The 72,089-nt window shown below is 39.4% G+C and overlaps 4 protein-coding genes across 4 annotated transcripts; 1 reads left to right on the plus strand and 3 right to left on the minus strand.

Annotated features, from left to right (window-relative positions):
• Positions 1–5,861: 5,861 nt before the first annotated feature.
• On the minus strand, positions 5,862–9,236 carry LOC149811643 (elongation factor 1-alpha). The gene is made up of 3 exons (XM_089993760.1): positions 9,143–9,236; positions 7,182–7,668; positions 5,862–7,092 (listed from the first exon to the last, which is right to left on the minus strand). Exons 2-3 carry the CDS (start codon positions 7,641–7,643, stop codon positions 6,211–6,213), a joined length of 1,344 nt encoding a protein of 447 aa, XP_089849886.1. The 5' UTR covers positions 7,644–7,668; positions 9,143–9,236; the 3' UTR covers positions 5,862–6,210.
• Positions 9,237–13,449: 4,213 nt separating this feature from the next.
• Positions 13,450–17,218, plus strand: LOC149811644 (pentatricopeptide repeat-containing protein At2g29760, chloroplastic-like). The gene is made up of 2 exons (XM_089992891.1): positions 13,450–13,665; positions 15,872–17,218. Exons 1-2 carry the CDS (start codon positions 13,450–13,452, stop codon positions 17,216–17,218), a joined length of 1,563 nt encoding a protein of 520 aa, XP_089849017.1.
• A 15,263-nt stretch (positions 17,219–32,481) lies between these two features.
• Positions 32,482–35,326, minus strand: LOC149811645 (uncharacterized). The gene is made up of 2 exons (XM_089993761.1): positions 34,898–35,326; positions 32,482–34,116 (listed from the first exon to the last, which is right to left on the minus strand). The coding sequence occupies exons 1-2, from the start codon at positions 34,961–34,963 to the stop codon at positions 33,016–33,018; spliced, it is 1,167 nt and encodes a 388-aa protein (XP_089849887.1). The 5' UTR covers positions 34,964–35,326; the 3' UTR covers positions 32,482–33,015.
• A 32,231-nt stretch (positions 35,327–67,557) lies between these two features.
• LOC149811646 (uncharacterized) lies at positions 67,558–69,108 on the minus strand. Its single transcript, XM_089993762.1, has 2 exons — positions 68,846–69,108; positions 67,558–67,762 (listed from the first exon to the last, which is right to left on the minus strand). Exons 1-2 carry the CDS (start codon positions 69,065–69,067, stop codon positions 67,676–67,678), a joined length of 309 nt encoding a protein of 102 aa, XP_089849888.1. The 5' UTR covers positions 69,068–69,108; the 3' UTR covers positions 67,558–67,675.
• Between the last annotated feature and the right edge of the window lie 2,981 nt (positions 69,109–72,089).

The raw sequence follows: 72,089 nt of genomic DNA on the forward strand, positions 1-72,089 counted from the left end.
CAAACATATCCACCAAGTTGTCTTACAATCATCAAGATAAACATAAATAATTAAACGAGTTGACCCACCCGCCTAACCCGTTTAATAAACGGGTCAAACGGGTTGGCGGGTTGGCATACCCCTAACACGAACACGACCCGTTTAATAAACGGGTTAGGCGGGTCGACCCGTTTACGACACGAACCCGTTTAAGCCAAACCCTAACCCAGCTAAGAAGCAGGTTGGCGGGTTGGGTCAGATTTTGACACCCTTAATTTATACTATGGTTCCTAAAATGTAACATGCTCAAACTTTTAAACTGAAGTTTGAAATTGTTTTTGCCGTTTATTTTAAAAATAATAATAATAATTTTTATATATTTTTCCAAAGATTAAAAATGTCAAAACGTTACAAAAGTAATGGTTTTCAGATGAATTTCTAAAGGAGAAGCAGCCCAAAAGTAAGGCATCCAAACACCTTCCCATGAGATTCACGCCTGAAAGGCCTTCCAGGCCTTAAGAAGTGCGCCAAACATGCCCTTAGTCAAACAATGTTGGTGGCAGTTTAGAAAGGAAGACAGTCTGACTTCCTTTCTCAAATACATAAATTCTCAAGGACTATCAGTTTGCAAACATACCCTAACACATGCACGCTAGTTCCAAATCAACTCAAACCTAACCATAAAGTGGTGGGGTCAGAGTACCTAACACCCTTGTTCCATGGTAATGCAAACAACCACAACCCATAATCGGTCTCCAACACACGAAAAGCTGACCGGCGGATCAGCGTGATTCACGCCCGCTCGTCACGCCGTGGTTACCAACATCGGCACGAGTCTCCGGATTCGATTTGGTTTTGAACAATGTCAAAATCGTATCGGCTAACGAATCGAATCGGTTCGACAAGGATTCAGGTGAATAGGCCGATACCAATTCTCAACTGAATCGAATTGAATCGGTTAACTATTAACCAGCAGATGACACGTGCCATAAAAATATTAAAAACTATTTTCTAGCAAGTTTTTATTTATTTAAAAACAATCTGAATCGAGCCATTTGCGAATCGATTTTTGACCGATATGATTAGACGAATCGTCCGATTCAGGCACATTCATTAGTTTTCACGCTGTGGCCATTGGTATCGTCAGTCCCATTGGTTGGTGCAGCATCTAATGGAAGGCATGGCCGCAGGGAAGACGCAGGCTGCCATGATTTCTGCAACCCCAACCAACTCCACCGCAATGCGCGCATCATTAACCGCACGTTCTCCGATGATGATGCCCCTCTCCGCCTTCATTATCACCACCCACCCCTTCCTTCTACTCTTTGTTTTGTTGCTCGGTTTTCTTTGCTTCTGAAAAAAGTGAGGCCATGTCTCCTCCTTTTTCCACGAGGATTCAAGAGAGAGAGAGAGGCCATCATCCTCCCCCTCTCTCTCTATATATAAACCCACTGCTCTGCCTCAATAACAGAAAGCCTCCTTCTCACCAATTCCTCCCCACTAAGTCTTCCACAATGGCTTCCTCCCACGGCCACTTCTTCCTCCTCTCCCTCCTCCTCATCTCCTCCTCCCTTCAAATCCACGCAAGAGAGAGCCACTTCTTCAGCAAGGCAACGCCCTACGATCAGCAACCATACCAAGTTCAAGAGGAGCAGCAGCAGTTCACACCACTGTCTGCCTTCAAGGAAACCACCCCATTGCCTGACTTCAATGAAACCTCCTCCCCATCTAAAAACCAGAATGGTCATGGTCTCTATGGCCATTCTCCCAACTCAGTTCCCACAACCACCACCCACACACCACCAACTGAACCTGAAAACCAACCGACCACAACAGACTACAGTTCCTTCAAGACAGACACCACCCCTTATGCTCAAAACTTTGCCAATAAAGATCTCAAATCTGGCTTCTATGGTTTTGGGATGAGTGACACCAGGGTCCTGGAGAATGGAAAGTACTTCTATAACCTGAAGAATGAATATCGTCAGAATGGTTTCCCGTATCAGAAGGGAGCTGGTGGTACTGGATATGGGTACCCCAACAGTGGAGTCAATCCGCGTGGTGGTGAAAACAGATATGGGGGTTCTTATGGCAGCTACGGCAATGAAAATGGTTACTATGAATCTAACAACTACGACTTTCAGGGCAACCAAGAAGAGCAAGATGAGTTTATTCCTTAGATGAGAGTCTTCTAGCACCTGCGCCTTTTGCAGAGTAGTTTCACCTTCCTGAGGTGATGAGGTATTTGCAAGGCATTGGTAAATCAGATAGTAAAAATTTGTATCTCACAGCCAGCTTTTGTTGCGTGGTGCTGTCAAAGTAAATGATATATATGATGACAGATAATGAAAGCAAGTGTAGTTTTGATACTTTGGTAGATCACCAAATCAACTAGGATGTTCTGTTTTACTTGGTTAATGATGTTCCTCCATCCAAGATATAAAGTGTATTTTCTCGCCAAAGAAAACTTGAAAGTGAATGGCAGTAGCATTGATATAATTCGGATTGGATATCGATATTGAAACAATTAGAGAAAGGAAGGAACTAATTGTGTGACAATTTGGAACCACAAACTTTTCAAAGCACCATAATTTTACCAAGTATCAAGGCGCTTGATCCATTCATAACGTTACATTCCATAGTAGCAAATTATAAATTAATTTTGCAGTACCAAATGTAACTCTATACTCATAATCATATTTATTATGTGTTTTTCGTACTGGAGAAAATTAGTTGTGATGACATTTTTCGGAATTGATGACTAACGATGCCGTGTAATCAAGCAGCTAACTGCGTTAGCCTCAGGTTTGCAAAACTCACTAGCTGCATAAGCTATTTATAACTACAAATCACCTTTCTGCTTAGCTCGTTTATTTTTTCTCCTTCCGGCCTAGCGAGTTTCATGTGAACCGCTTATTTGCTGATGGCAACGTGGTTGACTGCTTTTAAGAAGTTGACACAACATCGTCACTTGTTAAGAGATGATCGCATGATATCTTGGTCGGTGGAAGAAGACACTTGTTGAACACATTCACTAAGGGCCTCCAACCCGCTTCTCGCCACAAAGATTGCTTTTCTCAAACGCCAGTTCTCCCACCGTTGGTTAATCTTGAACTCTCCATGCTAGAGGACCGTTGTAATGGAGATGGGAACTGGACAAAGAATTCATCACCTACCCCCAACTCAAAACATCTCTCTCATAACAGCAACCCACACAGGCACCCCCATCTCTCACTCTTTCCCTCTCTGAATTCAGCATTTACTCCAGTTGGAAGAAATCTGATAGGCCTATTTATTGAAAGCTTACGTAATAACAGAAACAGGAGACAGAAAAATCTCATAAAAGCTACGCTGGTAACAAGGGTCAAGGGTCTTAATTCACATGATTTCATTAATTAGGCGTTCTTCTTACAAGTCCTGTACTGGAAAGTTGGAAGCAGTAACGAACTAGATTAGATCTAGGGATGACAGGGGGATGGCCCCCATCCCACCCCGTTTGGACCAAGGATGGAGGACATCAAACGAAGAATGAATCGGGAATTATAAAATTTTATATATGTTTTTTTTAACTCTAACAAATCTCTCCTTCCTCCTCTCCTTTCTCTAACGAGCCCCATGAGATTTCAATTGTCTCTTCTTCTTCTTTTAATGGTAGAAGAATTGAAGAAACGAGACTCAGCCCGGCCCCCGTTTCGACGATAGATGAAAGACATAAAACAGGCAATGAAACAAAGATGAAGGTTTAAATCAAAACCCATGCAGGAATAAAGGCAAAAATTTGAAACTAAGCTAGGCTGGAGACCTTGTTCCCCGCATCCTCCCGGAAAGTTAGATCATTAGTAAGCCCCATGTCCTCCCGAACACTATGCTTTCTCCAAAACCACATTAAACAAACAATAGCAGCCTCTGCAAAATATGGAAAGACCTGATATAGACCAGCTCTTGCCTGAAATTTCATGTCAGGTATCACCTTTTATGAAAATCCTGATATAGACTTATATTTTCCTGACAATAGCCAAATAAGGACCTGATCTAACCTATCACTAAATTTACCTAGTTAACCGAAGTAAAAAATTTGAAATACCAAATATATCTTTGTACTCTTGTTTTTCAATCATCCCTATATTATGTGTATGTCATCTATGCTTGTACGGACCACAACGAACATATAGGTTACATTGGTTTTGAATATGGGTTTTAGTTTTAGATCTGGGTCAGCTCTCATGATATGCCTATTATATTCAAGTAGTAAAATGGGTGTCATTAAACCCAACTTTGACCCAAATCCAACTTTAATGTATTTTCGGTTCTAACCTTGTTCTGAATAAGCCCAAATACAGGTGATATGGAAAAATCACTGCTCATCGGTGCTTTGGCATTGCACCACCCATGGAATTGTCAAGCAACTGTTGATGAGGACCCGTGACAAATATCGGTGTCTTTTTCAAAGAACACGAGAATTTGGCTGGCCAATATTGTCCATAAAAATGCCAGAAATGAATTATTTTGGTTGTTTATTTTTAAATTTTTTTTTTTTTTTGTAAAAGATAACCGGTGGGGGGACCTTGCCCCATTTGGACCGGAGATGGAGGACATGAAACAGGGATGGAGGTTAAAATCAAAACCCGTGCGGGGATGCTTTCCTCCGCCCTGCCACATCCTCATTCTCGATTCCCGTTTTGCCCCGCTAAGTTTTTTTTCACCCTGATCCGTCCCCAATACTTCTTTAGAGATGACAGTGGACCGAGGAAAAACGGGACCCTGCCCCGCCTCGCCCCATTTGGACCGGTGATTGAGGACATGAAATGAGGATTGGAGAAGGGGAGGTTAAAATCAAAACGTATGCGGGGGATTTTGAGATGGGGCGGGGGTGGAGACCTTGTCCTCGGCCCCGCCCCAGTCCACTGCCATCCCTATGTCCGAGTCTAATTCCTTAATGACACTGACAGTAGAAAAGTTGGGCAAATAATTGAAGGTAGTGGAAATGACCATTCGTAGGGCAAAGCATGGAAGGCCTTTAAAAAAGGTACATTGTTATTGACTTTTAAGATCCACGTCACCTTGTGTTGGAACGTTACAAGTTCGAATACATATGGCATAGTTGTATGACTCTGTGGAAAAAAAAAGAATTTAATAATGATTAAAAATAAAATAAAATAAACGTTTTAAAAGTTGCAAGAAAACCGTTCTAAAGGACATACTGTGTCATAATATCTTTTTGTACAACACTTCAAAAAACTTGGAATTCGTTTTATGAGAGAAAGGATCAGGTGTAATCTCATTGAGGGTGAACAGGTGCTGCGGACATTGGATTTGTGCAAATGTGATCACACCTGATCCCAATCATTTTTTGATAATTGGCTCTGCTTTTAAACTTATATCCAACTCGGGTCTCATAATACAGCTTTGAATCTGGTAGTTACATGGGTCCACCAAAATAGAGTTACACTACAAATGTGTGAAAGAAAAAGGGTTAGGCTTGTTTGATTTGGCTTCAAACCGCCTTTAATGCTGATTTAGTTCCAACCAAGATCCAAAATATAAATCATGGCCCATAGTTAGATGTTACCCAAAACCCAACATATGGGTAAAATCCGTACAAGCGTGTGATCCGTTTTTATTCATTTGCAAGTCTAACGTTGAAGGGTAAAATAAGAATTTTAAAGTTAAACCCTTCTAGGTTTAGGGTAAAACAAGAATTTTGAAGTACCTTTAAGGCACTTATAAATAAGGATGAAATAAAAACGTCAAAGCACTTTTAAAGGTTCCCACCGTAGCCTGTAGCCCACTACCCAAAGCCTAAAGCCTTTGTTTGGCTTTTCAGGTAAGAGGTAGGCATCAGGAAATTACACAAAAACAAGCAGGAAAAGATGAGATAAATATACCGCAACAATAATAGCATAATAAATTGAGTGCAAAAATGTATGTCATTTATTGTTCTCACTCGGACCCTAAATCATAAAGACCTAAAACCTAAAACTTCCGGCATTAGATTGTAAAAACTCTTCCACACACGAGCAAAACGTAGGAGGGGAAACGGTAAAAACTCAAAACCAATAATCAACAACAGCACAAGTGAAGACCTCCGTGGCGATGCCACCGTCGATCAAGCACCCAGTTCTGTTGCATCCGACTCGCTACTACGAAGACGCAGACGAGAACCCGACTCAAACACAAACGATAGAGACTCGACGCTAGGAAACCACAACTCGCCGGAAGCAGTTGCACAATTCACTTCTTCTTGGCTGCGGATTTGGTGACCTTGGCACCACTAGGATCCTTCTTCTCCACGTTCTTGATGACCCCAACAGCCACGGTTTGTCGCATGTCTCGGACAGCAAAACGCCCCAACGGAGGGTACTCAGAGAAGGTCTCCACCACCATGGGCTTGGTGGGAATCATCTTGACGAGTCCAGCATCGCCGTTCTTCAAAAATTTGGGTTCCTTCTCAAGCTCTTTACCAGAGCGACGGTCGATCTTGGTGAGGATCTCAGCAAACTTCACTGCAATGTGGGAAGTGTGGCAGTCTAGCACAGGCGCATAACCGTTGCCGATCTGGCCTGGGTGGTTCATGATGATGACCTGAGAGGTGAAGTTAGAAGCCTCCTTGGCAGGATCATCCTTTGAGTTGGATGCGACAAAACCACGCTTAATATCCTTGACTGCAACGTTCTTCACGTTGAAACCAACATTGTCACCGGGAAGGGCCTCCAGGAGGGCTTCGTGGTGCATCTCAACAGACTTAACTTCAGTGGTGAGTCCAGTGGGACCAAAGGTGACAACGACGCCAGGCTTCAATACACCAGTCTCAACACGGCCAACGGGCACAGTTCCGATACCACCGATCTTGTACACATCCTGGAGCGGCAGACGCAGAGGCTTGTCTGATGGACGCTTGGGCTCATTGATCATGTCGAGGGCGTCAAGAAGTGTTGGGCCCTTGTACCAGTCAAGGTTGCTGGACCTCTCAATCATGTTGTCACCCTCGAACCCAGAGATGGGCACGAAGGGGATCTTATCAGGGTTGTAACCAACCTTCTTCAGGTAGGATGACACTTCTTTGACTATTTCGTCGTACCTTGCCTTTGAGTACTTGGGTGTTGTGGCATCCATCTGTGCGGTGATTACAGCATTGTAAGCATTTCATCCAGACAGATAAATGCAGAACAAAAGGTAAAAGACTTGGAGAACAAGGAGGTTACCTTGTTACAGCAGCAGATCATCTGCTTCACTCCCAGGGTGAAGGCAAGCAATGCATGTTCACGGGTCTGACCATCCTTAGAGATACCCGCTTCAAAACCACCGGTGGTCGAATCAATAATGAGCACAGCACAGTCAGCCTGGGATGTCCCCGTGATCATGTTCTTGATGAAATCACGATGCCCAGGAGCATCAATAACAGTGCAGTAGTACTTGGTGGTCTCGAACTTCCAGAGGGCAATGTCGATGGTAATACCACGCTCACGCTCAGCCTTGAGCTTGTCCAGCACCCAAGCATACTTGAATGACCTTTTGTTCATCTCAGCGGCTTCCTTCTCAAATCTTTCTATCACACGCTTGTCGATCCCTCCAAGCTTGTAGATAAGGTGGCCAGTGGTAGTGGACTTGCCTGAGTCGACATGTCCAATGACGACAATGTTGATGTGAACCTTCTCCTTACCCATTGTAGTTGAATGAAAAAACTAATAGCTGAATCAAAGGAGAAATAAAAAATGGTAAATGAAGCAGCAAGATATTATGCACAACAATACTAGCAATTGTTAAATCAAACACCATCAGCCAGTTTTTGGTTTCACAGACTAAATCTAGTTCAACAGTTTCAGGCCAATCCAGCCTGATTCACGTTGAATCATCTTAGATCATTTTTCTTTCTAATTTTTTAAATTCAAAAAATGTATTCACACAGATTCAAAACAATTTTCTTCAATTCGAGCCAGACTGATTCGAGCTTTGTTCTGGAAAACTAATATGATTCAGAAAACAATTATTAACAGATAAAAAAGGACAAACAAAACACAAAATGACATACACAAAGCTACCAAAAGAATGTAGTATTTAATAGAAAACGTGCACGGTGACCAGAGTGCCATCTCTCCAAAACAGAACGATGGTTCAGCAACAGAAGTGGTAGATAGTATAAATGGATCATTCCGTAGATATTCTAATTTTAAGGAAAATGGTGGTTAACAACACAAACGAAATCTAAAAAGAAAAACGTAGAAAGGATACACAACAGAAGTAATTGTTAAGACCCCAAAGATAACTACCATGGGCACGACTAAAGGAAAGGACAATACAACAAGGATAAATAATCCCCATGTCCACAACAAAATCCAGAAAGACACGAAGAATCGCAAGCAAAGAACGCATATTTCAGAAAGAGAGAGTCGAGATAACCCTACAAACAAGGAAACTCGACAAGAAGCAGATCTGATCCAAACATACACACGAGACATGAAAGAGGGCAAGAGACTGAACCTCAACATAACTCTCTTCAAAACCAACCCTAAGATAACCAGGTTTGACCCAAACAAAAGATTCCCGCACTAGTTTCAGAAATCTACAAACCTCGGATCAGTTCGAAACACCGACAAAAATCAACAACAAGAAGAAAAAACAGACGATCCGTAAGCTGGAAAGATTAAACACAGAAAAACAAAATAAAAAATTCAACTTATACGCCAAGTAAAATTTTCGACCATTAAAAGATAAAAATAGAATTAAAAAAAACAGAAAAAGAACGACTTAAAATCCAAAGGATCACGAAGGAGCCATCAACAGAATCAGCGCTTAATTGTCCCAAAGAAAACAAAATACAAACACGACGGGACCATTTCCTCACACTACGGAATCACTCCAAACTTCACTCAGGAAAGGCACATAAAAAGCAGAAATCAGATAAGAAAATCGAGCAGCAACAAAAAGAATTTGATGAATCGATCTAAGATTTAAGAACAAAAAACCACATAGATCATCAAAGAAATCTTTCTTAAGAATACGAAGACGAAATCAAACACACAACACACACACCCGATCACAGCAAACAAATGAACACCTAAAATGAATCCACAGAAACCATAACCAAACGACCTAAACATGAAATTAAGGAGAAAACACAGATAAAAAAAAAAGGTAGCAAAGAGGGAGAGGGGAAGAAATCGACCTCAGGAAGAAAGCCTCACAAGATCGACCCCACCGAGTAAGAACGACAGAGGAAGAGCGGCGATGCGGATGGAAAATTACGAAGGCAACCCAAGAGCCTCTATTATAGTGCGGGGGGTTGCACCGATTAGGGTTTCTTCCGCCGCCGTTGGATGGCAATACCTTGGACGCGATGTACGGCTCTTGACCAAGGGGTCCCAAAAGATCGAACGGTCGTCAATTCGCTGCGACGTTTTTAAGAAAGCAGTGTCATGGTTTTAGGGTTTTAGCAAGAGCGGCACGAAACCTTTGTTTAACTTTTCTTATTAGGGTTTTATTTTCATGTAATTTACGTACAAGAGCCTAGCATATGGCAATTTTTTTATTTGCCTCGTCAGGTTTCGAATATTTAAGATGGTGATCTAACCTTCCAAGAAATTGCTCGGATGACTGCTTGACTCCTTGAGCTGCTTTTTTTTTTTCTTTTGTTGTAAAATTACTTATTTACCTATTTTCAAGAGTTAAATAGAGTTAGGGGAACGAAAAAGCAACCCAAACGACCATATAAGCAATTTCTTGTTTCTTGGATGAACTTGAAGCAGCTTAAAAATGGAAAATTTCCATGTGTTAGGTGCTTATACATAAATTATCCTTTTTTATTTTAGAAAATTAATTAGCTAAGTTAAAACCAAGTTACCAACAAATCTCCATTCATTTTTAAAAAAGCTTAGTTTTTTTTTTTGAAAAATTGAAACATTGAGCAATACAAAGACTATATACATTATTTATAACAACAACTATGCCTTCGTCCCAAAACAATTGGGGTCGGCGATATGAACCAAAAAAGAAAATCATTCTGGTCTTTCACATGAATCCTTCTCATCCAATCATTTCTATCCAATGTCATATCGGTGAGGTTCAAAGCATTCATATATTTTCCTATCACCTCCATCTAAGTCTACCCCGACATCTTTTAACTAATATATTTTTTCATTTCTCCATCCTTTTAAACGGAGCATCATTATGCCTTTGTTGAATATGTCCAAACCACCGTAAATGATTCTCTCTCATCTTATTTTCAATATAAAAATAAAAATAAAACATGTGTGATTATATGAAAGACGTGCTTGATAATTTTATTTTATCATAAAACTAGAATAATGACAAATATTGGTGTTATTTCAAAAAAATGTGAGAAAAAACAATGAATTGCCTAGCTGATAAAAACATAACTACATTCAATATTGTCAAAATATCTTCAATTTATAGGTATTTTATTTATAAAAATGTCTTGTTATATCGTTTATTAAATTTTCATTGATATTTTGGGAAAGAAACAAAAGAAACATAAAAAATAATAATAATTTCTCTGGAGAAAAGGATGACGCCCCTTTTGCCATTTTAAATGTTTGTCACTGTGCGCACTACTTACTATTTCACGTTATTTATGCGGCCACGTTAGGTCACGATTTTTTCTTCTTAGATATGGGGCAGCCAACCGGTCGGACCCTGTGGGAATTCAAATGCAGAATTCTTTAATAGGATCTTGGGCTTGTTCCTATCAAACCTATGTGGTCCAATCTAAATCTCACATTTTAAATCCACATGGATTGGATCAAGCTTTCTTCGTCAACCGGATCTGGGCTCAGTTATACTCTCACATCCTATCCGGAGGCCCATTATGCCTACTGGACCCACAAGGGAACCATATAAAGTTGGATCCATGTCCAGCTTAGGGCAGGCTCAAGCCTTGTGACAGCCCTACAGTTTGCACTATTTGTTTGTTATTTATCCACTTAGCTGCATGTTGATGTTGTTACTTACGAATATGTAGATTAATATTAGAGCGACCTATTATTGGATCTGCACTTGGTAACAAGTTTGCATCGAAATCCAAGTAAAACCTGAATATGAGTACTAAAAGTCACATTTTGATGTGGTTTTAGCTGATCTCCTTTGGACTCTAAATCTGATTCAGATCCAGTTATGCAAAGCAGACTCGGTAATGCCTACATCTGAAACAAGTATGAACCATTTCATCTCTAGCCCAATGTTGTGAGTATCTGCATCTGCCCTAAATCAATTTTCTATAAGACTTGATGAAAAATTTGTTCAGTGGCTATGGCAACTAAGCTTCAACCATGTAGGATTGGAGGCAATGCGTTATTTTTAGGGCACGTTTGGAAGAGAGGCAAACTCTTATAGGAAAAGAAAGTTTTGCCTATGAGAGTTTTTTATATGAGAAGTTCTCCAAAAGAAAGTTTTTTGCTTATTTGTGTAACATGAGAAAAATTAATAGAGTGAGAAAATGTAAAAAAAAATGAGAGAGGAGGAGGAGGGTGGTGGTGGTGAGATGCAATGAGAGGGTTGGTGAGGAGTTTTAAAATAAATTTTCTTTTTGGTAGGAAATATTCTTCCACCACCTCTCATGGAGGAATGTTTTCTATAAAAAAAAAATATACTTTTTTAGAAAAACACTTTCAGTGAAAAATACTCGTTTGGAATAAAAAAATTCATATCGATTTTCCATTTTGCACCATTCCCTATATCTTTCTCTCTCCTAAAAGTGATAGTTGCTTTACTTAAGATTAACTTCTTGGCGCGATGGATATTCGTGCAACTTTACTCCCAAAATACAATTTAGCTTTCACATACTTACGAAGGTCAACCTACACCTTGCACCAAGTCAAACTGAGCAATTTGACACAAGCACTTTGAATAGTTTGTTAACTCAACTAAGACTAGGCTCAACTAGGCAAACACTTACTGAGTGAAGGTTGAAGTTGCTAGAGAAAGAGGGGACAGCACAAAGGTACTAGAGAGATAGTATAGTAGGAGAGGATTAGAGTATATATAGCACCCAACACACTAGCTAGGTTCAATGGCTAGGAGGAAGGAGTTATTGGTTGAGATCAGTCAATGGACTGAAAAGGTAATCAACGGGTAAAAAATTTCCCTACCAAGTCCAGAAAATGGGTGCAGTCAATGGAATCAATGAGGTGATTTGGGAATGTTGGACCAATAGATGGCTCATACAAGAACATTGGGCAAGTTTTGGTCATGGTTAAAGGCAACTCAACAATTCATTGGACGAGGTCAAGGTATGGATGATCAAGTGCACAATGTCAGACAAAGACTTGTGGATAAACAATTTCAAGTACCAAAAACCCAAACTCAAATCCAAGTCTAAATTTAAAGTCAAATCCAAATTTAAAGTTTAATTAATATGCTTTCAATGAGCTTTGCCGATAAAAGCAACTCTACTTTATATAAACTCATGTGAAGGTTTCTATTCTCTTCCTTATACGAGTAATATTTTTTTTTCAAAAAGTATAGTATTTTCTTAAAGAATAACTTAAGAATGACCCACCATTTAAAAATACAATTCTAACATATATTTAATGAATTTTAAGGTTAAAAATCAAAGCCAATGCAATCATGATTCTAATAGATGAATCTTGGAGCAAATGCATCATAATATCGAAGTCTAAGTTTTTGTTTAAAACCTTTACCAAGAAGTTTAGCTTTAAAATTCTCAATAAAACAATAAGTCTAAGTTTTCCTTTAAAATTTTATTTACATCCCAAAAGTTTAACACCACATGGTAAGTATACTACATTTTAAGTTTTATTTTCAAGAATAAAATCTATTTCACTCTTTATAACAAGCAGTGACATCTGAAAAATGTTAACCTTGCATTTTGTGCGTCTATATATGCATATTGGAGGGTGCAAAAATCATCATTGTGGATATGTGATTTGAACTATGGATGCAAACAGGTTGGGTTCAGATGGATCTTTTTCATATCTGAATTTAGATCCAAAATATAAACAATAGATCTGAGTTAGATCTTATAAGGTAAGGTAGATTTTTAAAAAATGAAGAAAACAAGCTGACTACTTAAAGACGGAAGAGGGACATTGGTGCGTCCACTACAAGAAAAATGCTAATTAGCGACGAAAATTTGCGATGGATTTTTTCCGTCGCAAATTTGCGACGGATCAGCGAGCGAAAACTATTTGTCGCTAACATTTAAAATATTTGCAAAATTAGCGATGGAAATATATCCGTCGTTAATTAGCGACAACATTTTTTCGTCGCCAAAACACTACAAAAAATGATAATTAGCGAGGGAATTTTTCCGTCCCTAATCTGTCGCTAATTAGCGACGGATTAGGGACGAAAAAATTTCCTCGCTAATTCCGTCGCTAATTTTCGATCGCCTGAGGCGCGAAATTTTCTCTCCCCCCGTTCGAAAATTTTCTTCCCTCTGCTTTTTCCTCCTCCCGTTCGATTTAAACCATCCCCACCTTCCTCTGACAATGCGCAATGACCTCTCGCACCACGAAGGTCGATCTTCTCAGGCACCTCTCGCACCACGCGCAGCTTCTGCAGTCGCTCTGCAGCGATCCCTCCGTCCCCATCTCATCGTCCAACCCGATGGCACCTCTCGCACCACACGCAACTTCTGCAACCGCTCTGCAGCGATCCCTCCGTCCCCGTCTCGTCGTCCAGCCCGATGGCACCTCCATCCTCCATTCTCAGGCACCTCTCGGTGGAGACTGCTCGGGCACCAATGGCACCTCCATCCTCTGTGTCGTCGTCCAGCCCGACGCATCCTGCAAGTTCTCACCCGTGAACCCTGGCTACGCCGCCTGCCTTGACCGCTCCTCCCGGCGGTGCCCCTCGGCAGTCTCCACCGCCTGTCCCGCCTCTCCCTCGCCGGATCCCGTCTTCACTACGACCCTCGCCGGATCCCGTCTCCCTTGCCGGATCCTGTCTCCAGTCGTGACTGGCTCACTGCGGAAGAGCGTCCCGACGCCGTTTCTATACAAAAAAAATTGCTCTCTGCCGGAGAACGCGCCGACAGCGAGCAATTTTTTTTTTAAAAATTTAACGACGGATTAGCGACGGATATTATCCATCACTAATTTGAAATAGCGAAGGACTCGCGATGGATCATATATGTTGTTAATCCGTCGCAAATTAGCGACGAAATTAGCGGCGGATAAGTTGTGGCACTACTTAGAGTCGAAAAATTCGTGATGAAAGTTATCCGTCGCTAATCCGTCGCTAAACAGTTTAACGACGGATTAGCATCGGATTAGCGATGGATTTAGGTTGTCGCTAATCCACAAGTTTCTTGTAGTTGTCAAGATAGTTTGTTTGATGAACTTTTAGAAATTATACACTGGTTTTATTGGGTTGCATGTTATTTTTAAAAATGTCAATAACTTTTGTCATGGTGCCCCCGTCATGCAATAGAGACAGAGACCTATAGGCCATAACTTACCAAATAAAGAGAGATGAAAAAAAAAATTATCTGAATAGGACGTGAGAGAATTCTCTAGGATCATTAATTACCAAAGTTAAATTTTACCAACTATAATAAAAGTTACTTAAAATTAAACTATACATAATCCTTAAATTTACCACACGACGTGAGAATATATATTATTTATTAAAAATCACTAAATTAGATAAACTATAGATAGTTTTTAAAGTTAACAAATTTCAAAGTCTAAAAAGCATGGGATACATTTGGTTCTTTCAAAATCCTATTTGTAAAGAAGTCGCATCCATAATCAAGGATGTGAGAATTACCATTCTTCTAAAAAATTCATGTCTTGGGTAATTAATGAGATTTTCTTGGATCAACCATTAAAGGAGTAAGCTCTTGTTTAGCTCAATAATCTTCTTATTCCCACCAACGGGGCTCTGCATTGTTGGTAAGAGCTGTGAGTGCACGTCTCCCTCTAGTGGGACATTACAGGTTCAAAACCTCAATGGTACCATTGAAGAGTAACTGGTGTGGGTCTGCCTAACTCCAGCTTGCCTTTCAAAAAAAAAATCTTAGTATTCCCTAATCCACAGCGGTACTATCTTTAGCCATGAATGAGGTGAGAGGTAGCAAATTTGGTTATGATTACTGAATAGTGATCCTTAGTTTGTGAAGCAAATAAGAGAACGTAAGTATTATTTCTTCTATATATTTTTTTTATATGTAACAAATTTAGTTTTAAATCTAAATCTGTTTTAAAATATTGATATGAATCTGAAACCAATAGTACAGATTTGAATCCGATCCAAAATGCAGATTTGGATTTTACTTAGAGGATTCAAATCCGAAAATGATACATTGGACTAGGATCGAATATCGAAACGTATACGATCTGTTTGCAGCCCTAATCTGAACCAAACCCAATCTGACAAAAGCGTCATCTTATCATAGAACATCTAATACGATTTATCATATGTTAATCTCAGCCATCCAACCAATGGCTAGGATTAAACATACGTTGTGAGCCAAAATATGGACTAATCCTCGCCATCCAGATGCATGGTTTGGACAGCTATCGTAAGGTGGGATCCTTTCTCGAATTTGACCCGGTAAAAGAAGGTACAACCCCATGGCTTTATAATCAAACTTGAACACATTAGACACCAACCCTGAACCAGAACCAGAACAAGAACCAGTATCCGAATTTGATGAAACTTTTCTTGATATCCGATTAAGCTTTACATCCAGTTATATCCGACCCGAATCCGAACCGAATCCAACTCGTTTGCTCCCTCCCCGCTAATTCCGAACTACTCTTAGAAAAAGGAAAAAGGTGGGGAACAAGGAGATGGGAGTTGTTGCAGTTTCAGCCTCTCCCACCACCACTCAACCCCACCGCCACCATTCATCTCCCTACGCAACCCCAAGCCACTCTTCTCACATTGATCGACCATCAAGCACGTCCATCAGATCCATGCAGACATCATCAAGACCGGCCACCTCCACAACCCCTTCGCCGCTCGCACCTTCCTCGAGCTCCTCGCCATCACCTTCCCCGGCGCCATGGACTGCGCATGCTTGGTTTTCCGTCACCTCGACGCCCCGGAGACAGCCCACTACAACGTCATGATGAGAAGGTACACGTCCAACGACTCCCCGCGTGAAGTCATTGCTCTGTTCCTTCGGATGCTGGAGGAATTGGTGGAGCCCGACGCCCACTCTTTCTCCTCCTCTCTCAAGGCTTCTTCGAGGCTGTCGTCCGTGGAATTTCGGGACGGAATTCACGGTCTCGTCGTGAAGAGAGACGTCGATGGGAACACGTTTGTCTGCAATACGTTGATCCGTGTGTATGCGAGTTGTGGGCTTGTTGATTCTGCACGGAAACTGTTCGAAGAAATGCTTGAGAAGAGTGTGGTCGCCTGGAACTCCGTGATCGCTGGGTACGCGAAGAATGGGGATTGGGGGGAGGTCGTGAGGTTCTTTAGGTCGATGCGTGTCGCGGACGTTCGGCCTGACGAGGTGACCATGATCTGTGTGCTCACGGCTTGCGGGAGGTTGGGGTATTTGGAATTGGGTGAATGGATTCACGGTTTTGTGGAGGAGGTGGGAATGGAGCTCAGTCATAATTTGGTGACTGCTTTGGTTGATGTGTATGTGAAATGCGATCGGATAGACACTGCACGCAAATTGTTTGACGGAATGCCTAAGCGGGATGTTGTCGCTTGGAGTGCAATGATTTCCGGTTATAATCAATGTAGCCGGTGCATGGAAGCTCTTGCACTGTTTAATGAAACGCAAGTTGTGAAGGTGCCACCGAATGAGGTCACTATGGTCAGCGTTCTATCTTCTTGTGCTGTGTTGGGGGCTCTCGAAAACGGCAAGTGGGTTCATTACTATCTGGAGAAGAATAGGTCGAGATTGACTGTGACCCTTGGTACTGCACTAATCGATTTCTATGCAAAATCTGGGTGGATAGACAATGCACTCAAAGTATTTGAGAAAATGCCTCAGTGGAACGTCTTGTCCAGGAGTGTGATTATACAGGGACTTGCTAGTAATGGACAAGGAAGAGAGGTTGTTGCCATGTTTTCTTGGATGAAAGAAGAGAATGTAAAGCCTAATGATGTTACGTTTATTGGAGTTCTCTCGGCGTGTAGTCACTCTGGGTTGGTAGATAAGGGAAGGAGGTACTTTAATAGCATGAGCAAAGATTATGGGATTGAAGCGAGAATCAAGCACTATGGATGCATGGTTGATATGCTTGGTAGAGCCTGTTTGATTGAAGAGGCACTGTCACAGGCCTATTTCCTTCAATAGGTAAAGGCGACGCGACGGTCCTTTTTTACCACCACAAGCCTATTTGCGGAAACTTGTAATCAGAGTGCAAGAGAGCAAGAGAGAATAGAGGGAAAAGAATTGCAATCACAAGAAGCAATCACAACGAGGGTGAACAAAAGAAATCTCAATGCATTTGATTCATTCACAATTTTGCCCACAGACTATTACAGTTCAAGTATACGAGCTGCCCCTTCGGGGTATTGATTCACCTGAATCAGACAACTTACATCAGACTCAATAAAAGCAAAACAGACTCTAGACACTACTTTGCAATGTAAGTCACAAGGGAACATGCTCCCTCCTTCAAATCATGTATCGTCCTCAGCGCCATCTGTTTCATGGTAAGCTCTGACTTTAGTCGGGTAGCGTTTGTTCATCCGAAATGCAGGCTCCCACGTCGATTCTACCTTCTTCTCCCACTACACTAGGTACTTCTTCGCTTCGCCTAAGTAGTTGACCCTGTGACGAAGAATCTGACTGAGGCGCTTCTCAGCTTGTTGTGCTGCTGGGGCCCTTTGCATGATGGGAGCGCATTATGGCACGTTGTGTTCTAGATCTCCATCGTCTGGATGAAACTGCTTGAGGTTGCACACGTAGAACATCGGGTGCACCTTGAAGTTTGGGGGTAACTCCAGTTTGCCCACCTTCTTTGTGATGGTGAAGGGTCTTTCATACTTTCTAAGTAGCCCGCGGTGCCGCCCACGAAAGATGTCTGTGCGACCAGGATGTAACTTCGCCAACACTTGGTCCCCAACTTAGAACCCATTAGGCCAACGATGTTTGTTCGCCCACTTCTTCATTCCCTTTGCCGCCTTGTGTAAGAATGCCTTCGTCAACTCATTATGTTTATGTCAGTCGCAAACAAACTGATAGGCGAATGATGACCTTCCCTTTTCTTGTGCGACAAGAGTGTGTGAGGTCAGTGGCTGCTGCCCCGTAGCTATCTCAAACAGGTTGTGGCCTGAAGACTCGCTCTTCTGCAGATTATAACAAAACAGTGTCACGTCAAGGAGCTTCACTCATTTTTTCTGATTGACACTAACAAAATGCTTAAGGTACTGCTTAAGTATCTCGTTGATGCACTCTGTTTGCCCATTCGTTTGCGGATGAAAGCTTCTTTAAAACAACAAATCAGAGCCAAGTAACCGAAATACTTCACTTCAGAACTTGCCTATGAAGCGAGCATCGCGATAACTCACAATACTCTTTGGTATGCCCCAGTACTTCACCACATGTTTTACAAACAACTCTACAGTCTTATTTGTAGGGCACTCCATAAAAGTTGGGATGAAGGTGTCATACTTTGAGAAACGATCTACCACAATCAGGATAGAATTGAGGCCCTCTACTTTTGGCAGACTAACAATGAATTTCATGAAGATGTTATCCCAAAGACGTTCTGTAATTGGTAGAGGCTCAAAGAGACCGATAGCCTTTTGGTTTGTCCCCTTATCTTGTTGGCAGATGAGGCATGTTCACACATACCCCTCTACATCGTCCCTCATCTGCGGCCAATAGTAGCCGTGTTCAAGAAGTGCTAAGGTCCGCTCCTGATCAGGATGGACGACCCATAGTGTATCATAGCACTTTTTAAGCAATTCTCGACGGAGGCTTCCCTACCGCGACACGAAGACTCATCTCTCTTTTGTCACGAGGAGGCCGTCCTGTTGTCAAAATCGTCGAGACTTCTCTGCCTACGCCAGAGAAACAAGGTGTTGCACTGTTGGATCCTGCTGTGTACCTTCGCGGATGCGATCCAACAATGTATCCTCTAAATACACTTCAGAAGGTTTCGCGCGCGCAACTGCCAGTTCAACCTTGCGGCTCAAGGCATCCGATACAACATTGATCTTTCTAACCTTGTACTCCAAGGCAAAGTCGAACTCAGCCAAAAACATATTCTACTGAGCTTGCTTGAGCGTCAGTTTCTTCTGTGTCTGAAAATAGCTCATGACAATATTGTCCGTCTTGACGATGAACTGGGCACCTAAGAGGTAGTGTTGCCAGGTCTTGAGACAATACACAATGGTGGTCATCTCACGTTTATGCACCGTGTAATGTCTCTCTACATCCTTTAGCTTGCGACTCTCATATGCAATCAGATGACCCTCTTGCATAATAACTCCACCGATGGCAAAGTCTGAGGCGTTTGTGTGGACCTCAAAAGGTTTTGAGTGATATGGCAATTGCAACACTAACTCCTTCATTAAAGCTTTCTTCAAGCCATCGAAGGCATCTTTGCACGCTCCCGTCCAGAGCCATACTCGATTTTTCTTTAACAAATTTGTGAGGGATGCAATAATAAGAGAATAGCCTTCAATGAAACGTCGATAGTAGTTTGTCAAACCAAGAAATGACTGCAACTCTGGGACATTGTTTGACGGAACCTATTCTTGGATGACTCTTATCTTTTGCCCATCCATGCACAACACACCACGCCCCACAACATGGCCAAGGAAGTTGATCTCCTCCTACCCGAAGAGACACTTCTCTCGTTTGACATAAAGGTCATTCTCCTTCAGCACCTGAAACACTGTTTGCAAGTGCCCAAGATGTTCTTCCATGTTGTTGTTGTAGATCAAGATATCATCCAAGTAAACTACAAACTTGTCTAAGTATGGATAAAAAATTTGATTCATTAGGGTCGTGAGCGTGGCTGAGACATTCATCAACCCGAATGACATTACTAAGAATTCGTAAGCACCATAACGGGTGACACAAGTTGTTTTTGGCTCATCTTCATCTGCAATCCTCACCTGCCAGTCACCCGATCTCAAGTCTAGCTTTGAAAAGACTCGGGCACTGCCCAACTGATCAAACAAGTCTGCTATTAGGGACAATAGGTACTTGTTCTTTATTGTAACCTTGTTTAGCGCACGGTAATCCACACACAATCGCTCAGAATCGTCATGCTTCATTTGAAACAAGACGGGTGCCAAATGGGGCTTTCGATGGATGAACGATACTTGCATCCAACATCTCGGCCAGCTGCCTACGCAGCTCTTTCAACTCAGCTGGCCCCATACGGTATGAAACCATTACGGGAGGCTTCACTCCCGGGGTCAACTCAATCTTATGATCGACCTCACATCTTGGTGGAAGACACTTTGGCAATTTCGGAGGCATCACCCCTCAAAACTTGTCCAATAGTGGGGCTAGGGTCGGCGACACTACTGCTTCCACCTTCCCTTCTTCTGCGTGCACAACAACTAAGAATGTCTGTTCCCCATGCTTGACACGCTTCTTCAGTTACATCACTGATAACACTGAAGACTTACCTTTCTGCGTAAGACACAGCACTGTGTGAGACAAGATTGGCTCCATGATCATCAACGTGTTAAACTTTGAAAGCATCATAACATTCTGGCTTTGCAGAAACTCTATACCCAAAATCATCTTAAAATCGTTCAGGGGCACCACAAAGAAGTTAACTTTGTCGACCCAACTCCACACTTTGATAGCTACATCTCTTGTTTCACCAAGGATGGGCTTGGCCTCAGAGTTCATCGTTTTGATGGACCTCTGCTTTGGCCCGAGCTTCAAGCCCAACTGCTCTGCCTCTTCTTACGAGACAAAGTTGTGTGTAGCATCAGAGTCTACCATTGCTGAAGTAGACTTTCTATTTGTAATGACTTTGAGATACATCAGATCTTTGCTAACTTGCATGTTCTCAACTGTGCAACTTCTAGCTGTGTTGATCGACCGCATGGCTCCCATCCGTGGTTGCATAGTTCTAGTGTCGTTGCATTCTACCTACGCAGTATTGGCATGCCCGTCGTCCTTCACGAGGCACTTTGGGCACTGCCTGACGATATGCCTATCTCCACAGAACCAACATGTCACAACCGCACCCTTGTTGTTGTTGTTATACTTTGGATAGTTCTGTTTTTTGTCGGATTGATGGCATGTCGATACCTTACCTTTGTTGTCGTGTCACTCATCCTTCTTGCCTCCATGGTCAGGCTTCTTACCGACTTTGGTTGATAGGTGAAGGGCTTGCGCTGAGTGTCAACTAAGCGCTCAGCCGCCACATACGCATCTTCCAAAATACGGGGTTGCTCTTTTCCACTTCAGACTGTGCCCATGGTTGAAGTCTCACAATGAACCAGTTGAGCTTGTCATCTTCTGGCATGTTAGGCACATCTAGCATAAACTTCTATAATGTTTTGACATAGTCTTGCAACAAACCAGTATGTTTAAGCTTGTCAACCATCTGGTACGCCTGCCTTTCCGCATTCCTTGACATAAAGTAGTTGCACAGCTCTATTTTGAAGTCGTCAAAAGTATCTATCACGCATTGACCCCTATTCATGTCACTGTGCTTCCGCCTCCACCAAGCGATAGCATCTTCATCGAGTAGAGTTGCTACAACCTTGATCTTAAGATCTTCAACAATCACATTCTGAATATTCAAGTAGTCTTTTACTTGGAACAAGAAATTCTTAATAGCCTTGTTGTCGCAAGAACCATTGAATTTTGTGAGTCTTGACACATCAATTCTTGATGACCTCTCACCATTTCTTCCATTTAGGGTCATTGTCCACTGCAATGTGCGGTTCTTCAACTAAAGCTCTCCTACTTCAGTCTGCAAGTCGACCACTATTGTCGTTAATGAAGTGACTTGTCTATTAGTAAGTTCACCTGTTCTTGCAGGCTCGCCACCACATCATTCAGTCTATCGAATGATTCAACTATGCATGAAATTATTTTCTCGTGCGAAGTCACATCTTCTACCAGCTTGTTGACAGTTACAACCATCTTCTCTTGGCCACGAGGTGAATCCATCTCCTCAGCTTCGACAACTGCCTTGCCTTTGGTGTTGTGCAAGTTTTGATAAGGTGCCATGATGTCTTGCTCACAAATCATAGCCTATTGGTGCATCTGTCGACACTGACTCCGGAGTCCCTTCCCCAGCATGAGAACGAGCTCTAATACCACTTGTCACGAGCCTATTTCCTTTAATAGGTCAGCGTGGCATGACAGTCCTTCCTTACCGCCGCAAGCCTACTTTGCGAAAGCTTGTAATCAGAGTGCAAGAGAGCAAGAGAGAATAGAGAGAGAAAAATTGCAATCACAACGAGGGTGAACAAAAGAAAGTTCAACGCATTTAATTCATTCACAATTTCCCCCGCAACAGTTCAAGTATACAAACTACCCCTTCGAGGTATTAATTCACCTGAACCGGACAACTTATATCAGACTCAGCAAAAGCAAAACATACTCTAAACACAACTTTACGATGTAAGTCACAAGGGAACAAGCACACTGCTTCGTCAAAATCATGCTGATTGAACCAAATGCTATTGTATGGAGAACCTTGCTTGCTTCTTATAGGGTTCATGGCAATGTTGAAGTAGCTGAAGATGCATTAAGACATCTACTAAAGTTGGAACCTAAGTACAGTGGGGACTACATCCTTCTTTCAAATATATATGTTTCACGAAATAACTAAAACAACCGATTTACATGTTCTTGCTAAACCGTTGAAATCAAAACTGAAACATAACTTAGTGCGGAAGCGTACCTGGATCTATAAGTGCTCTGATAGATCATTGACGGGTATGATCTTGCAGAACCTGTATACGTGGTACTATTATTTTCTCTAAACCTTATAAGAGGGACTGAATTTCTTGTTGGTTATGAGAAGCCTCAAAGAGAGGGCCATTATATAATGGTTTGAGAACCATAACCTAACGTGTATCCAATTAGAAGTCTGTCTCCAATTCAGCTCATTATAGAATTGTAAACAAAATATCTCTCCACATAGTGTACTATACCATACGAGACATCATATGGCCCAACCAGATTAGATCACATAAATCGGGCATAAACCTAAGACAATCTATAATGTGTGGTTTAACGTATGTAGGCTCACAAGATTTTTTCCAACAATCTCCCACTTGGGCCATATATGTTACCTTATAATCACACATTATAACCTTATGAGCTCAAAACACACTGTCTTATCAAATGATATCTCTACCAATCCGGTTCATTGATCATGTCAACATAGAATCAAAGTGGTATTCATTACAAGTAACGTAATTGAACCCATCAATGATCACATTTATCGACATAACCAAATGACATGGATGAAGTATGGATATGAAGCATGAAAATTACATGCAATCTGATCAAACATGCATATTTCCAACTCGTCCTTCTTGAAAACTTTAGTGAGATCACAATATAATGAGTACAGAATAAAACTGAAACTTTAACTTTATTCTGAAGAACTTTATTATATCATAGAATGTCCAAATACAAACTCTCACTAAACCAGCATATCATAAAATGATAAAACACTCATTCGAGTAAAACCTTGGGTGGCAAACCTTTAGTAAGTAGATCCACAATCATGGAGTTTGTGCCAATATGTTCTATCGATATCTGACCATTCTGCACTCTTTCTTTAACAACAAGAAACTTGATGTCAATATCCTTTGACTTCGAGAAACTCCTGTTGTTATTGGAATATAGCACTACTAAATTATTGTCACAAAATAACTTTAGCGGTCTTTCAATATTATTCAAAATTCATAGCCCTGTTACAAAATTACGTAGTCATATTTCATGGTTGGATGCCTCATAACAAGCCACGAATTCTGCTGGCACGGTGGAAGAAGCAATGAGTGCGGGCACTCCTCTAGGAAATAGCTCCTTCAGTTTGACAACCATCAAGTGCAGACCATGTGTCATCGACTTAAAACCAATCGACGATGGTGGTTGGGCTTAACCAGATGCCCACCGCATTGTCGCTAAACGCAACCAACCCCAGATAGACACCAGTGGTGGTTGAGACAAACCAGATGGCTCCGACCACCGTCAGTTTTCGACTGGCCTGCCACAACCTCCTGTCTGGTAAAAAAAAGTATATGTAGCCCCATGTCGTCCGACTAATCCAAGGTGAATCAGGGAAGGGTTGAACTACCCTTCCATCCCATCAGTAGCCTAACAAAAGACACGTTGGTCCTTTCTGCTCGACAAACAGAATGGGGATAGAACCCATGCCGTTTGGCAGTGATCCGATGATCATAATGGATCGTCGCTGGAAAAACATAAAAAATAAAAAATATATGAAATTGTATTTTTTCAATGATTCAATAGGAACATGATGGCTCTGATACCAATTGTTGGATTATAAATTCATCGAAATAACTAAAAGGACCGATTTACATGTTCTCACTAAACCATTGAAATCAAAACTGAAACATAACTCTATGCAAAAGCGTACATGAATTCATAAGCGCTCCGATAGATCGTTGATGGGTATGATCTTCTAGAACCTGTATATGTGGTCCTATTCCTTTCTCTAAACCTTATGAGAGTGACTAAATCTCTTGTTGGTTATGGAGAGCCTGAAAGAGAGGGTCATTATATAAGGTTTGTGGACCATAACCTAATATGTATCTAATTCGGAGTCTGTCTCCAATTCAGCCAATTACAGAATTGTAGACAGAACAGGTCTCTCCACATCATATGGCTCAACCAGATTATATCACATAAACCAGACCTAAACCTAAGATAATCTATAATGTGTGGTTCAACGTATGTAGGCCCACATGATTTTTTCAACAACCAGGGTGTAGCTTGATTAAGGTGGATGGTGTAATTTATGAATTCTTTACTGAGGATACAACACACCCACAATCAAAGGAAATCTATGTCGCAGTTGAGGACATTTTGACTAAAACTTGCTGGCTATGTACCAAACACAATTGAAGCCAGACTAGATGTTGAAGAAGAGGAGAAGGAAATATTTGTCTCATCACAGTGAGAAATTGGTGATTGCCTTTGGGCTTATTTGTACTTCACCTGGAACAAAGATCCGTGTATCTAAGAACCTTCGAGTTTGTACTAACTACCATTTTGCAACAAAAATGATCTCGAGGATATTTGATCGGGAGATTGTTGTCAGGGACCGAAATCGTGTCCATCATTTCAGAGATGGATCTTGTTCTTGTAATGACTACTGGTAAAACATAATCTGTGTTACCCTCTTCCCACATATCAGGCATTATAAAACATTAATGGAATAAGTTATTTATTGATCACTCTGATTTTTTCTTAATCTTTCATTACGATCATTTAATTGTGTTTGATATATAAATGTATTTATTTAGTCTGAGATGATGTGTGATCATCTTCTGCTCAATTTTTTTCATAAGTTGTTTAATAAGAATTTACCTTAAATAGTTATGGGAGTAGCATTCTGGTTTCGAAAAATGATCGAACTGCACAACAAATATGATGCATTTCCCAAATGCCCTAAAATTTTTGAAATATGCTCCCTGCCCAAAACTGCAAATAGGAAACTTTTTAGGACTTTTTTACCTTTCGCGTAAGTGAACCTCATGAAGTTCGTTCGATATATCGTTCTGCCCATCGATTAAGGAAAAACCTCACTTAAGTCTTATATTCACACATTTTTTTTGCAATCCTCAAGAAACATGCAAAAAATTATGTTCATTTATGCAGTCTTCTCTATTAACCGTAAAATTACAAATACCTTAGTATGTTCACACTTATTTTTTTGCAATCTTCATGAAGTGCAAAAAAATAAGTTTTATGAGCCTCCTTATGATCATAACTTCGCAAATACCTTGGTAAAATTACATATTTTATACAAAAAATGTTGGAGACCATGTGAACCACTTTTCTGTAACCCTCACTTAAATGTATATTCACACATTGTTTTTTGCGGTCTTCACAAAACATGCAAATATAACTTATGCAAACCTCCTTATGTGGAGAGATGCAAATATGTTATAAATTACGCAAATATCTTGTACCTATAGAATGCAATGTTCTTTTATGTTTGGATTTTTTTGTGGTATAAAAAGTGAATGTTTGCACCTTAGAGCTATTTTCATAATTTTTAGGGTTTTTTGTGGTTCTCAACTTTCTTGATCTTTTACAAAAAAATCTAACTATTTTCGTCACTCTTTTTCGGTGATTCATCAGTGTTACTTCATTGTTGCATTTTGATAAGATTACAATATCCTTCGCATCAACTTCCCCTGTTAGGTTGAAAGGGTGAGTTTCATACAAACAATATATATATATATATATATATATATATATATATATATATACATTATATATATATACATTATATATATATACATTATTTTTTTTATTCTAAACTTTTTTTTTTTGTAGAAATGAGCATCACTTATATACATTTGTGTGTAGTGATCTCCAAAAACATTAGCTTTAAGGAATTCATGACTATGTTTTGTTAAACTAGATATAGTGAAGAGTTAGTCAGCCTCCAATATACTTATTCTCCAAAGACAAGTGACAAACAAATACGAGTAAATACTTTTGACATTGATGATGTAAAAGCAATGTTATTTAATGATAACATTTATGTAGTGGTTCAAAGAGTGCAATAAGAAGCACTTGGAACATTCCAAACAATGAACGATGTTGATGTCTCAAACATGCAACTGTCCCAAGCAATGAATGTTAGTAATGTTGTACACGTGGAGGGCATACCGTTGCCCGAATCAAATTACTCAAATGTGTTATGTCTTCTATATATATATCTTAAGTAGTTCACGATGAATACTTATAAACTATACCAGAAATGTCTCAACAAAAAATCATTTAAACCCTCATCCTCAACCCCAAGAAAGGAAGCAATTATGGTGCCCGAGGTACTTGTAAATGTCTCATGCATAGTGACAAATGATTTTTTTGGAAAATTCTCGTTTGTCAAAAACTCGTGAGAAATTAAATTTTTTTCATAAATCTCTTATTTTTTGGCAAAATTTCAGCAATAAAAAAATAAATTAAAAAATATAAAAAATATTTTTATAAGAAAATATTAATAAAATTTATTTAAAAATAAAAATACATGGTTTTTTTCATGATAAATAGCCATTTAAAACATAAATATCACATTTAAATCACATTATTTATGTTTTTTCATAAATCTTGGGATATTTTGAAAATCTCATAAGAAATTGCTTTTTTAAACTTTCAGACAATTTCTTGCGATATTATTGTGAGATTATCATAAATCTCATAATATTTGTTACAGAGGTCCCGAGTCATGTTTATGTGTTTATATTCAATTTCAAGTAACGGTTCTGATATGTATGTGTTTATATTCAATTTTAATTATTGATGACAATAGGTTGATCAGGAAAGTCAAAATATGCAGGAGAGAAAAAATGATCCGAAAGAGTGAATTTTACAAAGATACTTTGATGACAAGTGATATAAGTGTTAGGTTTGCACATTCGTTTGTTTGTTTTTTTTTTATATTTATATATATACTCAAATGAATCTAACAAAAATATATCACACATGTAGCATTTAACAAGATTCATAAAAAGTCTCGAAAAAGCCCACAATTAAGACATGAAAAAATAAGATAATTTCAATGCGGTTGGTAGTTGAATTTTGTCAAGAGTTTTGCATTAGTGGTTTCAAAAGTCTACCTTCAATGCAGAAATTATGAAAAGTTTGCAGAATTCATGGACTTTCCCATGCAGTCAATTTTAAGAGATGCGAGATTTCGTTTTAGCATGCAAATTTCATTGTATATATATAGGCGATTAGTGTGCAAAGTTAGTCAAGAGTTTCACGTTGGTCGTTGCGAAAGTTTACTTTCAATGCAAAAATCATAAAAACTTTGCGAAATTCATTGACTTTCACATGCAGTTGACTTTAAGCGGTGCATGATTTTGTTTTAGCATACGAATTTCGTAATAAGATAGAAAATTTGCATATATACATGCGAATTTCCTATGCAAATGTTTTGTATACATGCGGTTTTCCTTTAGCTCTTCATGAATTTCCCCTAAATTTGTGAATTTTCTGTGTAAATTCACATGTATACATGCAAATTTCTTATGTGCGAATTTGATCAAATATGCAATAATTTTTGCTTTAAATTTTACTGTTATAGAACTGAACAAAAGGTGTTTGGGCTTGGCTCGCTAAACTTTTTGAATAACTTGTACTCATCTCATAAACAATTTGAACTAAATATGAGATCGTATGAACTTGACTCGAACTCGCATGATTACGAGTGACTTGATCTTTCTAAATTCAAGTGGTGTTGAGCCATAACAAAGGGACATTACATTTGTTAATTGGTTAATTCGCTAACACAATAATAAAAAAAATGATATAACATGCAAGAGGGATATTTCATTTTAAACAACAATAACAAAATAATCATGTATACAAAATGTTGAAAGGTCCCTCTTAGCATATTAAAAGGCCTTGTATACAAAACATTACCAAAAAGCAGAAACAATAATAAAATAAGCCAATGAGATAGTTTTGTAACTTATGTTATACATTTGAAAATTTCTTTTAATAAATTCAAAGGTCTTGTATACAAGGTTATAAGTTTGAACCATAAAAAAACACAAATCTAATAAGTTTGACATATACATATACATCTAACTTTTATCTTTTGAGGGTCATTTTAGACTCTATGACTGCTCTTTTGGTCGATTGAGTGCACCTAGCCCATTTATTTCATTTGACTAGCTATTTGACCCACTAAAAGTCATTTATTCTTAATCATTGAACCTATTTAGGGCTACTTATTCCTAGTTGTTGTAACTTTATTGCTAGCTATTATAGTTTTATTAAGTCATTGGAGATTTATTTGTAGCCGTTGGGCTTATATAAAGTCAAGTTTCATCCCATTCTCTCCATCATAATCACCTTTCTCTTTTCCTCTCACGAGTTCTCTTTCTTTGAGCTCTCTAGCTCTTTTAAAACTCTCTCTCTCTCTCTTACATTTATTCATTGACTTGGTCAAGAGACTCCTTCAGTTGAGCCTAAGGTCTATACCTAATTCAAGTTAAAAGGCTATTCAAGGTAGCTGGTATCGAGTTATCGGTCTCACCTAATCTGGGGCATAGTCTGACCTTTGAGAGTAGGCGAAAGCTTGATTGTATCTTAGGGACGAAGTTGTATGAATAACCATTTTTCCAAGAATTTGATCTTAAGTGGGCAACTATCGCTTGAAAGATAGCGCATCCAACATGTGTCTCCGAGCCTACCTGGTTTAAATTTATGCGTATAGATTGCTTAAGCAAGGAGTAATCTTGAATATGCGAAATCTTGCCAAAACTTAGCGAATTTGTTGGCAAAAGAAAATTTTCAAAAAATTAATTATAAGACATCAAAGAGAATGATGCTAAATCGTATAAAAACAATCACCTATGATGAAAACCCAACCATATGATATGGGTCAAACCAAGTCTAGTAATTCAATGAAAAGATCAAGTCACTAGGTGATTTATTTGAGCATTTATAATTTTTTTATTCTTGATGTTAAGTGTTTTCTCATTCCCGATGTCAAGTCCCCGAAACCTATGTAGGAAGGTTGAATTCAGACTGAACTCTTAATGGTTAGGGCGTTTAAAAAAGGTTTACACCTTTGATGGATTCACCTATGTGAGTATGAAGGTGAGGATCACTTTATATTAGACTTGGGCTTTGTCTCTAGAGTACTAATGAAACTAAGATACAATACAAGACCCTAGATGCATAATTTCTATATATTGATAGACACACTATGATTACCTGAAGCAAAAGTGCATGTTTCTATGTCAGAAAAATCAATTAAGATTCTTAATTCAAAGTTAACGCTATCAGTTCTCATATTGAATAACTAAATAACACTAATATAAAGGTTTAAACCCAAAAGGTATCTCATTTATACAATGAATCTTCATGAATAACCTATTGAGTCTTTTCATAATTTTGATCTATGTGAGAGATTGTTCGGTAATTGTCTCAAAATTATAAGGGACCTAGTCTTAATTGGCTTGACATGATTTTGACTTAGGTTCTTGCTTGACAATTTAGAACTTTGACCTAATAGAATTTGGCTTAGTGTTTGACCTCATAGTTGACCATTGACCACCTCTTTTGATAATTTTTTTGTCTTTTCAATGTTATTTTCGACTCCATGATTGCACATTTGGTCTATAGTGTGCACCTGACACATTTATTCCCTTTGACTAGTTGTTTGACCTACTAAAAGTCATTTATTCTTAGCCAGTGAGTCCATCTAAGGCTAATTATTGCTAGTCATTGTAACTTAGTATTAGTCGTTAAATATTTATTTTTAATCGTTGGGCTTGAGCTTATATAAACTCAAACCCTTTTACATTCTCCCAATCACAATCACCTTCCTATTTTTAGTAAATTTAAGACTTAATCAAGAGTCTGATTTAGTGCTTTAGTTGAGTCTAGAGTCTACCTGGTTCAAGTCAAAAGGCTATGATCTATATAGAGTTATTAGTTTCACTCAGTGCAGGACACCTTCCTAAGTATGTAAAAGCTCAATTGTATCGTAAGAGCAAAGTTACATAAATACCGGTTGCATCAATGACTAGATCCTAAGTGAAGCCACTATTGCTTGAAAGATAACGTGTCCACTATCAAGATACGATAGTAACCATATTATGAACCCACTTAGTTTAAACTTTTAGGAACCCATATGCCCCCACCCCACCCTACCCTTAAAAAAAGTAAAAAAAAGTAAAAAAAAGTCACCTTGTCTTCTCTAAATCGACCTTAACCTTGAAAGTGTAAGCCTTCCACTTCCCATGTAATGAGCCCCCAAACAACTGAGCACAACCTGCCACGCCCCCACCCCCCACAAAATAAAGCATTACCGAATATCCTCTCACCATTCAAGGTGCTAACTCAAAATCTGAGCACAACCTACATATGACAGGCCCTTCACACAAAACAAAGCGCCAGAAAAATATTCTCACCATGCAATGCAAGATGCTAACTCACATAAATGCCAAATAATATACTTTTAAGATTTTTTTCTTAAGCTAGAGGCAGATTTCAGATTTGAACGTGCTGAATTGCGCCCTAGCATCTCCTTATCAATTATGCACAGAGAATCTGATTCCATTGAATAATCAAAAACTTATATTCAAGCCGCTTGTTGCCATGTGCTTTCCCTAAATCAATATTCCATATCAAAAGGTTAAAAGGGTTTCATCAGAAGTGCCTAAGATTGCCTTTGGATCATTTTCTGTGGAACATGTTTTCGGTATTTTATGTGATTCAGGGAAAAAAAACTTGCTGTCGGTATGCTACTGTTATTTACGATTTATTATATTTTGAGAGGCAAGCAAGATCTACATTCATTCAACAGCAGACAATAAAAAATATTGGAAAACATTCTCTGATTAATTGATCACCACTTTCCAGTGGAATCAACAATTCTGACAAATTAATTCAGGAGTGAAGAATGGCAGTGGATATTTTCAGCTAAAAAACTGAATGGGTCCGAGGTGATTTTATGAGATTGAACTAGAAACCAAAACAGGGTACCTCCATTGGGCCACTCGACACTTGTATCTGGGGATACAGACAGTTCAGACAGATTTCACTCACTGTTCCATCTCCTATAATAAAACTGAGCAAATCAGGAGAAATAATACTGTCAAGAATCAATCTAGGAGAGACTCATGAAAGTCCACAGAAGATCAGGTACAAGTTTCAACAATACAATCTCAACTCCATGCCCAGATCCTGCATATCTTTGTGAATTATGCCTAGACAGAAGTGATTCCTAGGGTCTAAAAAATTCCACAAATACATGCTTTGACTGTTAAACCTGGACCTTGGCTCAAAACTAGAATGTGGAAATGAATCACCGTTCATCCCAATACCCTCTTTCAAGATTCAACACTTGTAAATTCAAACACAGTTTGAATCAGGCCATTATCACGAGAAATCTTGATGAAGCAAAAGAACATTTCAGATACGTGAAAAGCTAAATGACTGAAGCAACATAAACATGGATTTGGAATACATGTTATTGATAACTAGGAAAACCAACAGTTCAAAAGAAGCAATACAAAATCAATAAGATCCATGTACACAGAATAAAATGATCAGGAAGGTCCCCTCAGACATCCAGTAAAACTGGAGCGGATATAGAAAGGTCCCGGTCCCCTTCACATAAATACCTCCCACCCACCCGGGGAAAAACAAAAGAGATAAAAAAGGTTCAGTAATCACATAAAGCTTAGGTAATGGATATTACAGAACATTTAAACAGTTATGCAGCCTACAAAACTGGAACCTGATCAAGTATTACAGACAGGTAAGATAAACATTAAAACCAGGGGACTTCCTGAAAGAGGTAGAGCAAAGGATCAGAATAATAAGATTCAAACATCAAAGCCATGTCAATGAATTGTGCAAATGGTATGAAGACTGTACAAAGCAGCTAAGATCAAGATCACCTACTAATGTCCATTTTTTCTTCATGAATAGATGTAAACAATAAACGAAAAAAAATCATAACAGAATGTTCAAGGGAATTTAAAGGGAGTTACAAAACCCAAAAATACACCTAGCAGAGAGATGCTATAAGAATAGGTATGCTAGTCTATGAATATGATATAACAAAATCTGAGCACCACAGAGGTTCAGGTTCATGTCACTCATTTCATGTTCATCTTGACCAGAAGATCATGATACCAAGAAGAGCTGCAACCTCGGATCCAACGGCTGTCACTGAGGTGCTCCACATAGTGTTATGCTACACAGCAGGCAATGTAAGTATTCAACCAAAAAAAGATTTCACTTTATGAGTTGAACTAAATCATCTGCTTTCATGTACCACTCTCCAAAGAATCATCTAAGTTCACCGAGGGAACATTCCAGCATTTCATTCTTGAATCCTTGCACAAACACTCTTGCACAAGTGACAAGCAAAGCCAAGCAGTAAAGCAAAAGATTCCCATGTCCCATTTTGAACACTAGCCACTCTCTCGTAAGCAATTACCGGGTAAAAGAAACTTGTACTTATCTGCATTCTCTATGACATAGTGTGGAAGATTAACTGCTGAATACAAACTTTGTATCGGTCCCAACTTTCCAATAATTTCCCTGAATGTGTATTCCTCTGGCAGCATGTCAAATAAGTCTTCCCCATTGCAAATGACATTCTGGATTCTTGATGGGTTCAAGTAGTATGAGAATCTAACTCGATCTACATGACTGTATGCCTTCATTTTAAATATAAACTCACTGATACGACGGAAACAAAAGCTACAATGCCATCCCGAATCTGCCAACATATCATCTGTCTGGCGATAGTGTGCATACCTTGTCTTACCAGCTTTATATGTATGCACAGAGGCACGCCAGCTTTTATAATCAACTAGGAACTCAAATGAATATAAATAATTCCGAAGCTGGAGGTGCAGAATAGGGGGAATTTCATCACACCATCTTAAAAGATTGATTGTATGTCTACTTGGGATTTCATCAACATCAGACATGATTAGAAGATCATCATCCATTATACCCCCAATCCTGAGAAGCTGATCCAGTGCAACCCGTTGATATGCCTCTTCGACAAAAGGATTTTCTCCCTTACGGAATCTTCCACCAATGGTTCCATAGGTCAGTCTAGGCTCTACGAATTTGAACTTATGTTGATTTTTTTGGAACACAAAAGGCTTGGGTAGTCCTGTGAATGTAGAATTCGACTCAAGGAGGACAAAGTGTGATATATAAGGATATAGCTCCTTCCATCTGACAGTGAGAATGTCCAATTCATTGCTGAACAGCACTGCATCAAAAACACGCCTTGGTGCCTCACGGATCCCCCAACCATGAAGCTCGCAGAGGTGCTCCATGGATGCATTCTCATAATAATAATGAGGAATAATGTTAAATGGTTTCGGTGGAGATTTCCATATAGGCCGGAGGAAATATGTGATCTTCTGCCCATGCAAATAAATCACAAGTACAAACAGAGGAACAGCAACAAATAGAAGGAGAAATGTTTTCAAGTTCAATCCTCTGAAAATACATTTCAATCTGGACAAACTCATAGCTGCTCGAGTTGCCTCCTGTCAATCACAAGCAGATCATAAGATCAGATGATAAACAAACAACCTAATGACCATTTACGCAAAGTTCTGAAAGTCTCAAGCTTCCATCAACAAGCCCAATCCAACATTTTTAGAAACAACTAGAATAGCAACAAAATTAGTATCCATTCTGAAACCAAAGAAGTGAAATTCTAAATCACCAAATTTCCAACATCTAATACTAGGATGTACACATCGCCAAAAATACTTCTAGCATTAATTCCATATATTCAAAGGAAGAGCCACTAATCACGCCCACTTCAGGCCAATAATAATAAACTATAAAAAAGGAAAAAAAATAAATTCTTTTTAGAATGGTCTTTTTTTTTTCTGAAAGATCCCTTGAGAAAATACGACCCTGTAAAGGCTGGATGATCCACTAACACCCATAGCCCCCCGTACAATAACAAAATAATTCCATAGAATCTTTTACTCCTTTTTCATTCCAAATTTCTAATAACCAGGAAGGAAAAAAACGGTGGCCACAAAATAAGATTTTCAAAAAGCACCCGATTTTCAAACCCACCCCTTCCCAATCCTCCACCCCTCAACCCCCTCCCACAAAAAGAAAAAAGGGAAAAAAGAGAAAGAAATAAAGAGAGAAAAAAATGAACTTGGGTTTCTTCACAAGCATCAGAAAACCAAAAACCAGCAACACCAATAAAAAATCTAAAGAGAAACATCATAGTGCCAACAAAAAAGACATTCATAACGTACAGAAGAAGAAGAAGAAGAAGTTAAATGGTCATGAAAAATCTACCTCTCCGCAAACGTCTTCACAGATATCATCGGTTTTCTTGGAGGAGTAATACCAATACGGCATCATGCACCCTCCTCCCCAAATCCCCACAACCGCAAATGCCCAAAGCGCAGAAAACACACAAAACCCAACTCAGAAGAGATTAAAAAAACATCAGATGGTGAAATCCCCTAAACCGCCATCACCACCGTCCTTTGTCTCTCTTCGCCTTCCTCCCCACTCATACTAAGAGAGAAGAGGGGTCGGAAATTTTTTTACAACCAAACAACCCTACCGCCAATTTCCCCACCCCGACAGCCACGAACCGGCGCAGGTAGATCCCAAGGCGACCCACAGAAATCGGGAGTTGGAATGGCAGAAAATCTCAAAACTCTCTCTCTCTCTCTAACGTTAACCGAGACAGCCGTTTTCCCCTTTCTTTCTCACATTAAGAAAAAGGAGGCAGAAGAATATGAACGGTAAAATAAGATGGGGTAAAAGGGACTTTACAGAGCCAAGTTGTAGTGCTGTTGATTAACTGTCAGGCTGGGGTGGTGTTTGTCAAATGCGACGACACTTTGTTACGTTTGAAAGAGAAAGATATAAGGAAAGTGATGCTGAAAATTTTGTACGGATCTTTTACCCTTTCACCGAGAGTTGTAAGAAGTATTATTTTTGATAAAAAAAATATTCCTCTGTAGAAAGGTGGAGGAATGTTTTCTACCAAAAAAAATTTTATTTTTACAGTATCCGCCACCCATCTTACCATCACCATAGCGAAAAACTTTCCTATCAAAAACTTTCTCCAAAACTTTCTTTTCTTACGAGAGTTTTTCTCTCTTCCAAACTACCAAACGTAAATGTTGAAGTTAGTCAAAGCTCACCTCCCAAACAGAAGGCTTCGCAATGTGATAGCACTTGTTGCATTCCTTAATGCTGAAATTGGTCACAAGCACACCTCACAAATAGAAGGCTTAGTAGCGTGTCATTTTGAATCAAAGGATACGTCCAGTGTTTCTTTCGATGGCCCCATTGTAAATGGGTCGGATTCAGGTCAGATTTTAGGCATTACAAAGTTTTAATTAATCGGGTTTGACTTAATTCGGATTCAGATGAAAAAAAGATAAACCAAGCCTGGATTGGACGACTAGCTTAAACCCCGGTATTTACACTTAATTGGTTTGGTTTTTAGTGTCGGATTCAGGTTCCGATTTGAATGCAAAACTTAATATTAAATCCGGATCCAATTATTAACTGGATCCAGATTTGACTTCCGGGTTACATCTGATCCGTTGACATCCCAACCAACCCAAGTTTTTAAGGGCTGCCTTGTTGATGGTAGGCATAAGCGACATTGACCTGAATTAGTGTTCACAGTATAAAACTTCACGAGATTACTCCTCTCTTTGCTAACTGGGATTAGCTTTTCATTGGCTTTGGCTTCTGCTTCGGCTTCGCGGCTAAGAACGTGCATTCTGAGAATCAAACTCTAGACCTCCTTCATTTTGAAAGCCTTAAGCCGACCCACCTAGCCAGTTGTGATCCAAGTTGGTGTTGCAATTCATCCAAGTGATTTATGAAATTTTACCGCTTAACTAAATTTGGTATAATACTGTCCTTTGCGACTTAGTCGGCTTAATTTACACATCGATAGGACCCTTCTAACCTAGACTGATCAACGCAGGAGCCCAATGATATGGTCAAATCCTAGTCCAATGTCTATTTAGTGAAGGCATATTTTGGTAGGGGTGTCAATCAATCTGATCTTATCAGATATCCGGATGGAATTTTGTTAGTTTTAGTTGCATTTTGGTAAGCCGAAACTACATCCTATTATAATCAGATGCTAATATGGTTTTGATTTTTTGCTAATGAATCTGACAGATATTTGAATTTGATGAATATGAGAATCCATTAACATGTAAAAAACAAATCTGGTACCAGTTTTCACCATCCAAATCCGAATCTGAGAGAGAGAGAAAGTGGAAGTGGGGCCATGCTTTGGAGATGTCGCCCCACAGATTGGCACGTTGCCATCATAGCGTGAGTATGACATCCAGATCCAGGCCATCAGTGGATCCGATTGGGTCCAATGTGAATTGGAGCCGACCCCATCCCTTTTGTTTAGAACGAAGCGCCGGTAATGACTTTCCAACGGTTATAAAAGCAATCAAGGAAAATTAGTGACGTTTGGATGAGCCTTTTCACTCTTTTATGAAAATTTTAAAGATAAGACACCTTACTTTTGGACGTTTCTTTAGGCCCTGTTTGGAAGCATGTAGGAGGAGGGCGTCGGAGCAGAATTGTGGAATACTCGGCTCTCAAGAGCGTTTGAGATGGAGGGAAAAGCAGGAAAAAGGTATCTGAGACGGCATTTACCGACGCCAATTCCACAAATTGACTACCACCAATGCAAATACCCCAGCTTGCTAGTCATTTCTCTCTTTCTTTTCCTTCACAAACCCCCTTTTCTCTCGTTCTTTACCGTCTTGCAGAAACAGTAGCTTGCGAGGTTGGCTGCTGGAACAATGTTCTCCTTCTACCTCTTCTAGAGAGCCATTTGAATGCAATTCTTTGTCACACGGAGGGAGAGTTTGATTTTTTTTTTTTCTGTTTCCAAAGCTCTGGTTCAATGTCCATGCTTTTAGGGTTTAAACCAGTTCATTGAACACGCATATCAATTGTTTGATACAATGCTCAAGATAACGAGTTCCTCAAGTAAATTTGGATATTTTGTTTGTTTATACACATATCAACAGTTAGAATCTATTGTTGGATCCATTTGTTAAATTGGCAATTAGTATTCCTTCCAATTTTGTACATTTGGAGCTATCCAAATTTGTTAAAAACCTGTTAAATGTAAGGGATTTCATCACAGTTTATAACTTTAGTACTACAATAATTTTTGTATTTACAGAACTACATGTAAGACTCTCAGCACATATGAGATAGACTCAGAATCTTGTAAAATCCCAAGGTCTATCAATTGAACCAACAGTTCAAACGTGAGGGTATCCATGATATCTTAGTCTATGGTAGTTGGTAGCTGCATTTTTTTTCCACACCAAATACATCACAAGAATCACATTATATTTCAAACAGGGTAGCTGGAAAGACAACTATGAAATCCACACATCATCCAAACAACTTAAAAAATGGATTTGCAGATTACTGGCGGGATTTGTGATGGTGCTCACAAACAAACAGGTGAGAGGTACCAAATCCATGAAATTTATGAATTCCATACTTCCTTCCCCAGCTACCATGGACTGCTATATTCCAAACAGGGCCTTATTTGTCTCTATGATTCCTTCCACCCCTTCCCAAGGCACGCCCCTTCAAATGAAATTCAGTTTTCATTCCCTCTTAGGATCAGTTTGCATGTCATGGATGAGGAAGCCGCGGCACCTTCTTCTGGGGTTTTCTCTTATGCGGAAACAGAATCTGACCCCTCCACCAGAACGCTTTCTGCCAAAAGGGGATCCAAGCGTTGAAAACGATCTCCTTTTCTATGGAGAAAACATTTTCCGTGTTTGTTTTGTCACTGTAGGCTCCACGAAAAATGCACACCCAATGCGTTTTCACGAAAACGGCCCACTTTCTGTCATGCAAACAGGCCCTTAGAATATGCAGTTATGCATCGAAAAGCTTACTGTAAATAGTGTTCATCATATTGAAATACTTTTAAAAATAAGTATAAAAATAACTTTTATTTTTAAAATATAATTACAAAAATATTTTTTGTTTTGAAAATCGAGTTTGCCTTTCAACACTCATAGTTTGGAAGAATGAAATGAGAGGAGTGAAGGGCAAGCTCACTAGGAGAGATCACATCCATTGGTCCACCAAGAGGGCGATCTCACCAACAAAAAAACAGAAAACAAGACCACATTTTCAAACCTGTCATGAAACCCAGATCTCCCGGGGCATTCGATTGTACGGACATCACTGTCTGCAGGCCGCTGCTGTCCACGCCCCACATTGGCTCAATACAAACGACGGATGCATAGGACGCCTAGAAGATGGCATCCTACACGTCCAACAGGACATGTTTAGGTGTCCTGTAGTGCTCCATCCCTTCCCTTGAAGCAGTTGCATTTGGGACCCATGGGACAAAAACTAAAAACTAAAATATAAATAAAAAGTGAAACACTTGGGACAGAAACTGGACTTATCCAAAACACCTCTATCCTTGGCCACCACTTGTCAGAACATGTCGCTCTGCGCAATCAGACGCCCCCCTCAAGATCCCTACTGCATGCCAGTCTCTCTCTCTCTCTCTCAAAATAAGGAAAAATTGTTCCTCTTACCCACACCAAGTTGTGCATCCAGATTTAATCTCATGGCAAAGGAGGCACACTTTTAGGTTTTGAAGAGGCATTCTATCAACCTGGTGACAGGGCACGTTTGGAAGAGAGAAAGATGTAGGAAAAGTGATGCAAAATGAAAAATCTGTATGGATTTTCTGACCCTTCCAAACCAGAGACTATTTTACCAAGAGAGTTTTTCTAAAAGTACACTTTTTGATAGAAAGCATTGCTTTATGGGGAAAAGAATATTTTTTACAAAGAGAAAATTTATTTTACACTCCACCACCCTCCTCTGTCTTATTTTTTTCACATTTTCCTACTCTTTTTTTCTCATGCTAAACAAACAAGCAAAAAACTTTCTTTTAGAAAACTTCTCATATCAAAAACTCTTATAGGCAAAACTTTCTTTTCCTATAAGAAATTTTTTCTCTTCCAAACGTGCCTTTAGTGCACTTTTGAAAGTGAGAAAAATATAAAAGTGATACAAGGTAAAAAAACAGTTTGGTTTTTGGATCCTTCCAAACAAGAGACTTTCTCTCTTAGAGAGTTTTTCTAAAAATTACATGTAACATTTTACAATAAGAGAGGCAGAAGAATGTTTCCCACCAAGAAAAAAATAATGATTAAAATTCTCTCTCACTCATCTCACCACATCTTACTGCCACCACCACCACCCACCATCTCACCATCACCATCACCATCCATCTCAACACCACCACAAAATCTGCCCTTCCTACCATCCATCACCACCTACCATCACACACCTCCTAAAAAATAGGAGTCAGAGAAGCTCCACCACCACCACCCAAGATGATTTTTCACCACCGCCATCACCACCATCCATCTCATTAGGGCCTGACTCATGCATCCAGACAAAACGACTTTTGTCTAGGGTGTCCAAGGCACCCTAATAGGTACTAAATATTGAGCGGGGTTCAGGCCCAAAAGGTTTTATCAATGTCGTTAATATCCAAGATGTACGGCAAGGAAAAACCAAATGGGTTCCACTCATCCCTAATGTCATCCCTATCTTCATACCCATTGATGCAAATTTTGATCAAATCAAACTCCACGTATGTGATCTATATCATTCATTTAGTGAAGATCAATATTTTAATCGCCAAAATCCTACTTGTGTGCAATATATTTTGGCGATTCAAAAATCAAGAGTCGACAAAAGACAAAATTTTGTGATTAAAAAAATCATAATTTTTTGTTAAAAAAATATGTCACAAGGGTTTATCCTTAATTAGCCATGTTGAATTCACCTATAAGGTCTATTTTGTCCAAAATAGGGTCAGATTTGTCCACAACAACTTGCATCATAAGATTTAAGAGGAGTATGAAGATAGGGGATGACATTGAGGATGAACGAAACCAAAATGTGAAAGAGCCACCAAATCTTTCAAGCTCTAAACAAATCACAACTGTCCATTTACAACCATAAATGCATTCACATAGAAAAGGGATGGTACCAGAATGGCTCATGGTAGGGGACCATCCAGGTGAGGACCTTTCATTTTGAGTGTCCATCTTATAGATGAGCCACATCCAAGGAACCCTTAACCCTTCCTTTGTTCCTTCTAAATGTTAGAAAACCAACAATCTTTAAGGGCCAATTTGTTGCATGTAATTTTCATAGGAAATTGCGGAGCTTGCCTTCCCTTTCCGATCACAAGTCAAACAAAACATCGAATTATCATGGTAGAAAAGTGCCATGCTATAACAAGTGAGCCTTAGTTTTTTCCACTACCTATCACTTTTTATGTACAAATCCCTTCATTCTTCCTTCCTATGAAAGCATTCTCACATGAAGGCTGAACTGGTTAGATTTTTTTGGAGATCTGTGCCTATTCCCCATAAAGTGCCTTTCTTTTTCATGAAAATGAAACAAACGAGCCATAAGAGATCGAGTAAATTCACAATCGTGCTTCTAGCATTAAAACAAGCCTTTCCACCAAGTGAACTTCGAGGAATTAGAAACATGTGAAAGAAATAACATGAGCTCAAATCAAATTTGTTATCGGATTAGCTATGAGGCAATCATTGGTATGATATTAGATCAAGAGGCCACCTTTAATGCTTATGGCATGCTAATCGCAATGGCAGAGGAGGGTGTGAAAATTGACCACCGACCATGTGATGGAATACAAAGTTGTTAACAACCTGTTTATAATTGAAAGGAAATTGGAATCGAGAATACGAGAAAAGTATCCTTGTTTTCTCTTGTATTTATTTTGAGTTAAAAGTGGATGGTACATATATAGATTACACATAAATTTAACATAAAAAATAATATATTTTACAATAACCGAATGTGTTGTAGATATTGTTCTCTTGATTCTATTGTGATCCCTAGATTATCAACACTGTACACACGATATTTCCTTGATAATCGTTGTAATCCCTTGATCATCAATATTATTTCCTTAATTTTTGTTGTGATCCCTTGATTATTGACACTTTATGCATGACATTTCCTTGATAATCATTGTGATCCCTATATTATCGGCTCAATCCCTTGATTACCATCGTGATCCCTTGATTATCAACTTCATCGATAGATTTTTTGGACTATTGTATAATAACCAAATGTACATATGAAAATCTTTGACTCCCTTTCAAGTTGGAGTGTGCAAATTGAGTACATTCAACTTGGTTTTAAGGTGAGAGAAGTGATCAGTGCCAAGCACCTTGGTGAATAGATCCACATACTGAGAATGTATGGGAATGAATCATGTTTGAATTAGGCCGCTTTGAATTTTCTCTCGCATGAGGTGGCAATCAATGTCGATATATTTGATACACTTGTGATAGACTGGATTGATAACAATGTGACGAGCTGCTTGATTATCACAATGGAGCGTCATGGGTTGAGAGTAATCAATCCCAAAGTCTAACAGCAAGTACTTGATCCATGTGAGTTCACACCATGCTAAGGCCATGGATCAATATTTAGTGTTGGCCGATGATCGTGACACAATAGACTGCTTTTCAGTCTTCCAAGAAACAGGGTTGTCCCCAATCATGATGCAATAGCCGGATGTGAATCGACAAGTCATTGGGCAGGAGGCCCAATCCGAATCATAATAACCAACTACTTGAATTTAGCTGGTAGATGACATCAGAATTCCTTATCTTAAGAAACTCTTAATATATCAAAGGATCTGCATGGTAGCATCCATATGAGGTTGTCACGACTAGCTACTGAACTAACTTAGAATATTGACCGCAAAAACGATATCGAGTTGGGTTATAGTAAGATATAACAACCAACCCACTAGGCACCTGTACGACTCTAGATCCTCTAACAAATTTTCATCTTCATTATTGAGTTTGATATGTGGTTCCATGAAAAATTGACTTGACTTAACCCCAAGGTAACCCATGTCATTATAATCTAATCCTTCAATTTGGGTATAGCCCTTGGCCACAAGACAAGCTTTATATCTCTCAATGGATCCATTAGAGTGATGCTTAATTTTATACACTCATTTGCAACCAACAGGTGTTTGTTCATGGGTAGATCCATAATTGACCAAGTATTGTTCTCTTCCAATGCCCTAATCTCTTAAGTCATAGCATCACACCAACATTGAAACTTCATGGTAGGAGAAAATATTTTGGGTTCTGAGTGTTGGGAAATGGCACTTAAGAAAATATGATGTTCTTTTGAAAAATGGTTATAACTTATGACTTTGGATAACTCATGATCCGTTTTGTGAACCTTCTCTCTTGTATCAGTCGATTGAAGTATGTGCACAACCGTGTAACAATTATAATCTTTGAGATGTGGTGATGGTTGACGGGTTCTTTCGAATATTCAAAGATGGACTTGAGTTGGTTCAAGGGCTCCATGATTGAAAGATTCAGGATTTGGATCAAGGTGACTAGGGTTAAAAATTTCATTTACTTGAATATCACAGGGTTCTCGAATCTCATAAGGTTGAGGCTCAAATATGGAGATGGGTAGGATATGCCTTTCTCTTTTATCCAGATTGTTATGATCTTGAAATGGAAACACTTTTTTATAAAACTTTACATGTCAACTAACAAATTTTTTTTGTTTCAAGATCATACACATGATAACCTATTTGACCATATGGATACCCTATGAAAACTCCTTTGCATGTGCGATTATCAAATTTATGAAAGTGATGTATGTTGTAAGCATAGCGCATACATCCAAAAATAAGAAAATGGTCATAAATAGGGTTCTTCCCATGAAGTAACTCGTAGGGTGTTTTGCCTATTAAAGGTTTGGAATGAATGCGATTAATGATATATGCAGTTGTTAAAATGCATTCTCCCCAAAACTTAATGAGTAAGAAGACTTGAAATTTTAAAGCTCTCGCAACATTGAGTAAATCTCTGTGCTTGCGTTCGACTATGTCATTTTGTTGGGGGTTGCATCGCAACTATGTTGGTGTTCAACCCCCTTTTCTTTTAAAAATTTTTGCATATCATTTAAAAAAACTCAGTTTTATTGTCAGATTTGAGACTCAAAATCTTACTATTGAATTGATTTTTAACAAGAAGTTTTTTTACCTGAACTATGGTTTATGATTTATGTCATATGAGATGAAGTCATGTGATTCTGGAATAGTCATCCACTAAGTCATCCACTATGGTCAAGAAGTATTGTGCTCCGGATAGTGAGGTGATTTGGTATGCTCCCCATATATCACAATGGATTAATTAAAAAGCTTTTGACGAAGAAATCAACCCGTTAGGAAAGAGAATACGAGTTTGCTTGGCCATATGACGGATATCACAATGATTGTGAGGAACACAAATACATAATTTATTATCATTTATAAGAGTTTGCAATCTAGTATTTAAGAGATGCCCAAGTCTCAAGTGCCAGATATTAGAATCAAAGCATGAACTATTAACGAAAAAATTATCACTGATCTAAAAAACATAGAGTCCACCATGTCGCTTACCTACTCCAATCTTCTTATTCGAGTGATGGTCCTGAAAAACAAAATGATCATGATAAAAGAAAATGTTATATTTCAGATCTTGGATTAATTTACTCACAAAAATAAGATTGAACCTGAAGTCTGAAACAAAGAGGACATTTGAGAGAAGAAATTTTGGTGCCAATCAGACACTACCCATGTGGGTCACATGTATAGATGATCCATTTGGTAATTCAATAGGAGAAAAAATGGTGGGCCTTAGAAGCATTAGATTTGTTAAAGAATTAGTAATATGATTTGTCACGCTCATGTCTATGATCCAGTTTTTTGACGATATGGAGCAAACACGAGAAGCATCAAGATTACCTATTAGGTTGACCGCAGGTGCTGGTTTGGGATTACCTAAATTTATCGCAGCTACTATTTGGTCAAGTTGTTCCTAGGTAAGATGTTGGGGGCTTTGAATGGAAATGAATTTGTTGCCTTCGAAAGACACAGAGTTGGCGCTACCCTGACTTCATCGACGAGCATTGAAAAGAGGGAAACCTGTGGAGGTAAAAATATTTGGCCTTTACATGACCAAGTTTTTCGCAGTGATCGCATTTTGGACAAAAATGATTATGTCAATTTTTATTTGGGTCCATGTTGGTCTGAGCATTGGATCCATTTGTGATCGCTACCACTGGTTATTGGTTAGTCGTGACCCTAAGATCATGCTGTCTTTCTTCCTGCATAAGTAGTGAGAAGGCTTTAGATATATTCAGCAATGATGTCATCAGGAGCAATTGGTTTCCTATGGCACTGTAGCTCTCATTCAATCCCATTAAGAATTGCATAAGTCTTTTTAGGTTTTGTTGCTCATGAATAGCTTTCACTATTCTGCATGTGCACGATAGACTGGTCATGTATGTGGACATCTCGTCCCATAGGCATTTTAGTATAATAAGCTGCCACAAAGGTTTGCATATGTTTGAGATTTATGATCTCTTGCTGAATCTGATAGATGCGCAGAACATTCGATTGAGAGAATCGATCATGAAGTTTGTCCCATACTTCAACAATGGTTTTTGCATAGATAATGCTTGAGGATAGATCTGGATGTAACGAGTTGAGGATCCATAACAGGATCATGTTGTTGTATCGTTCCCAGGCAACAACGAACTTGGTGGGAGAAGTCAATTTTTTAATGGATCCATCTATGAATCCAAACTTGGTTTTCATAGAGAATGTCATTGTCATAGCATGACACCATCTGGTATAGTTGTCGCCGATTAATGACTGTGATACCAATGCCATGCCAGAGTTGTCTGAGTGATGGAGGAAAAACATGCTCTTCATTTCTTCAGGATTATGGCTTGATGTGCTTTCATTTCCACTATCCATCATGTCAGGTCATCACTTGAGTGCTCTGATACCATGAAAGGAATGAAATCGAGAATATGAGAACAATATCCTTGTTTTCTCTTGAAATTATTTCGAATTAGAAGTGGACGATACATATATAGATTACACACATATTTAACATAAAAAATTATACATTTTACAATAATTGAATGTGTTGGAGATATTGTTCTCTTGTTTTTGTTGTGATCCCTTGATTATCGGCACTGTATGCATGACATTTTCTTAATAATCGTTATAATCCCTTGAGCATCGTTATTATTTTCTTAATTTCTGTTGTGATCCCTTGATTATCGGCACTGAACATACAACATTTCTTTGATAGTCGTTGTGATCCCTTGAGTATTGAGATGTTTCCTTGATAATCATTGTGATCCCCGTATTATCGGCTTAGTCCCTTGATTACCATCGTGATCCCTTGATTATCGACTTTATCGATAGATTTTTTGGACTATTGTACATTAACCAAATGTACATATGAAAAAACTTTGAGTAATGAACTCTATCCCAATTGACATAAAGTGCGGGAACCTTGCAAGACTTCCCAAACAACACTTGCTTCCCATTCACATACTTATTCCCCCCATAACCCACGACGTTCTTGTTGTAGTTGTACTTTGCCTCCATGCCCACGACATGCTCTCAATGGGTTTCCAAATCCTGCAAAATTAAACAATGCATATAAAAAAGATTATGCAAATGCAGAGAGGTCAAGGGGTTTGGCGTAGTGGGATGGCCCCCTAGAGGGACGGTCTAGGTTCAAATCTCCTGGGTGTCCCTGCACAAGCCGAAGCTTCGCAACTCTCTGGGGTAAGGAGTAAATCCATTGAGTTTTACGCCGCTAGGACAACAACCGTAAGTAAGGTAGACATATCCAAACTCTGATCTTGAGATTGGTTTCTCCGTGTAACCAATTGTAAAGGAAACATGAATCTAAGATGTATAGATGAATATAATATTGGGGATTGAGCTTTGACACGAGTAACAAAACTCAAATGACCAGTGACGATGCATGGTGGTTTCCTATGCCATGATCACAATTAAGAGTAACTTAGTAAATTTACAGTAGACAATAGAACACTTATTATTATTCATGGATGTTAACAACACCCATATTGCGTGCATAAATTTCTGCTACTATCAACATTACATTATCAAGAAGAAAATCTTGAATGTGACTTTTATCTGCTTAGCTTTGACCCCCATAGATGTGCTTAATGTGGTTTATTTATTAAAAGAAGGTACTTTGGAACAACTTGTTTTGATGTAAAAGTTTATTTTTCAGCCATGAAGTTTTAATACATCATAGTTCATTGATTTACCCTTAAAAGACCTATTTACGCATAACAATTGCATACTCTAAAAGTACTAAATCATGTCCATAGGGCTTGACCATCTCCTTGGTGTCTGTCTTATTTTTCAATTTTATTATAGATTGAAAATGGTGAAACCATCCACATTTAGATGTGTGCAATAGATTTCAGTGCTGCTCTTCAGTTCAGGTCGATTCATCAATAAGCCTCCAGCGATTGGGCCCATTTCTTTCACTTGCTTGCGCATTTTACAAGAAAAGCTCATTTGGTGAGAAAATTGGTTGTGGCCCTGTGGGGTAGGATAAGAGGGGACTCATCGATGTGCCCACACACAGACGTAGGTGTTGGAACACTAAGGGGGCGTTTGCTTGCGAGGGCAATCCGTGTAATGCATGGAAACCAAATGCTCATGCAAAGGCAAGACACCACATCTCCCGCATTCCTTTGGGATGCGTTTGGGTATCCAGAGAAGTTTTACCCTCTCTTGAAGCAGGAGAGGACAGGACACCCTGAACACTTTTGAGAAAACAAAAAACAAAAAAGTGTCATTGGGTGTCCTTGTCCATGCTCATGGACAGAACAAGACATGTTGTCTTTGTCAAGGGCTGTCCACAAATCAGACACCCCTAAGGCTACATTTTGTTTCATTCCCATAAAAGAGAAGGGATAGGAAAAGGTATGGATTTTTAGAAAATCATGTCAGCTTAGCCTTCTCATGAGAATGCTTTTTTTTTTAAGGAAAGCATGGGTTAGGCAGACCCCTACTAGTTACACAACTATACTATTTGAAAGGCAAGACGTGAAATAGATAGAGATGACGAAACGACGAAGCAGGTTATATATTCCCCCCCGAACAGGGCATCTCATGCTCGGGGGTCCCAAAAAGCACCACGTATTTAAGCCTGTGCATCTCGTATCTCCATGTTTGTCAGCATTAATTAGCATTGGAGTTTGATGCGATTGCAAAGACTTAAGTACCCTCTCCTCCATTGGTGCCAAAAAAAATATTGATTCTAGAAAAGGAGTGATTATAAAGACTTAAGTGCCCCGAAGATGATTATTTAAGACCCAGTCACTGCACTGCAGGATTATCCGAGAAAGAAATCTCTCTTGGAGGAGGCCATGAACATCAACCCTCTCACTCACTCTCTCCCTTCTCTTTCTGCTTCTGTGCACATCCAACAAAAGATCCTACATTGCTCCATCAAGCACCGACTGACCTGCACATTGACTGTTGTGGAGCCTGATTCATAGTTTTTACCCTTACAGGAGGAGGGTTTGGGGGCTCCTCCCAGCGTGGGTAGCATCATTCAACTAAATGAGTTGTAGATTCTGATTCAGAGTTTTTACCCTTACAGGACAGGGGTCTGAGGGCTCCTCCCAGCTTGGGTAGCATCATTCAACTTGAAGAGTTGTGGAGTCTGATTCAAAGTTTTTACTCTTACAGAAGGGGGGTCTGAGGGCTCCTCCCAGCCTGGGTAACATCATTCAACTTGAAGAGTTATGGAGTCTGATTCAGAGTTTTTACCCTTACAGAAGGGGGGTCTAAGGGCTCCTCCCAGCGTGGGTAGCATCATTCAACTTGATGAGTTATGGAGCTTGATTTAGAGCTTTTGCCCTTATAGGAGGAGGGTTTGGGAGATCCTCCCAGCGTGGATAGCATCGTTCAACTTGATTCGTTGTGGAGTCTGATTTAGAGTTTTTTCCCTTACAGAAGGAGGGTCTGCAGGCTCCTCCCAGCGTGGGTAGCATCGTTCAACTTGATTCATTGTGGAGCCTGATTTAGAGTTTTTGCCCTTACAAGAGGGGGGTCTGCCCCCCCGGCATGGGTCCCGGGTGTCGTGGTCGAAAAATGCATAGAGTGTCATGGTGAGAAAGACATATGTTTGTTCCAAGCAAGGTTGGAAGAAATCAATGGAAAATCCAACAAGGAGCATGCCAGAATCAAGATGTGGATGTCAAGCGAGAATGGTGTTGTGCAACTCAAATAACAGAGAATAATAGGGGTCTGGTTTTTAATTAAAATGGGGAATGAAATGACAATAGAAATCACTAAAAATTTACAGGAATAAACTAGACTCAATAACGAAGACACTACTTTTTATGGATTTGGAATATGACCTTCAGTTTGGGAGATATGGCCCTGACAAGTTGGTCCTAATTCGGGTAGCGATTTGCTTACTGAATAACACTACAAATCACTATAGTGATTTGCAGAAGACACTACAAATCGCTATAGTGAGATCCAACAACACTATAAATCGCAGTGGGGCTCATTGAAGACCCAAAAATACTATAAATTGCTATAGTGATTTACAGAAGACACTACAAATCGCTGTTGAAAAGCCGAATAACACTATAAATCGTTGTGGGGCTCGTTGGAGACCCGAAAATACTATAAATCATTGTAGGAAAGCCTGATAATACTACAAATCGCTGTTGGAAGGCCTCAAAAAAATTTGGTCCCCGAACCCCCCTCCTGTAAGGGCAAAAACTCTAAATCAGGATCCACAACTCATCAAGTTGAATAATGTTACCCACGCTAGGAGGAGCCCCCAAACCCCCTTCTGTAAAGGCAAAAACTATGAATCAGGCTCCACAACTCATCAAGTTGAACGATGCTACAGTTAGTATGCAGGTTAGTCGGTGTTTGATGGAGCAATATAGGATCGTTTGTTGGATGTGCACAAAAGTAGAGAGAGAAGAGAGAGAGAGTGAGAGGGTTGATGTTCATGGCCTTCTCCAGGGGGAACTCTTTGCCTCCCTTGATTTCTTATCTAGAGAAAGAGGGGGTTTTACAGTATTTTATGGAGAAGGAAGAAGAAGAAGATGACGATGAAAAGTTCAAACAGACATTTTTGATGACTCAGGTTTGTTTCGTCGGATGACCATCGGATCGCTGGCTCACCATCGGATCGTCGACTCACCATCGTTTCGTCGGATCACCATCGGCGAAACGATTAAGGTGTGTTTCGCTGTGTAGACTTTGAAGAGTCAACATCATCCTCGACTTTCTAGATGGAGGACATGTTTGTCCTTTTTTTGAACTATTTGTTTTTTCTTTTTTGAATGAAGGGCATTTTGTCATTTTTTCAAACCATCGCTTTATGAGAAGAATAGCAAGAAAGGGTACTTAAGTCTTTGCAACCACACCAGACTCCAATGCTAAGTGATGTCAACATACACAGGAATATGAGCCCCATGTGTTTGTATATGTGGTGCTCATTCAGACCCCCGAACTAGGACGTGGGATTCAGTGAATCATCGAGGGAGAACATACACCACCCTCCCACGAAACGACGAAGGCCCACACCTCCGTCCGATGCACAGGAGAGAGAGAGAGAGAGAGAGAGAGAGAGAGAGAGAGAGAGAGAGAGAGAGAGAGAGAGAGAGAGAGGTAAGGCACCCTCGTCAAGGCATTTTTTTACTTCATTTCCTCATCCTTGTTCTTTTTGTAAAAGGGGGGGGGGGGGGGGGGGTGTTTGGTGGTGGTGGTGGGTTTGGAACGAAAATAACATATTAATATTGATGCAATGGTGTTCCGTGCATTCGCCGCGTCCATTGTTTGTTAAAAATGCCATTCTGGATGTTTTTTTTGTCTCGTGCAACAACAGAATGAGCTATTGAACATGCCTTATGGCTGGAATTTTCAATCAAAAGTAGCTCTCAAGTACAGGTTAATTAGAGAGTACTTTGAAACAAAAGTTCTCTTACTTAGGAACTTTTCAAATAGGGTTGACTATAGGCTCAGCCTATATATATAAATATAAATAAATAAATATGAGAATGATGATTGTGTTGCCTCTTTTTTTTTCATTAGTTCACATTAGGACCCTCTAAAGATCATAACGGTTAGATATGTTTATGATTGCTTAGTAAGAGACAAGCTTTGTTTTAAATTGATTTGGTGTAAAAATCTGAATATTTTATGATCAAATTTTAGTATAATATCAACCATTGATTTTTTTACTTCTTTAAAATACACGAGCATAAAGATGCTTAATGAAAAACATGTTTTCTATTAAATAAACAATGATAAAACACATCTAACGATTCAGATCTATAGCAAAAAACACCTAACACTTTGATTTTTGAAGGATCCTAAGGAAAAAATGGACAGCACAATCCCCATTCTCTCTCTCTCTCTCTATATATATATATATATATATAATCCCGATTCTATTATTGGAATTTAGAAGTCATATACTTGAGCCTGAAACTAGAGTGTTGTGCCATCGTAGAATGCCATTGCGGTTGAAGGGAAAGTTTTATAGGATGACTATTAGGCCCGCTTTACTATATGGTACAGAATGTTGGGCTGCCAAGAGACATCATATTCAAAAAATGAGTGTAGCTGAGATGCGTATGCTGAGATGGATGCGTGAAAATACAATAAACGATAAGATTCAGAACGAGGAGATACGAAAGAAGGTAGGCGTTGCACCCATTGAAAATAAGATGAAAGAAAATCATTTACGGTGGTTTGGATATATTCGGCGAAGGCCTAATGATGCTCCAGTTAGAAGGATGGAGAAATGGGAAAATATATTAGTTAAAAGAGGTCGGGGTAGGCCTAGGAAGACATGGATGGAGGTGATAGGAAAGGATATGAATGCTTTGAACCTCACCGAGGACATGGCATTGGATAGAAATGATTGGAGGAGAAGGATTCATCCCAAAATCAATTGCTTCTTGGCCCAAGAAATCATTTCATACTTCACCGAGTACACATCTACGTCTGTGAATGCTGCATGATGGAGATGCTTCCTCAACTGAACCACTGTTTGATTCAATTTATCATTGAAGAATTGAGCCAACTTGTTGAAAGGAGTAGCACAGCCAGCCCTGTCTACTTGAGCTGCCATAACCGGCAGGCGCTCCAAGAGGTAGGCGAGGCACCCCACGGGCCCAGTGTTATGCATGGATCCAAAATGACCTTCCCCTTTGTTGATATATGCTCTAGATCACAACCACGCATCACTTGTAAGATGGCAACTATACCAAGTGTTGAGTTATATTAATCTTGATGATTGAGAGCAGGAAGTGGTTCCAATGCTTTAGTACGGTATGAGAAGGTCATATGAGCTATGGTTCCAGTGAGGACAAAGGAATAGGGAATGAAGAGTATGTCCTATGGATTAGAGATGTAGATGTGGGTATTACCAATTCCTACATGATTTTATGCACCCTAGTCTAATTCAAAGTAAGATCGTGGATTCAATTAGGGCATGCTTGCAACAGAAGGTAATAAATATTCCCCCCATGGAAAGTTTGCCACCAGGATTCAACTTTCTTAGGTTTGCAAACATGGCTTCTATTTTCTATGACCAAATTGACAAAAGATGCACTAAAGAAAAAGCTGAACCCTGACCCAACTTTCAGCCCTTCTCCCCATGGAAGTTGAACCTCAGTCCCAGCCTTCTAGACCTCAACTTGTCTCAGTTGCAAATGCGCCCTTAGGGGCCACTTGATTGCATGGAGAAACTATGTCAAAAAATAAAAAAAACTTCAAAATAGTGTAGGACTTGTCACTTTTCTCCAAGGCTCCGTTTGGATACAGGGAAAAAAATTGGATAAGCTTTATCTAGAAAAAGTTTATCTGGAGAAAAATCATGCAGATGTCTCTGCTCTAAACCCTTTTGTTTAGAAAAGAGAAACTTTGCCCGAAATGACAAACTTTTTGGGCAAAAAGTTTTGTCATGTTTGTTATGCACCCGAAAAAAATTGTTGGACCAATATATTTTAGGAGTAACTTTTCCAACCTTTTCCCTTGTAATCAAAAGTGTCCAAAATACAACAAACAAATTTGTCTCTTGGACAAATTTTCTCCATTGGGTAAAAATGTTTATGCAATCGAACGACCCCTTAGTGGTTTCCCTTGTCCAATTATGCATGAAGTTGGATTGACATAGTAACTAGATCTGGTTTTTCTTGAGGCTTGGATATAAAGGCTGAAATCAGATCCATCCTCCTTACCAACATCCTGCCTAGCTAAGCTAACCTGGAAGGGCTTACCAAATTCGGGTAAATGGTAATTAGTCAGTTGGATATCCAACCCGAACAATCAATCAACCAACATGGGCACAGTTGTAGTGTCTGCTGATGCATGTTGACATCTCCCTAAATCATTCATTATCATAATTTGTGGATATTATATATAATATAAGAATTTGTTCCAGATTATCATCTTTACCTACCGTGACTACAATAGAAAATTGATCAAGAACATCTGGGATGTAGGCCGTCATTTCATCTATGGACATGTTGAGAAACAACCTAGAAGTAAGGTCATTCTGGCCTATGTCAAATGCGTACAGTGCTTGGGAAAATATTTCTTGCTTGGGCAACAATTCCCTGAAAACACCACCTGCAAAAAACCAAACACGTTTAAGAATTCTAGCGACTTGAGTGATGCCATAAGAAAGGGAAATATGTTGGGGATCCTCCAGGGACCTGCGCACAACAAAAACAGAGAAAAGGGAAAGCGTACCTGATGCCGCCATCGGTGAACCTAAATCGGTGGTTGGAGGTAGGCGCTCATGGCTGGATGAAGATGAGTTTTGCTTCTCAGTCAGACTGCAGCCCTCCGATGAGCATAGGCTCCTTCAGCAGTCGGTGAGCTGGATCCCTCTTTCCCTCCTTAGTCGAAAAAGCTCAAAAAAGGTATGTTACTTTAACCCGCTTTTGTGTTTTTCTTTGTATGCTCGCTTCTTTAAGGGTCGCTCATGGATACCCTTTTGTAGTTGTAGCAAGGGAACGATTAGCGTAATTGTTCCCTCCCTGTATGCTTATTGAATGGAACACCAAAAAGGAAAGTTACCAAAAATGGGTAACTGTCAACCTGGATCCATTTTATTTTGGGTCGGATCCAGATCAAGTTGTAACTAGATCAGACCCGGGTCCAGTAAGGGTCTAGACACTATTTGGCTTGAACCGGATCAGGGACTGATTCAGTTCTTTCTGGGACCAGTTCAGAGCCATTTTTGACCGGTTCCTTCCAGTTTTTCACCGGTTCTGAGATGCTGAGACCATGTTTTCATAAATATAAGAAAATACAGGGATTTTGGCATCCAATTATAGGTTTTTTATGAACTTTTATTCATACTTGACACCGATTCATTAGGTTCAGATCCGGTTTGGACCCTTAGATGACCGGTTCAGAATACTTTTAGACTGGTTCCTGCTTGAGGACCCATGGTTTTACCCATTTAGGCTTGAATTTTGTTATTGTTCATGCATTTATTTATAATTATGCATGAATAAATGAATGTATAATATTGGCATCAATGATAGCTAGATGTCTTAGTGAATTCATGTCACCAAAGTGACTGAATACACATATGTTGTCAAATATTTGTACTATCATATAGATTTAGCCAATATTACTGTTGTGCTTAGATTTATGAAATGATAAACGATCCAAAAGTAGTTTTATCGTGTTTGAAATTTAGATAGGGTAAAATGAGGCAAATGTGTTGAGATACATTACACATGTGTATCCAAAGGTACCATGTGTTGATAGTCTAGCTTCACATGAGCATCAATTTTATCAATTATGGTCGGTAGGCATAGTGATTACGCGTATCAGAGCTCTTACCAAAGTAGGACTACGATGACCCCCTACACTCGCCTGAAAATAAGCATATTCAGGGCCTTTTATTTATTATTTTTTCCATCAAGCTTGTCTCGTATATGCTTTTTTTAGATATGTCTTTTGTTATGCAGTTTCTAGTTCTGTGATTTTAGATGACTCAAGTTTTATATATTTTTTTGATGGATCTAACTTTAGTGATTGGAAAGAAATTGTTCTATTTACATTAGGGTATATGGATTTAGATCTGACACTAAGGAAAGATGAACACGCTGCCCTGACTGATCAAAGTATTGTTGATCAAAAGATTGCTTTTGAAAAGTGAGAGTACTAGAATAGGCTTAGCCCATTGCTTTTGCAATCTAAAGTGGCTAAGAATATTCGAAGTGTTATCCCACAATGCAGGACAGTGAGAGAATTTTTGAGTGCTATTGAAGCACAATTTGTGAGTTCAAATAAGGCCAGAGCCAGTACCCTAATGTCAAAGCTTATAACTATGAAATATTCTGGAGGAGGTAATATTCGCCAACACATTTTGGAAATAAGGAACATAGCGTCTCAGCTGAATGACATGAAGTTGACCATTTCTTATTCTTTTCTAGTGCATTTGATTCTGGCGTCCTTACCTTTGGAGTATGGACCTTTCAAAATCTCTTACAACACACATAATAATGAATGAACATTCAATGAACTTATGTCTAAGTGTGTTGAAGAGAAAGATAGATTGAAAGGAGAGAAGGTGCAAAGTGCAGATATGGCTTCTCATGGCTCCAAGGTAGGTCCAAAGAAGAATGCATTCAAGAAAATGTTAGGAAGAAGCCAGCAAGAGATAATACATCCCAAGGCAAGCAATCCGACTCTAATCTCATAAAGTGCTTCTTTTGCAGGAAGAAGGGACACAGGAAGGCAGATTGCATAAAGTACAAGAAGTGGTTGGAAAAGAAAGGTAATTTGTCATTTGTTTCTCATGAATGTAATTTATTATAAATTCCTGAAAATGGCTAGTGGATTAACTCTGGTGCTACTGTTCATATTTTCAATTGTCTATAGTCGTTTATGAATAAAAGAGAATCAACAATGCATGACAAGAGCATATATTCAGGGAACAAGATGTGTTTGCATGTGAAGGACGTTGGGACCTGCATGATCACTTTAGATACAAGCATAGATTTGGATCTTCATGATATCTTTTATGTTCCATCATATAGTAGAAACTTAATTTCAATTTTAAGATTGAATAAATTTGGATATTGCTTTAAATTTAAAAATTCTAAGTTATTCGTATACAAAAATTTTATTGAAATTGGTTCTGCATCAGTTTATGATGGTTTGTATAAATTGAACGTGAGGATCCAAACCCAAGAGTCTTTGACTTCTGAATACACATTGGTTGGGAATAAACGTAGCATGATTAATGATAAATCCTACGTGCTTTGGCATCGAAGGTTGGGTCATATCTCTAAAAAGAAAATAAAGAGACTCATAAATGAAGAGATCTTGAAATCTTTAGACTTTATCGATAATGACCCATGTGTTGATTGCATAAAAGCTAAGCATACAAACACATACAAAAAGGGTACCAAACGTAGTAGTGAGATATTGGAGATAGTCCATACAGATGTATGTGGACCGTTTACCCCTTGTTATACAGGCGCAAAATATTTTGTTACTTTTATTGATGACTATTCACGGTATATGTATCTCTACTTGATTTTTGAAAAATCTGTTGTTTTTCAAATGTTTAAGAAATTTAAGAAAAAAGTAGAGAAACAAACCGATAAAGTTATCAAGATAGTCAGGTTTGATAGAGGTGGTGAATATTATGGTAGGTTTATTGAGATGGGGCAAATGGAAGAACCATTAGCGTGATTTCTCAAAAAAGAAGACATTGTGCTTCAATATACCATGCCTGATAGTGCCTACCAAAATATTGTTGCTGAAAGGAGAAATCATACGCTTAAAGAAATGGTTAGAGCCATGTTGAATTATTCAACACTTTTCATGAAGTTTTGGGGTGAAGCCTTAAGGAATGTTGTGCATATTTTGAATAAGGTTCCTACGAAATCTGTGCCTAAAACTCCCTACGAGTTGTGGACATGTAGAAAACCATCACTGTCTTATATGCACATATATGGATGTTCTGCAGAGGCTAAATTGTATAACCCCCACATTAAAGCCTTTGATCCAAGAACAACCAGTGAGTATTTCATTGGTTATCCAGAGAGATCAAAAGGATACAGGCTTTACTATCCATCTCATTCACCATAGATTGTTGAAACAGATAAGGCAAAATTCCTTAAAGATGATTCAATATGATTACGTGCACTTCAAAACCTTGGTTTTGAGAAAATACAGGATCCAATTTTATTACTTGTTAAGGAAAACACCGAGAGATATCGCATTATTATCCCTAATGATGATGTGGTTGATCACCCAGTTGTTAATGCACAAATCCAAAGTGAACCTATTGTGGATAATGCAAATGAGCACGAACAGGATGAATAGGTTCAATCTGAGCCTGAAGAATGACCTGTTTGGAGATCCACAAGAGTTACAAAATCTGTCATACATCTTGATTATGTGGTATACCTTCAAGAGCCTGATGATTTTATAGATATAGATGATGACCCGTTGACTTTTATGGAAGTTGTTGAAAGCAAAAAATCTTCACACTGGATAAAAGCCATGAAAGAAGAGTTGGAATCTATAGCTAAGAATCAAGTGTGAGATCTTGTCGAGTCACCCAAAAGAGTAAAACACATAGGGTGTAAATGGGTCTTTAAGACCAAAAGGGACTCCAAAGGTGATATAAAGAGATATACAACAAGATTGGTTGCTAAAGGGTTCACCCAAATGGAAGGCATTGACTATAATAAGATATTTTTTCATGTCTCAACTAAGGAGTCAATGAGGATAATTTTGGCCCTCGTAGCCCATTATCACTTAGAGCTATATCAGATGGATGTGAAAACAACATTCCTCAACGGTAATGAAGATGTATAAATGGAACAACCTCTTGGTTTCTTTAAAGATGATCGTTTGGTTTGCAAGCTTAACAAATCAATATATGTGTTTAAACATGCCTCCCAACAGTGGTATATTAAATTTTTTCAAGTCATTGTGACTTTCAGATTTACAGAAAACATTATTGATCAATGTATATACCTTAAGAAAAGTGGGAGTAAGTTCATTATATTGATGTTGTATGTAGATGACATTTTGCTTGCAACCAACGATATAAAGTTACTTTCAGACACAAAATAATTTATTGCATTATATTTTGATATGAAAGATATGAGTGAGGCTGCTTATGAACTTGGCATTGAGATCCGTCGAGACAAATCAAAAGGTTTTCTAGGTCTCTCCTAAAGATCCTACATAAATAAGGTATTAAAGCGATATGGGATAAAGAATTATTCTCTTGGTTCAACACCCATATCAAAAGGTGACAAATTGAGCCTAAAGAATTTTCCACAGAATGAAATTGATAAAGCACAGATGAGTGTGTATCCATATGCATCAGTTGTTGGCAGCTTGCAATACGTGCAGACTTGTTCACGTCCATATATTTCCTTCGTAGTAGGGATGTTTGGTAGATTCCAGTCTAATCCAGGCATATCTCATTAGAAGGCTGTTAAGAAAGTCTTACAGTATTTGTAAGAGACAAAAGACTATATATTAACGTATCATAAAATTGATAACCTCGAGGTCGTTGGCTACTCAAATGTAGACTTAGGAGGATGCCTTGATAGTAGAAAGTCTACTACTGGGTATGTACTGGGTATGTCTTCTTACTTGATAGGGGAGTGATATCTTAAAGAAGTGGAAAACAGACGACCACTGCTGCTCACACCATGAAGGCAGAATTCATAGCATTGTATGAGACTACTTTGCAGGTCATATGGTTGAAAAACTTCATATCACAGTTAAAGGTGGTAGATTCAATCGAGAAGTCACTGAAGGTCTACTGTGATAATGAAGCTGCAGTGTCCTTTTCGAACAACAATAAAAGTACTACGTCATGCAAGCATATGGAGCTAAAGTATTTTGTTGTTAAATAAAGAACAAAGAATCATCTAGTGCATATTATTAATATTGGTACCAAAGAGATGATTGTTGATCCTCTTACTAAAGGGCTAGCACTAAGATTATATTCCGAACATGCATTGAGGATGGGCTTGTTAAACTCTTCTTGACATATGCATATGAATAAAGTGATCACATACAGTTTATTGATTCTCATTATGGTTGTTGTTAATCTCATAAGGATTAGAGATTTAACTAAGGATCTAGAGAATATATATATATTTTAAAGGCCAATATATTCATCAAGCAATTTCTATAAAGATTACTTGTTTATCGTCGGAACAAGTGGGAGAATGTTGGGATAAGCCACGATATGTGACAGTTACCCATTTTTTGGTAACTTTCCTTTTTGGTGTTTCATCCGATAAGCACACAGAGAGGGAATGGTTACACTAACCGTTCTCTTACTACAACAACAAAAGGGTATCCATGAGCGACCCTGAAAGAAGCGAGCATACAGAGAAAAACACAAAAGAGGGTTAAAGTAACATACCTTTTCTAATCTTTTTCGACTAAGGAGGAAAAGAGGGATCCTGCTCACCGACTGCTGAAGGAGCCTGCACTCATCAGAGGGCTGCAGTCCAACTGAGGAGCGAAGCTCATCCCCATTCAGCCACCAGAGCCTACCGCCAGACACCGATTCAGGTTCACCGATGGCAGCATCAAGTACGCTTTCCCTTTTCTCTGTTTTGTTGTGCGCCCTGAAGGATCGCCAACAAAATACTCTTCTGGTATGCTGAGTTTAAACAAGACTTGAACTGTGCAAACTGCCATGACTGAACATCTAAGGAGAAAGGATTGAATCTGCTTTGGAAAAGGGTCCTATTCTGTCACCGAATAGTCAATCCGGCGGTAGAGAAGTTGGCTCCATAGCTGAAATTTGATCCCACTGAGTCAAGGTAAGCATTGAGGTATGACATTCCCAAGTAGTTGGTTGCAAGAAACATCACGCAGAAAATGTACATGATGCAGGAGAATTCAACATGTTTATATACTATGAGTCAGCTAATTATAAGAGGGCTATCATAGTACAGAACCACCGTATATATTTTCTCCCCCTCCCTCTCTCTCTAGAGAGAGAAAGAGTTGCGATCAACCTGATTCCTTTCCTAATGCACATTTTTTTCAAGCTCAACCAATAAAACAAAATGTTGTCATCGGAGCAGGTCTTGATTAGGACAATTTTTTACTAGTCCTAATCAAACTTGGACTTGTCAGAAAGGACCAAATAAGCTTGCCTATTTAGGTCTATATGGTCCAAGAGCGGTTGTTGGATCTGGACCCAGTCATTGCTATCTTCTTAACTAGTAGGCCTTGACTCATTCTCCATAGAAAGACTAATTCATTCAGATCGACATGAGGGTCTAACTATATTGTATTGCCAGAATCCATGTTGTATATTTAAAACAGGTTGACCTCCTTGCTCTCTCATATTATAATCCTCTTATCGATGAGCCCCGTTGTCCTCGGTTCATAGAGGCAAAATGTAGGACTGGTGACAACAGTTAATCACAGAAGAAATGACTCACCAAGCCGGGATCACTAACTAATACTAAGATAATAGAAAATATTTGTCTTTTCTATATACTTTTCCTAGTTCCATTGCTACCACGGGCCTTGTGCAATGGATTAGATCATATAAATATCCCTTCAACACAGGTCCTCGAAAGGATCTTGAACTACCCATCAAAGTACGAAAGCTAAGATCTTTCAGAAAATCGATTCCTATTCGAAGAGTGCATAACCGCATGGGTAAGCTCACACCAACCCGTCAATTTGGGATCTAATTCGGGATTTTCCTTGGGAGGTATCGGGAAAGAATTGGAATATAATAATATTGATTCATTCAGAAGAAAATTGATTCAATTCCAATTCTGAATTTGTGGGGTCCCTTAGGTACTATACCTAAAATTTATAATTTTTTCTCTTCTCATGATTCACTAACTCATAACGAGATCCTATTAAATAAATATTTATTACTGGATAATATATATATATATATATATATATATATATATATATATATATATATATATATATATTAGCAATTTAGTTGTTACCCAAGACAATTGGGCAAGAATGTCTGGGATGGTGGAGAGGACTTTGACCGAAAGGCATCTTTCGAAAGCCAACAGCTAAATCATTGTCTAATATCGAATGTGTATAGAGACTTTGAGAAAACTTTCGATCCAGGTAGTTGATCTTTGTACCAGCATCCTAAAAAAATCAATATAGAAAGGGATTTTTTTTATGTATAATTAAATCTACAAGTAGAGTAAAAAAAGGAGATACTTATTGTTCCCTTGTGACTTACAATGTACAGTTGCGCTTAGAGTCTATTTTGCTTTTGTTGAGTCTGATGTAAGCTGCCCGGTTCAAGTGAATCAATACCCCGAAGGGGCAGCCCGTATACTTGAACTGTAATAGCCTGCAGGAAAAATTGTGAATGAAGTAAATCGTTGAGCTTTCTTTTGTTCACCCTCGTTGTGATTGTTTCCTGTGATTGCAATTTCTCTCCCTCTATTCTCTCTTGCTCTCTTGCACTCTGATTACAAGCTTCCGCGATCGGCAAGCGAGTTGACAAGTAGGCTTGCGACGGTGAGGAAGGACCGTCGCACCGCGTTGGCCCATTGCAGGAAATAGGCCCGTGAGAAGTGGTACCAGAGCCCGTTCTCGTGTTGGGGAAGGGATTCCGGAGTCGGTGTCGACAGACACGCCGACAAGCTGCAATTTATGAGCAAGACATCGTGACACCTTATCAAAACTTGCGCAACACCAAAGGCAAGCCAGTTGCTGAAGCTGAGAAGATGGGTTCAGCTCGGGGCCAAGAAGAGTTGACTGCAACTGTTAACAAGCTGGTGGAAGAGGTGACTTCGCATGAGGAAGCGATTTCACGCGCATGTGAATCATTTAATGGACTGAATGATGTGGTGGCGAGCCTGTAAGAGCAGGTAATCTTATTAATGGGGCAGGTCACTTCGTTGACGACTACAGTGGTAGACTTGCAAACTGAAGTAGGGGAGCTTCAGTTGAAGAACCATACGTTGCAGCAGACGGTGACCCTAAATGGCGGAAATGGTGAGAGGCCATCAATGATTGATGTGCCAAGACCCACAAAATTCAATGGTTCTCGTGACAATAAGGTCATTGAGAACTTCTTGTTCCAAGTAGAAGACTACTTGGATATCCAGAATATGACCCTCGAAGATCTGAGGATTAAGGCTGCAGCGACCTTACTTGATGGAAATGCTATCGCTTGGTGGAGGCAGAAGCGCAATGACATGGAGAGAGGTCAATGTGTGATAGACACCTTTGATGACTTCAAAATAGAGTTGTGCAACTACTTTGTGCCAAGAAATGCGCAGAGGCAGGCTTATCGGATGGTTCGTGAGCTCAAACACACTGGTTCGTTGCAAGACTATGTCAGAATATTCCAGAAGCTTATGTTGGAGATACCTAATATGCCAAAAGATGACATGCTCAACTAGTTCATTGTGGGACTTCAGCCATGGGCACAATCTGAAGTGGAAAGGAGCAACCCTCGTATTTTGGAAGATGCATATGTGGCGACTGAGCGCTTAGTTGACACTCAGCACAAGCCTTTCACCCCATCAACCAAAGTTGGGAAGAAGCCTGACCACGCAGGCAAGAAGGATGAGCAACGAAATGATAAAGGTGAGGCATCGACACACCATCAATCCGAAAAGAAACAGAACTTCATAAAGCATAACAACAACAACAAGGATGTGGTTGTGACATGTTGGTTCTGCGGTGATAAACATATCACCAGACAGTGCCCAAAGCGCCTTGTAAAGGACGACTGGAAAGCCAATGCTGCACAGGAAGAATGCAACGATACTGAGACCATGCAACCAAGGATGGGAGTCATGCGATCGATTAACGCAGCTAGAAGTTGCGCAACTAAGAACATGCAGGTCAGTAAGGAACTTATGTATGTAGAAGTCATTATGAATGAAAAGTCTACTTCAGCAATGATAGACTCCGGGGCCACACACAACTTTGTCTCGCGGGAAGAGGCAGAGCGGTTGGGCATGAAAACTGGGTCAAAGCAGAGGACTATCAAAACAGTAAACTCTGAGGCCAAGCCCATTCTTGGTGAAGCAAGAGATGTGGCTACTCAAGTGGGGAGTTGGGTCGGCAAAGCCAACTTCTCTGTAGTGCTCCTAGACGATTTCAAGGTGATTTTGGGTATAGAGTTTCTGTAAAGCCAGAATGTTATGATGCTGACAAAGTTTAATATGTTGACGATCATGGGGTCAGACTTGTCCCACACAGTGCAGTGCCTTACGTAGAAAGGCAAGTTTTCAATGTTATTGGCAATGCAACTGAAGAAGGGTGTCAAGCATGGGGAGCAGACATTCTTAGTTGCAGTGCGTGCAGATGAAGGGAAGGTAAACGCAACAGTGCCACAGACCCTAGCCCCACTATTGGAGGAGTTTCGGGGGGTGATGCCTCCGAAATTGCCAAAGCGTCTTCCGCCAAGACGTGAGGTCGACCGCAAGATTGAGTTGACCCCGGGAGCGAAGCCTCCCGCAATGGTTCCATACCGTATGGGGCCAGCTGAACTGAAGGAGTTGCACAGGCAGCTAGACGAGATGTTGGACGCAGGCATTGTTCGTCCATCAAAAGCCCTATTTGGTGCCCCAGTCCTTTTCCAGATGAAACCTGATGGCTCTAAACGGTTATGTGTGGATTACCGTGCTCTGAACAAGGTCACGGTGAAGAACAAGTACTCATTGCCATTGATAGCGGACTTGTTTGATCAGCTAGGCAGTGCCCGTATCTTTTCCAAGCTAGATCTGCGATCGGGTTACTGGCAGGTGAGGATTGCCGAAGGTGATGAGCCAAAAATAACTTGCATCACCCGCTATGGTGCCTACGAATTTCTAGTAATGTCATTCGGGTTGACAAATGCTCCAGCCACGTTCATGACTTTAATGAACCAAATCTTCTACCTTTACTTAAACAAGTTTGTGGTAGTCTACCTGGATGATATCGTCATCTACAGCAGCAACATGGAGGAACATGTCGGGCACTTGCGAACAGTGTTTCAGGTACTGAAGGAGAATGACCTCTGTGTCAAACGAGAGAAGTGTCTCTTCGGGCAGGAGGAGATCAACTTCCTTGGCCACGTTGTGGGGCGTGGTGTGTTGCGAATAGATGGGAAGAAGATAAGGGCCATCCAGGAATGTGTTCCGCCAAGCAAAGTGCCAAAATTGCGGTCATTCTTCGATTTGGCAAACTATTATCGGCGTTTCATCAAAGGCTATTCTCTCATTGCTGCGCCCCTCACAGATTTTTTAAAGAAGAATCGGGTATGGCTCTGGACATGAGCGTGCCAAGATGCCTTCGATGGCTTGAAGAAAGCCTTAGTGAGGGAGTCAGTGCTGCGACTGCCTGATCATTCGAGACCCTTTGAAGTCCACACGGATGCCTCAGACTTTGGTATTGGCGTAGTTATTATGCAAGATGGTCATCCGATCGCATATGAGAGTCGCAAGCTGAAAGATGCAGAGAGGCGTTACATAGTGCATAAATATGAGATGATCGCCATTGTGTATTGCCTCAGGACCTATCGACACTACCTTTTGGGTGCCGAGTTTATCGTCAATACGGACAATGTGGCCACGAGTTATTTTTAGACGCAGAAGAAGTTGACACCTAAACAAGCTCGATGACAGATGTTTTTGGCTGAGTTCGACTTTGCCTTGGAGTACAAGGTTGGAAAGACCAATGTTGTGGTGGATGCTCTGAGTCGTAGGGCTGAACTGGCAGTTGCGCGCGCGGAGCCTTCTAAAGTGTATTTGGAGGGTGCATTGCTGAGCCGCATCTGCGAGGGTACACAGCAGGATCCGACCGCACAACACTTTGTTTCTCTGGCGCAGGCAGGGAAGACTCAGCTATTTTGGCTACAGGATGGCCTCCTCGTAACAAAAGGGGTATGCATCTTTGTGCCACGGTGGGGAAGCCTTCGCCGAGAGCTACTCAAGGAGTCCCATGATACACTATGGGCCGGCCATCCTGGTCAGGAGCGGACCTTAGCAATCCTTGAGCGCGGCTACTATTGACCGCAGATGAGAGACAACGTTGAGGGGTATGTGCAGACATGCCTCATCTGCCAACAAGATAAGGGGACAAACCAGAAGGCTGTCGGTCTCCTTAAGCCTCTACCAATTCCAGAACGTCCTTGGAATAGCATCTCCATGGACTTTATTGTTAGTCTGCCGAAGGTAGAGGGCCTCAGTTCTATTTTGGTTATGGTGGGTTATTTTTCAAAGTATGCCACCTTCATCCCAGCTTCCAAGGAGTGTCCTGCAGAGTTGTTCGTAAAGCATGTGGTGAAGCACTGAGGCATACCAAAGAGCATTGTGAGTGATCGCGATGCTTGCATCACGAGCAAGTTCTGACGTGAAGTATTTCGGCTACTTGCCTCTGAGTTGTTGTTTTCAACAAGCTTCCATCCACAGACAGATGGGCAGACAGAGCGCATCAACGAGATACTAGAGCAGTACCTTAGGCACTTTGTTAGTGTCAATCAAAAAAATTGGGTGAAGCTCCTTGATGTGGCACAGTTTTGTTATAATCTGCAGAAGAGCGAGTCTTCAGGCTATAGTCCGTTTGAGATAGCCACGGGGCAACATCCACTGACCCCACACACTTTTGCCGCAAAAGAAAAGGAAAGGTCATCCTTCGCCTATCAGTTTGTTCACGACTGGCACGAGCAAAATGAGTTGACGAAGACATTCTTACACAAAGCAGCAAAGAGAATGAAGAAGTGGGCAGACAAATACCGTCAGCCCGCAGGGTTCCAAGTTAGGGACCAAGTGTTGGTGAAGTTATATCCTGGTTGCACAGGCATCTTCCGCGGGCGGCACCGCGGACTACTCATAAAGTATGAAGGACCCTTCACCATTACAAAGAAGGCGGGCAAGCTGGCATACAAGCTGGAGTTGCCCCCAGACTTCAAGGTGCACCCGGTGTTCCACGTGTGCAACCTCAAGCAGTTCCATCCAGATGAAGGAGACCCAGAACACAGTGTGCCACAACACACTTCCATCATGTAGAGGGCCCCGGTAGCACAACAGGCCGAGAAGCACCTCAGTCAGATCCTTCGCCACAAGGTCAACTACTTGGGGCAAGCGAAGAAATACTTGGTGCAGTGGGAGGAAACAACGGAACCAACGTGGGAGCCTGCATTTTGAATGAACAATCGCTACCAGACTGAAGTCAGAGCTTACCACGAAACAGATGGCACCGAGGACAGCGCATGATTTGAAGGGGGAGCATGTTCCCTTGCGACTTACAGTGTACAATTGCACTTAGAGTCTGTTTTGCTTTTGTTGAGTCTGATGTAAGTTGCCCGGTTCAGGTGAATCAATACCCCGAAAGGGGAGCCCGTATACTTGAACTGTAATAGCCTGCGGGCAAAATTGTGAATGAAGTGCGTTGAGCTTTCTTTTGTTCACCCTCGTTGTGATTGCTTCTTGTGATTGCAATTTCTCTCCCTCTATTCTCTCTTGCTCTCTTGCACTCTGATTACAAGCTTCTGCAATTGGCAAGCGAGCTGACAAGTAGGCTTGCGGCGGTGAGGAAGGACCGTCACGCCGCGCTGGCCCATTGAAAGAAATAGGCCCGTGACACTTATAGTGAACTGCAATTTCCTTTGTAATTCTCTTTATATGGCATACTAGCAAACTTATGCTAAAACCAATTAGGGAGCACATCAGTAAATGACAATTCTACCTACCAAAAACAGGAATAATTTTTTTGCGATGCAAAAAGATATTATTCGATGGAAAATATTTGTCATTGATGATGAAAGGTATCCTTAAGATGGGTTTTTAATGTTCAAACATAACATCATCTCCTTTTTCAATTTTACCAACCTTCTTTGTGACATTCATTTGATCTTGCTTGCAGTTGAATGAACTGAGCTAGCTGGTAATCAAGTGAGAAGGGGCTCACACCCCCTTCAAACAAAATCAAGTTTAGATGTTGAATTGTTGCTCCATTAGCAGCAAAATTCACTCCTGGGAGGAATTTTGCTCCAATTGAATCCAAATATGTGTGCAAGTAGGCTAAGCCTAGCTTCTGAGCTGTAAAAGAGATAAGAAAATTAGATCAATATTGCCATTAATTTTGGTTTAATCATGCCTGCAAAACTACAATTAAAGAAACACTGCTATTGCTAATGGAGCCATTTTCAAAAGAATTTGGATTGAATTGAGTACACAATGCACTTTAACGTCTTTTTGTCGACTTTGACACTTGGTCTGCATCTTAATATGTTAAGACCTCAAATGTAAAGTCCCGCTTGAATAAATACAACTACAAATTAATCAGTAATTTCAGAGACTTGGGCTGCTTCTTAACATAAGACCTTAAATGTCCCCACCATAGTGACAAATATCGCGAGATTTATGAAAATTTCGCGATAATATCACGAGAAATTGCCTGAAAGTTTAAAACGGCAATTTCTCACAAGATTTTCAAAATATAGCGAGATTTATGAAAAAAACATAAATACCATGATTTAAACGCGATATTTACATTTTAAGCAGCTATTTATAGTGAAAAAATTATGTATTCTTATTTTTAAATATTTTTTATTACACTACAACAAAGCAGTAGATTAGCGACGACCACATTCCGTCGCGAATCCGTCGCTAACCATGTTAGCGACGGATTAGTGACAACGAGGCGACAGTATGCTTATGTCGCGAATATTTCGACGCTAATTGCGACGGAATAACGAGCGCTATATTCCGTCGCCAATCCGCCGGTACTAAACGGCGACCACGGCTTGGCGACGGATTTAATTCCGTCGCTAGATTAATATGAATAGCGACGGATGGTTCCGTCGCTAAGCCGTCGCTAGATTAATATGAATAGCGACGGAATCATCCGTCGCAAACACGAAAAAAAATAAAAAAAAATTATTTAAAAATTAATTACCGAGAACTGTACAATTTCTATTTCCTGTACAATTTATATTTCCTGTAAATAAAAAACAAACCACACAAAAAAATTCATATAACAAGTATCTATAATAATTAATCGTTCCACCTAAAAATTAAGAAGTTTAATTATTTACAATTCAACAATTACAATTAGGAAAAATAAAAAAAATAGAACTTCTTCAACACAGTCCTCTAATCATCGCCAAGATTTTGTGCGTCTTCTTGTTCATTGTCTTTATCTGTCCCTTCAGCTCCACTACCCTGATTATCGCTAGCAGCCTACACAAGAAAAGAACAGTCAGTATTGATAAACAAAATATAATGAAATAAATTACACACTATATGTGATTCTATCATGTGCTCATGTGTGATCTAAGGCAATAAAAAAACTCTATATGTGATTCTATCATGCTCATATGTGTGCTAAGGCAGTTAAAAAATTGAATATGTGATTATAGCATGTTCATATGTGTTCTAAAGCATCTAAAAAAACTCTATATGTGATTCTACCATGCTCAGATGTGCTTTAAGGCAGGCAAAAAACTATATATGTGATTCGATCATGCTCGTATGTGTGCTAAGGCAGTAAAAAAATTGAATATGTGAATATAGCATGCTCATATGTGCTCTAAGGTAGGCAAAGCCAAAAATTTTATATGTGATTCTATCATAAATGATATATAACATGTTCATATGTGTTCAAAGGCAGTTAAAAAACTCTATATGTTATTATAGCATGCTCATATGTGTGCTAAGGCAGTCAAAAAACAGAATATGTGATTATAATATGCTCATATGTGTTCTTAGGCAGTCAAAAAACTGAATATGTGATTATAGCATGCTCATATGTGTTCTAATGCAATCAAAAAAACTTTATATGTGATTCTATCATGCTCATATGTGCTCTAAGGCAGACAAAAAGTTAAATATATATATATATGTGATTCTATCATGCTCATATGTGTGCTAAGGCAGTCAAAAAATTGAATATGTGATTATAGCATGTTCATATGTGTTCTAAGGCATATAAAAAAACTCTATATGTGATTCTACCATGCTCAGATGTGCTTTAAGGCAGGCAAAAAACTATATATGTGATTCGATCATGCTCGTATGTGTGCTAAGGCAATAAAAAAATTGAATATGTGAATATAGCATGCTCATATGTGCTCTAAGGCAGGCAAAGCAACTTTATATGTGATTCTATCATGCTCATATGTGTGCTAAGGCAGTAAAAAAATTGAATATGTGATTATAGCATGTTCATATGTGTTCTAAGGCATCTAGAAAAACTCTATATGTGATTCTACCATGCAAAGATGTGCTTTAAGACAGTCAAAAAAACTATATATGTGATTATACCTGAGAGGGACCTGGAATCGAAGATCCCCTATCCTGAACAGCGGCCTTGATTTCATTTCGGAGAAAGGGGGCGACGGTGTATTGGAAGTAGTTATTCAGTGATTCATTAATGATCTCGCGTACATCATCACCGGAAAGAATAGTCGGCTGCTTGGAGCTTATGTCGGCGCAAGAAGTCGGTGAGCCGTAACTGGAAGAACCAATAACTGGTGAAGTGTTCATATTACTCCCAAACCCGAACACGCGACCTTTTTTGGGTTCACCTGCTGCAGTCACCCATGCTGTAGGATCAAATGATGGATGCTGAGTAGCGTCTTCGCCATATCTCTCTACCATCTGTTGCTCATATGCCTCCTACAAAATAATGTTTAAAGTATTCATTAATAATTAATGATAACATTATGATAACTTGCATATATATTGCAATGATTATTAATAGAATTAATACATACCGTTGTCGTTCTCGCCTTCTCTAATACGAAGACTCCCGTGGTCTTCCGTTTATGTGTTTCTACAAACACATCCTTATATGGTACACTGTCTCCTTTTTCTGCTTCCTGCGAAGTTAAATGACAAAAGATTTAGTACACAAGTTTGCAACAATACTTATAAAATTAATATTATATATTGATGAGTTACCATTTTCTTTAGGTGGCTCCCAAATGTCTTAGATCCACCTGTGTGTAGATGGGCTTCGGGCATCTTCGATCGATTTTGTGAAGCCTTCGCAGAGCGATTTTTAAATGCATCTCCCGCCCACATATCGCACATTTCATCCCAGTAATCTCTCCTGATAATAATAGGACCATGGCCCTTCCACAGTAATGGATCATCTACTACGCCAGATGTTTTTTTTGCTGCAGTCTTCATAGTGTGCAGCATGTCTGCAAATCGATTGGCAGCCACCTTCTGCCACACCTTCCTTGCATCATTTTCTTCCACCGTAGTTGCAAAGCGATTCGAAGCCTACAAATATTTTCAGAAAGTTAGTAGACATTGCTTAAATAAATTAAATATGAAACACATTAACTATGAGGAACAACTGTATACCATGAATGAGGACCACAATCTGTCTAACACCTCCTTTGGGTACTCTTTCCATTGAGCAACTGGTCCTGGTAGATGTTGAAGAAGTGAATTCCTAATCTCCCGTACTACTTCTTGTGGCTCAAACCTCGTGCTGCAGATGAATTGTTACACAGTAAATATCAATATAAAATATTTAAAAGATATGCAATAATTGAAAACAAAATACTTACGGTCGATTATCGATATACACTATTCGAATGAGTCTTCTTGTGCCAGCCTGAGAAGACCCTGTTTCCTGTGTTGGCTGTTGACTTGTGTGATCAACTGGTGTAGGTGGGTCGTGTACAGGCGCAACATCATCTGTAAAAAAATACATTAGAAATTCTCAGAATGTGCATTTGAACTAATCAAGCATCTAATTAGTTATATGATATACCTATCACAGGAGCCCGTGAAGATGAAGGTTGAGCCTGGCTACTACTAGATGAGCGACCACTATAACCTCCACGAACCATATTCTAACAAATAACATATGTCATACAATACATTCAAATAATTCACATCAAGTATTACAATGCATTCAAGTCATTCACATCAAGCATTGCAATGCATTCAAATAATTCAAATCATTGACATCAAGTATTGCACTAATTCAAATCATTCGTTAATTGCATAAATTATAATACATTCAGATAATTGAAATCATTCACATCAAGTATTATAATGCATTCGAATCATTCGTATCAAGTATTACAATACATTCAAATAAAATTTTTAATCATTCACACCAAGTATTGCAATACAACTCACATCAAGTATTACAATGCATTTAAATAGAGGTTTGTAGTATAAGATTTTGCTCACTAGCTTGAGAATTCTTCCTCGTCACTAGTTTGACTTTCTTCTTCTTCTTCTTCTTCATTGTTTGCCCATCCACTTGGTACATCATTTGGATCACATTCCTCTATGAATGTTTCATCAGCCAATAGAGATATGACATGCATATCATGCGCAACATCGTGACCATAAGCGAAGTCACAGACATCATCTGATTGATAGTAATCACTGTCTTCAGCTAACTCATCTTCCTGTAACTGATCATACTCGGGGTATAGTTTGGATTTCACCTTGCAAACTGCCCACCATTCATTTCTATCTGACTTTTTTATACTCGGATATGAAGTATAATAAACTTGTTGAGCTTGCGAGGCTAATATGAATGGTTCATATGTTCCAAACCTGGATTTATGATTCACCTTCACAATGCCTGAAGCTTTGTCGAGTCTTGTTGCAGTTGGATCAAACCAATGACACTTGAATATCGTAACCCTGTTATTCATGCCTAAGTAAGTCAACTCCATTATTTCCTCTATAACACCGTAGTAATCATGTTCATTTTCACCGTAGCTGCTACCCTTGACACACACACCACTATTTATCGTTGATTTGTTTATACCGTAGTCTTTTGTATGGAATCGATAACCATTTACGATATACCCGTTGTAGCATTGCACAACTTTGGTCGGACCATTTTCTAAATCACATATTCCTTGATCTTTAACATCACCATTGCGAACCTACGCACAAACATAAACAATGATTGTGATCACGATCAATTAAGTAACTTAGTGTTGTTTATAAGTACAAAATTTATGTTAGCTTCTTTACCAACTGTTTCAACCACTCCACAAACTTAGTTTCACGTTCTTTTTGTACTTCTGCATCAGTGAGATGTGAAACTTCGTTTCGCAACTCCAGATCAAATCGTCTGCAAACCACAAATACTTATATTACCGAGTCATGTATCTACATATAGAACATAAAAGGATTTATAATTGAGTTGCATATACATATACTTACTCGATGTATGGGTCGATCGCTGAGCAATTAAAAAGAATATAGATGTGTGCTGCATCTTACTCTCGATCTGTCAATAGCCTTAATCGGCAACTACCAAATGCATGCCCAAGTGGTTGAAATATCGACAGCTTGTCAGCTACAATTACTTGTTCTCCATCATCGTTACGGGGCGGGCATGTGTAACGTGTTGGAATATGAGGTTCGAAGTACATAGATGAGAAATTTGAAATCTCTTCTAAAGTGTACGCCTCACAAATAGAGCCTTCTACTCTTGCTTTATTCCGAACCTTTTTTTTTAGGTCGAACATGCATCTGACAAGAATATACATTTCAAATTTTAAATATCTGTCATTAA

Source organism: Nuphar pumila, chromosome 17 (genome assembly GCF_984573655.1).
Source record: "Nuphar pumila chromosome 17, dmNupPumi1.hap1.1, whole genome shotgun sequence".
Lineage (NCBI taxonomy): Eukaryota > Viridiplantae > Streptophyta > Magnoliopsida > Nymphaeales > Nymphaeaceae > Nuphar > Nuphar pumila.

What these genes read in the sequence shown, in the direction of transcription:
- LOC149811643 (XM_089993760.1), bottom strand. Translation starts at nt 7,643, where the DNA reads ATGGGTAAGGAGAAGGTTCACATCAACATTGTCGTCATTGGACATGTC. An exon ending in TGATCTGCTGCTGTAACAAG is followed by an intron (nt 7,093 to 7,181) that starts GTAACCTCCTTG and finishes ATCACCGCACAG; the next exon opens with ATGGATGCCACAACACCCAA.
- LOC149811645 (XM_089993761.1), bottom strand. Translation starts at nt 34,963, where the DNA reads ATGATGCCGTATTGGTATTACTCCTCCAAGAAAACCGATGATATCTGT. An exon ending in GTGAAGACGTTTGCGGAGAG is followed by an intron (nt 34,117 to 34,897) that starts GTAGATTTTTCA and finishes TGTGATTGACAG; the next exon opens with GAGGCAACTCGAGCAGCTAT.
- LOC149811646 (XM_089993762.1), bottom strand. Translation starts at nt 69,067, where the DNA reads ATGAACACTTCACCAGTTATTGGTTCTTCCAGTTACGGCTCACCGACT. An exon ending in CGATTCCAGGTCCCTCTCAG is followed by an intron (nt 67,763 to 68,845) that starts GTATAATCACAT and finishes TTTCTTGTGTAG; the next exon opens with GCTGCTAGCGATAATCAGGG.
- LOC149811644 (XM_089992891.1), top strand. Translation starts at nt 13,450, where the DNA reads ATGACCTCTCGCACCACGAAGGTCGATCTTCTCAGGCACCTCTCGCAC. An exon ending in CCTCCATCCTCCATTCTCAG is followed by an intron (nt 13,666 to 15,871) that starts GCACCTCTCGGT and finishes CACGTCCATCAG; the next exon opens with ATCCATGCAGACATCATCAA.